The sequence below is a fragment of the Gossypium hirsutum genome, chromosome A09 (genome assembly GCF_007990345.1).
Source record: "Gossypium hirsutum isolate 1008001.06 chromosome A09, Gossypium_hirsutum_v2.1, whole genome shotgun sequence".
Classification (NCBI taxonomy): Eukaryota; Viridiplantae; Streptophyta; class Magnoliopsida; order Malvales; family Malvaceae; genus Gossypium; species Gossypium hirsutum.
In genome coordinates, this window is record NC_053432.1 from 63,960,689 (window position 1) to 64,029,960 (window position 69,272).

The 69,272-nt window shown below is 33.1% G+C and overlaps 3 protein-coding genes across 3 annotated transcripts; 1 reads left to right on the forward strand and 2 right to left on the reverse strand.

Moving 5' to 3' along the window:
- Positions 1-42,531: 42,531 nt before the first annotated feature.
- On the reverse strand, positions 42,532-45,948 carry LOC107889063 (zinc finger CCCH domain-containing protein 66). Its single transcript, XM_041076417.1, has one exon. The coding sequence runs from the start codon at positions 44,578-44,580 to the stop codon at positions 42,532-42,534; it is 2,049 nt and encodes a 682-aa protein (XP_040932351.1). The 5' UTR covers positions 44,581-45,948.
- A 91-nt stretch (positions 45,949-46,039) lies between these two features.
- On the reverse strand, positions 46,040-49,485 carry LOC107889062 (phosphoinositide phospholipase C 4). The gene is made up of 9 exons (XM_016813360.2): positions 48,872-49,485; positions 48,254-48,450; positions 47,981-48,116; positions 47,654-47,893; positions 47,311-47,546; positions 47,045-47,162; positions 46,752-46,904; positions 46,579-46,665; positions 46,040-46,474 (listed from the first exon to the last, which is right to left on the reverse strand). The coding sequence occupies exons 1-9, from the start codon at positions 49,184-49,186 to the stop codon at positions 46,181-46,183; spliced, it is 1,776 nt and encodes a 591-aa protein (XP_016668849.1). The 5' UTR covers positions 49,187-49,485; the 3' UTR covers positions 46,040-46,180.
- A 9,380-nt stretch (positions 49,486-58,865) lies between these two features.
- On the forward strand, positions 58,866-60,676 carry LOC107889060 (uncharacterized). Its single transcript, XM_016813359.2, has 3 exons — positions 58,866-60,071; positions 60,228-60,284; positions 60,375-60,676. The coding sequence occupies exons 1-3, from the start codon at positions 59,477-59,479 to the stop codon at positions 60,470-60,472; spliced, it is 750 nt and encodes a 249-aa protein (XP_016668848.2). The 5' UTR covers positions 58,866-59,476; the 3' UTR covers positions 60,473-60,676.
- The last annotated feature ends 8,596 nt before the right edge of the window (positions 60,677-69,272 follow it).

The window sequence follows — 69,272 nt, forward strand, 5'->3', positions numbered from 1 at the left end:
TTTATGTAGTTAAATAATATTGTACTTTGTTTACTAGTTAAATAATCGGTCCATGTAAACGCAATATTGAGTATAAATAATAGGATTCGTTAACTCGACTTGATTCGACTCGAAATTTTTTCACTCGATTCGACTCGATTTGAAAAAATTTCAAATTGAATTCGGTTGCAAAAATAGGATTCGTCAACTCGACTAACTCAAAATTTTTTGACTCGATTCGACTCGACTCGATCGAATACTCGCCCCTAATGCTGATATTACTGCATTGATTGATCCTGGTTCTACGCATTCATATATATGTGTTAAACTTGCAATTGTTAAAAATTTATCTGTTGAACCTACTGAATTTGTGGTTAAAGTCTCGAACCCCCTGGGTCAATCTATTTTGGTGGATAAAATTTGTAAAAATTGTCCACTGATGGTAAAAGGTTATTGTTTCCCGGCTGATTTGATGTTATTGCCATTTGATGAATTTGACGTGATATTGGGCATGGATTGGTTAACCCAGCATGATGTAGTAGTAAATTGTAGACAGAAATATATTGTGCTAAAATGTCAGAATGGTGAGTTGCTCCGGGTTAAATCTGATCAGACAGAGGGGTTATCTGATGTGATTTCAGTAATGGCAGCACAGAGGTATGTCAAAAAAAGGGTATGATACTTACTTAGCTTATGTACTCGACACCAAGTTATCTGAGTTAAGGATACAGGCAGTGCCAATAGTATGTGAATTTTTCGATGTATTTCCAGAGGAATTACCAGGGTTGCCACCAGAAAGAGAAGTGGAATTTTCTATAGATTTGATTCCGGGAACTACTCTGATCTTCATAGCTCTGTACCGGATGGCTCCTACAGAATTAAAGGAGTTAAAGACACAGTTGCAAGAGCTTGTTGACAGGGGTTTTATCCGACCGAGTCATTCACCTTGAGGTGCTCCGGTTCTGTTTGTGAAAAAGAAAGATGGGTCTTTGAGATTGCGTATCGACTACCGGCAACTTAACAAAGTAACCATAAAGAATAAGTACCCGTTACCTCGGATTGATGATTTATTTGATCAGCTGAAAGGTGCTACTGTGTTTTTAAAGATTGATCTTCGATCGGGTTATTATCAGCTACGAGTAAAGGAGTCAGATGTGCCAAAAATAGCCTTTAGAACCAGGTACGGGCATTATGAATTTCTAGTTATGCCGTTTGGGCTAACTAATGCATCTGCAGTACTTATGGATTTAATGAACTGGATATTCAGACCGTACTTAGACAGATTTGTGGTAGTATTCATTGATGATATTTTGGTTTATTATCGGGATGAAGAAGAACATGTAGAACATTTGAGAATTGTGTTGCAAATTCTGTGAGAGAAGCAGTTATATGCAAAAGTCAGTAAATGTGAATTTTGGCTTCGAGAAGTGGGTTTTCTAGGACATATTGTATCTGCCGAAGGCATCAGGGTAGATCTAAATAAAATCTCAGCTATTGTCAATTGGAATCCACCGAAGAATGTATCTGAAGTTAGAAGCTTCTTGGGTTTAGCTAGTTATTATCAGAGATTTGTGCATGGATTCTCTATGATAGCTTCTCCAATGACTCGATTATTACAGAAAGATGTAAAGTTTGAATGAACTGATGAATGTCAGTGGAGCTTCAACCGATTGAAAGATCTACTAACGAAAGCACCTGTATTAGTGCAGCCTGAACCGAGTAAGGAATTTGTTATTTACAGTGATGCCTCATTAAATGGTTTAGGTTGTGTCTTGATGCAAGAAGGTAATGTAATAGCCTATGCTTCAAGACAACTTAAACCACATGAAAGAAATTACCCAGTACATGATCTTGAATTAGCTGCTATTGTATTTGCACTGAAGATATGGCGGCATTACTTGTACGGTGAGAAATGTCATATTTATAATGATCATAAAAGCTTGAAAATATTTGATGACACAGAAAGATTTGAATTTGAGACAGCGCAGGTGGCTTGAACTGATAAAGGACTATGATTTGATTATTGATTACCATCCGGGTAAAGCTAATGTTGTAGCTGATGCTTTGAGCCAAAAATCTCTGTTTGTTTTACGAGCTATGAATACCGGTTGTCACTAACTGATGATGGTTCAATCATAGCTGAATTGAGAGCGAAACCGACATTTTTACAGCAAATATGTGAAGCTCAGAAGAATGATGAGAAGTTACAGGTTAAACGGGCACAGTGTGAGTCAGGTAATGATTCTGAATTTCAGATTGGTTCTGATGGTTGTTTATTATTCAGAGGTAAGGTATGTGTACCTCAGAATTCAGAGCTCGTACAGAAGATTCTACGCGAGGCTCACAGCAGTACTATGTTTGTACATCCGGGGAGTAATAAAATGTATAATGATCTGAAAAAGATATACTGGTGGTCGGGAATGAAACATGATACTCTGAGTTTGTATCAAGGTGTTTAATATGTCAGCAACTTAAGGCTGAACATCAGGTACCTTCGGGGTTACTTCAGCCAATTAATATACTGGAATGAAAATGGGAAAGAATCACTATGGATTTTGTATCGGGGTTATCTTTGTCTCCGAGGAAAAAAAGATGTTATTTGGGTGATTGTTGACCGATTGAAAAAGTCAGCGCTCTTTATTTCGGTACGTATGAATTATTCTTTAGATAAATTAGCTGAACTATACATATCTGATATTGTCAGGCTACGTGGAGTGCCTGTCTCCATTATATCACATAGAGATCCCCGATTTACGTCTCGTTTCTGGGACAAATTACAAGAAGCCTTGGGTACTCAGTTGTATTTCAGCACTGCATTTCATCTTCAGACAGATGGTCAATCTGAGCGTGTAATTCAAGTATTGGAAGATATGCTTCGATGTTTTATACTAGAGTTTGAAGGTAATTGGGAGAGGTATCTACCTTTGATTGAATTTGCTTACAGTAATAGTTATCAGTCCAGTATTAAAATGACTCCGTATGAAGCTTTGTATGGTAAAAAATGTAGAACACCATTATATTGGCCAGAACTTAGTGAAAGGAAGATACATTGGGTTGATTTGATCTGGGAAACAGAAGAAAAAGTAAAGGTTATTAGGGATAGTCTAACAGCAGCTTCCAATAGTCAAAAATCATATGACAACATTAAACGAAAAGAGATTGAATTTCAAGTCGGTGACAAGGTATTCCTAAAAGTGTCTCTTGGAAGAAAGTTCTTCGATTCTGTTGAAAGGGTAAACTGAGTCCAAGGTTTATCGGGCCATATGAAATCATAGAAAGAATTGGACCAGTCGCTTATCGATTGGCATTACCACCGGAACTTGAAAGAATCCATAACGTTTTTCATGTATCTATGTTACGACGATATCGATCAGATCCTTCACATGTTATTTCTCCAACAGAAGTGGAGATTCAACCGGATATGACTTACAGTGAAGAACTAGTCAAGATATTGGCACGGGAGACAAAAGAGCGTAGAAATAAAAAGATAAATTTGGTGAAAGTATTGTGGCAAAAGAACGGGATTGAGGAAGCGACATGGGAACTGGAGGAGGCAATGAGGAAACAATACCCAAACCTCTTTACTGATAAGATTTTCGAGGACGAAAATCCTAAAAGGGAGGAGAGTTGTAATGGCCTAAATTCAAGGTTATCGGAATAGTGGTTTCGTAACCACAAATCCGATTTAAAGAGAAATTTATTTCAATATTTTTGCATGAAAATTGATATGATAGGGAAATCGTATGAAAATATTGATAGAAAAATTTTGCCGATTTAGTGGTTAGTTAGAAAAAGAAATTATTGAAGAAATTGGGTAAAATAAGGTATCGGGACCTCTATCTCGTAAAACCGAGTCGAAAATAATTTTATAAATATTTATGAAATGTTAGTAATGTGGTATTAAAATTTCGTTAGGAAATTTTAATGTTTGGATAGTTAATTAAATGAAAAGGACTAAATTGTAAAAGGTGTAAAAGTGGATGAGATGATTAAATAGCTTAAGTGTCTAATGGGAGAGGATTTAAAAGGAAATTAGACCTAAAATTTATTTGGGCTGGACGGCAAGGGCATGAAATCAGTAGGAAAATTGATAAATTAAGGGCAAAATTGAAATATTGCAAAATTAACTAAATAAAGCTAGGACTAAATAGGAAATATCTAGATTTCTCTTCATTTCTCTTCAATTCCAGCAGCTAAAAACACCACAGTAGGGTTCTCTAAGCTGGTATTCCATAATTTTTGCACCAAGTGAGTTAATCCTTGCCTTTTTCTTGTAATTTTTGTGTTTCTAAGACTTTTACAACTAGGTCCTACTATTAAATTCATTAGTTTTTTATTTCATTGATGAAATTGAAAGTCACCATAGTTTGGTGTTATAAGTTTATGATGAAATAGAATGAAATTAAAGCTTTAATTTGTTTATGAGATGATTTTATTAGGTAATTTCAATAGAAATTGATTTTTAGGACCTAATTCTGAAAATGTTTGGAATTAAAGTCTATTGCTGAAATTTTGATTCCTAAAGGTTGTGAACGAGTTTAAGGTGATAGAATAAAGTGTTAATTGAGAAAAATCAGCTCAATTGAGAGGCTAATTGAGTAGGGATGAAATTGTTATTTATTAAAAGCTTAGGGGAAAAATGGTAATAAACAGCTTGCACTAAAAAATATTGGACAGCAGCAGTAGACTAACTTTGAAAAATCACCATAAATTGTAGGAATCGAATTAGAAGATGAACAAATATGAAATTAAATCCTATTGAGTCTAGTTTCTTATAGAAGAAACGATGTAAGCAATGGATCTATAAATCATGAGATATAATGAATTTTGTGGGACAAGGTCAGAATGAATTCGAATTCCCCTGTTCTGACTTTGAAAGATAATAAAAAATTGAATAAAAATAATTAGGGGATTAAATTTATATCTATAGAATTCTGAATGAGTCTATTTTCAAGAGAAACAAACAGGAACATCATCTGAATTATTTATGAAGAGATAATTAATTTTTAGTGAAGAAGGGTCAGAACTGTCAGACATCAGAATAGGGGCTAAACCAAAAATTCTAAAAATTTTATGGTAAGAATATATCTAAGTCTAGTTTCATAGAAAATTAACAGATCTTAATTTGGAGTTCTGTAGCTCGAGTTATAAATAATTTAGTGACTATGACTCAAATAGACAGCTTTGAATAAACTATAAATAATAATAATAAAATTATAGAAATTGTTGCATATGAACATGAACTGTATTAAATTGATAATTAGATTTATTTATTTAGATCCAGAAGATTCAAATACAAAGCTAGATCGAGGAAAGGAAAAAGTTCAGGATTAGTAGATTTTAGTACACGAACAAGTATCAAGGTAAGTTCATGTAACTTGAATTATATTATTAAATGCTTGAAATGTATGTTATTAATGTGAATATGATTTGAATGTTCATTGTATGAAAATTGATGAAACATTGATATATTTGATAAAAAGGGGAAGAAATCCCGGTTGAATAAAATGAAATTTCGATGGATCTCTGAAGAGGAATTGACGGTAAAAAGGATCTAGCCTGGATGGGTGATCCTATCATGATATAGCCCTCTCTAAGAATATGTGGAAAATGGATTTAGCTCGGACGAGTAATCCGAATTAGGGTCTGAATTTAGCCTGGACTGGTAATTCAAATCCAAACTCATTAGAGTAATTGTCGTTGCAGGGGATTTAGCCTGGACTGGTAATCCCACTGTAAGGTTGAGGTTCGTGGGAGTGTGCTTTCTGAAATGGAAATGTGCGCACATGAATATGAATTGACGGACCCAGAATTGTACACTAAAAGTGTACCTCTAAAAAATCCATCGAAATTCTGAGAAATTCAATCAGATAAATATAGAAAAATAACAAGGGAATGGAAATCATGGTATTAATGAGCTCATCAATCATGTTATATATTATTGGTTCATGGAAATTATTGTACTAACTTGAATGTTGAGTTTGTGCATGTTAGGGTAATAATGCATTGAATGGATTTATGAATGTTTATTGTATTGTATTGAAAATATTAGGTAAGTATAATTCTTGTTACAAGAGCTTACTAAGCACAAAGTGCTTACCTTGTTTCCTTTTCCCCTGTTTTGTAGTGTTAAGAGCTCGGAGGTCGGATTTGGTCGGAGACACATCACACTATCAACCTTAGGATTTCGGTATATAAAGAAACTTTTTTTGGAAATCAATGGCATGTATAAGCTAATAAAGTAAATGTTAACGTGAAATGATTGTAAAGTTAGCCATAAGTATGGTTAACAAACCTGGTTTTGGGTATGTGATGACGTTATCTTATAAATATGCATTAATTCATCTTGGAAATATGTTGAATTGGTTTGGTTGATGTGGATTGGTCTCGATTTAATATTGTAGGGAAGGTTAGATATTTATAAAGGGGCTATATTGAATAAAAAAAATCGTAAACTCCGGTAATACCTCGTACCCTATTCCTGCAATGAGTACGGGTAGGGGGTATTATACATTTGATGGAAATTGATGTTTTAAATGAAATGAATAAGTTTGTATGAAAACCAAGTAATTTGTTATTTTTGGTTGTATGGACTAATGCCCAAATAAACATGAAAATGTATTGAATTGAATGTACATTGCATGATCATCTATGCATATTGATATACTTGATGAAAAGAGAAAATCCCGGTTGAATGAAAATGGATATCTGATGGATAAATCATTGTTTACATAACATGAGATCTTGCATGTGTTGCAGAAAAGGATTTAGCCCAGACAGGTAATCCGTTGATCTCAATATAGAAAGGATCTACCCCGGACGGGTGTTCCTCAAGTGATCAAGCCTCCCGAAGAATATGGATGCATTAAGGATTTAGCTCGGGCGGGTAATCCGATTAAGGACTGAATTTAGCCTGGACTGGTAATTCAGATCCGAACTTATGAGGGTGTATGTCATTGTAAGGGATTTAACCTGGACTGGTAATCCCGACAAACTCTGTGAGGTATGATACGGGGGATTTAGCCTGGACTGGTAATCCTGCCGTAATGAGTGAAGTTCGTGGGAGTGCGTACATGAAATGTGACAGCCCTAATTTGACCTTAGTCGGAAAGTGGTTTCGGGACCACAAAACCGAGTTGTAAAAATAATTAACCATTAAATTTTGTGTTTATTGTATGTGAAAAGGCATGTGTGAAAGTTTCATACTTTAATTTTATCATTTGTATGCGAAATTATTAAATAGGACTTATGTGAGAAAATTTAGAAATGTGTTAGGCAAATGTTGAAGTGACTTATTAATGCATGTTATAAAAATGCTTGGACTTGCATGTCAAATATCCCCTTTTGCTAGTAGTGGCCTGCCATGATGATGAATTTATATTAAAATATGTATTAATTTTAGTTAAATGGTTTTATACTTTAAATAACAATAAAGAAATTTGGTGATGAAAACAAAGTTCTCTCTTTGTTCAACTTGGCCGAATAGAAGAAAGAAAGGAGGGGAAGAATTTCGGTCACTTGAATCCTTAGGGAGGTTAGTATATTGTGTTAATTTTGTGAAATGTTTACTTATTTTAAGTAAATTATCATGGTTCTTGCTTAGCCCATGCTAAAATTTTCAATAATGATGGGTGAATGGAGCATTCGGCTATGGTTATAAAGGAAGGAATTTTGATTGTTTTATTTGAATTTTGATGATGAATGTGTTGAGGAAAGAAATTGGTCTTTCTAAAAATATGAATGGTTAATGCTTATACTAGTAATAGCCGAAATAAAGATGCTTGATGTCATGAATAAATGTTGTTTATATGTTTGGAATTGAGTAAAATTTGATGTTTAATCACTTAAGGATTCGGCATTGTTTAAGATAGTTTATTTAAAATGTGATTTTGAATATTATGAGTATTGGGATGTAAGTATATGTGTGTGCTTGGTCATAGGAGTTTGCTATGAAATTTTGTTTGGTTGAGTGATGAATGGCCGAATGAACTATAGGCTAGGGTGGATAAATTTTTGTACATAAGTAGTGTGTGTGACTATTGGTTAATGACATTCGGCATTATATTTTTATATGTGTGCATTCGGTCTTTGGGGGGGGATAACAAGATGAAGTCAAAATGTTAAAGAAGGATCCTAATACTTGCTAAGTTGTTATGATCAGTGCCGAATGTATATTGGTCAAAGGGAAATTTTCAAATCATCTATGTATGAGTATGTGAACAAAATATTAAATGAATATTCGGTATAATGGGGTTTATGAGTAAATGGCATACTATATATATATATATGTGAATACGTGGTAGTGCATAAAACAAGTAATCGATTAAATTGTGATAGTCACACATAGGTATAGATATATGAACGCTTTATGTATGTACCTTAAGACATAGGGACATTTAGATATATATATAGTTAAATTCGTGTCTATGGAAGCATGGTAAGTTATGTGAATTTTTGCTTGTTCATGTGAAATAGATATCGGTATAATAAGCATAAAAATTTAGTCTTGACATATTATATAAAACATATTATACTTTGAAGTTATGTGACTGTCGAATGTGAATAATAAGTAAATAATATTAGTTAAGATATTAAACAAATTTCTTTACATTTATTAAGCTAAAGAGCAAGGAGGATCGAATTTGGATAGGGGAAAAGAGAAAGCAATAGAGTAATCAATCTACAACCGTTCGAATATACTGAGGTAAGTCTTTGAGTAACGGAACTTAGCTTATGATTTTATAGGTATCATATAAAAGCATAGTAGATAAATTGTGATCTTATGGTTCTATATAAATTACATAGTGAAACAAATGATTTTTATTTTATATGACTTGGAACCGAATGGTTAAAGAATTCACGTGGAATAGCGAAATGGAATCGTATTACGTGTATGTAGCTATTGAGCCGTAAGAGTAAGGGTTGATAAGCATGTTGAACTTGTTTGCTAGTAATGCTAATGGGTTATGATATATATATGTGCATAGCATTCGTGCGGGTTATTATAACCGGGTTAAGTCCCGAAGGAATTCGTGCGGGTTATTATAACCGGGTTAAGTCCTGAAGGCATTCGTGCTGGTTGTTATATCCGAGCCAAATTTCGAAAGTATTTATGTTTGGAAAGGTGCGATTCTGTCGTAATAATTCCGATTAATGTGCTCATAATCCCTAATATGACCAGGTATGGATCGTATATACATTGGAAAAATTTGGTACAGTATAAGTTGTGATTATGTAATCGAATAATGCTCTCCCGGCCATTCCTTAGGGTTATATGAAGTCTATAGCTCACTCGAGTTACATGAAATTGATTCAAATGAAATTTAGTTAAGTTTGACTTCGAATGTGTAAACATATTGATAGAAGTGTAAATTAAAATGAATATGTGATCTTGTGCATAGACATTTATTTATCCTTATGAATGCTATTTCTTTTGTGTTTTTGTTTCAAATGATTTCCTTACTTATAAGCTTATTAAGCATCGAAACGCTTACTCTGTTGCTTAAATTCTCTGTATTATAGATTTTGTTCGTCAGCTATCGGACTCGGAAGTGTCAAAGTCGAAGTCATCCACACTATTTAAGCCCCTTTTTGGTACTCTTTTAGTTGAACTTTGATAATGGCATGTATAGGACTGACCTTTGTTGTTAATTAAGTATCTTTTGGTAATGTATATATTCGTATAGCCATGCGAAAATGGCTTATATATTTTGAGTATAGCATTATAATCATTTTGTATATATGGTCTTATGATATGGTTATTGAGTGGTATCGAAATGCTTGGTAATGGTTAGCCATTGGAATGGCTAATCATGATCATATTTGGTGCTATGTATGTCAAATTGCTAGCTAATCCATGGAAACCATGAAATAGGTAAAATTTATCACAAAATAGATTCAGACAGCAGTAGTGACGTGAATTTGAAATTTCACTAAAAATAGTAGAAATGGAATTAAATAATGAATAAGTTATGGAATCGAAGCTTGATGAGTCTATTTTCATATGGAAGAAACAAAACAGGTATATGAGCTATATTTTATGAGATGTTTAAATTTTTGTGAAACAGGGCCAGAGCGATTTCTGGATCCCCTGTTATGACTTTGGAAATTCACCATAAATTTTACAAATATAATTAAAAGTCATGATTTATATGTACAGATTCATTATTGAGTCTAGTTTTATTAGAGACAAACGACATAGTCATTGAAGCTCTATATAGGGAGATATCTGATTCGTAATACACAGAGGTCAGAGTAGTCGAACCCTGAAATAGGGGAGACTTTAACTAATAAACTGTACTAATTGGCTAGACAAAAAATTCTAGAAAAAATTAGTAGATAGATGTATGAGTCTAGTTTTAGGAAAAATTTACGAAATTGGATTTCGAGTTTTGGAACTCGAGATATGATTTTTAAAGCGACTGTGATGTAGTTAGCCAGCTTGTCTGGAAAATTTTAAAATGAATTGTATGAGCTGTTTAAGTCCGTTAACACCTCGTGTTCGATTCCGGCAACGGTCTCGGGTACGGGGCGTTACATGAAATGATCGCTTGCATGACTTGAAGATAAATGTGATATTTATTGAGATTCCGAGGAATTCAATGGGAATTAATATGAGAAATGGAATGGAAATACTTGAAATGATAAACTCATCTATGCTTAGATGATACTAGCATGATGTATAAGATTTTCATGTTTGGATGAGTGGTTGTGCTAAGAGATAGCACAATTACGTACTCGAAACCCATGAGCATGTGTTTGCTATGTGAAATAAAATGGACTTGTGATAAGAGTGCAAATGTATGAGTGATATTTATGAGAATAACTTCTATGACAAATTTGTGATGGTTATTTTTATGTTGCACTAAGACAGATTAGTACAACAGCAGCAGTACGACTTAGAAAATCCACCAAAAATAGTGCAAATTGAGTTAGAGACTAAGTAAAATATGAAATTAAATCTTATCGAGTGTAGTTTTAGATAAAGAAAACGATGTAAGAAAAGGAATCTCATATGATGAGATATTCAAATTTTTGTGAAATAGGGTCAGGGTGAACTCGAACTCCCCTATCTTAACTTTTTAAAATCATTAAAAATTGTAAAAATAATATTATGGTATCTTCTTCCGGTGTCAGACATGGGTAGGGGATGTTACATTTAATGGTATCAGAGCCATGATTTAGTCGGTTCTCGGACTAACCTAGCACGAATGAAAGTCTAGCTATACATGCCATCGATCCGTGATAGTGTGATGTCTCCCGGCGCGAATGAGAACCATCTTGCTTAGACAGAGGTACTCTCCAACCGAGCTACACCGACCATGTTAAATGCGATGCTAAGGTATTTGGGTAAAGTATAGTCATGATAAGCATGGATTCAAAAAATTATGAATAAAAGTTCACGATATATGTGATAACATATGAGATGAAAGTTCATATTACGATGAGTACCTATGCTTGTTTGATGTTCATATGATATTGTGCACTTGACTTGTTTGATTAAGTGAATGTGATAAAAAGAAATTCATAAAGGTATGAATAAAGGCTTACAATATCATGTTAAGGATAAAAATGTCATTGTCCCTTTTGGACATTGAATGTTGATGGATTGCAATGATATCCATGAGTGAGATAAAGGGATATATTGTAATGAGTTTGTCTATGTTTGATTGATAGCCCTATGATGTATATAACTGATTTGCTCGAGTGAACGTATGTATTTGAGTAACTCACCAACCTTATTGATAGAATGAATGTTCGTGTATGCTTGTTTGAGTAAGTATGATTGGAAAACTTGCATAGCTTTAATAAATTTGCTAAATTGATTGAATCGAGTTATATGACTATAATGATGAAATAATGTCATATGTATATACGTATGAGAGACAAGTTAGGGATCTTACGACCTCACCCCCTTACCAGAGTGGTGTTTATAAAGGATTTTACCAGAGTGGTGAATGAATTGATAAGTAAAGATAGAACTAGAAAGATATCAGGTTGATTTAAAGATTATTCGGTTTACGAAATATCGTAACGAGAGGAGAAATTAACTTTGGTAAACTGACTGATTCAGACATGATGTTGAAAAATTGTGGTAACCAGAGTTATGGGAACACTCTTGATGGGATCTACCTATGTTAGTGGAAGTGTGGCCACTTTTAGGAGCTCAAGGGCTTCGCTCTGACAGCACTCATGAAAAGAGGACACAGACACATGGCCATAATAGTGTCCCTAGATGCTATGTATTGACCGACGTTAAAATTATTGTGTGAGATATGTTCGGTTAATCAAATGAAATAGTTGGTTTAAAGCTTAGTCTACCATGCAATTTCGATTAATTTTAACATGTTTTCACTAAGATAAGGTTCAATCGTAAGATACCTTCATTTATGCAAATTAATTTTCAAGAATATCAAAATCTAAAATATTTTGAATATGGGGGGAGATTGTTGGAACATTTTCAAATATTTATAGTGTTCCAATAACTATAAATGGATTGGTGTAATTAATTAAAAGATTATATTATTTGATTTTTTGAAAAAGAATTATAACTATTTGAATAATATTATTTGAATAGTTATAATTAAATGAATAATTATGTGTTTATTTTAAAGATATTATTATTCAGAAAGACATCTATTGATGAAAGATGTCTCTATGAAGAGGCATGAAAATTCCTATAAATAGGAATGAGATTTTATTTGGAAATCATACCAACAAATTCTAATACTCTTTCTTTCCTTCTTTCATTTTCTAATATTATTAGATTATTCTATACATTATTACTGTAGAAATCCTTTATAGAAATTAAGTTTTTTGTCATACATTGCTCAGTGTGTAGTGGGCTATTCTCGTCAGTGCAAAACGCAAATAGTCATTGACTTCATTGTATCATCGAGGTTAATTTGCTTGGAACTCGTTTGCACATTGAAGATAGGTGGGGCCAAATATAACCTTAAAGATAGTGGCTTGATACACGCTTTGGAGCCTTGTCCTATTTTTTCTTCTATTCGAGTTCCGTTCGTGTGTTTGAGATTTTCCTCAACGGAGATTTGTACTAACAAAAAAGGAACACAGTTCTTAACAAAATAAAGAGACTTCAATGGGAGACAGCTGAAAACACTATGCTATGCTAGTAAGAGAGTGAAGTAAATGTGATTAAACCCTTCATTTCTTCAGATCATTATTTTAGAATCCAAGCACTCTAGAGACAGACTACTGCAGTCGAACTACTGCTGAAAAACCCTTTTTCACTCGATCTGATCTCTGAGGAAAGAAGAGACTTCTTTAAACGAGTATAGATCCTCCATGAAACGAAGACCTTTAACAACAAGAAAATGAACAACACATGAAAGAATTTTCAAAAGAGAAAACCTATAGCCAACGTCATACCTTCATCACCGAACTGATAAGAGATTTGTCCACAACGTTTGTTGAGAGTTTCTTGATGATATATAAGTCATCACCTTCCACTAGTATATGCCTCAATACATGTCTTTAGTCAATCTGAGGGCATACAGACTAGTAAAGGCCTCCCTTGCAAATGAATACACCAACTTACTTGTTTTCATCATGCATGTTGCACTTATGTTGCGAGATGGCCAACCATGTAGTGGCGAGTACATATGGCGAATAGTCCAAACATAAGTCATTTGGCGGACAATCTGAAAGTGCAAGAATGTTGGCGGACTCTCTTTAATAGGCCTAATTTGCCCGGGCCCAAAACTAATGAAACCAGATAAAAATAAAATAATTAAACAGTCCAGACTAGTTACAAACCCAAATAAAATTACAAACCCAAAAAAATTTAAAGCCTAGTAGCCCACAACATTAAGTTTTTTTTCAGAAAAAACCTTAACCCTAGTACCCCATGTGCACAGCACCCATCTAAGGCCACCCACGTGCCTCCGTAGCGCGCCCACCGTCCGAGACCTAGCACCCCTGGCCTTCTTGCACCGAAATGGCAAAGTCCCACCTCCGTTGACCCTCCAGTACTTGTAAAAATGACGAAAAAGCACAGAGAAACAATGGCCAACAAACAGTAGAAATAATAAAAAAAAACAGTGTATAAATGGCTATAAAAAGCCAGATCCAAATTGTAATGTTTTTTCACAGACGAAAAAACAAAAAAAGGTATCAAATTTCAAAAGAAAAAAGAGGTAGCATTTATTTTTATTTTCGAACTAGAAATAAAAAAACAACTAAAAATTGAAACTTTACCCGTCGTTTTGGGTCTCTTGATTTCTTTTCTTCTCTCTTTTTCGAATTTTGGTGGGTTATTTGAGCATTTTACCCTCAGATCTAGGCTCGGGAAGGCGAAGGGCTTAAAAAAGAAATTTTTTTTTGGCCACCGGGGACGGTCCAACGGTCGAACCCATGGTCGTAGCCCTGAGGGCTGAGAGAGGGTGAGAGAGTTGAGAGAGTTTTTTTTTTTTGAAGAATAGGAGTGAAAATGAATTTTTTTTATTAAAAAATTGATTTATATAATATAAGTGAAACAACGTCGTTTCACTTAGGGCCCATTAGCGCCAAAACGACGCCTTTTTGACCTGATCCGTGTGCGACTGACTCGCCCCTGATGATCTGCTTGTTTTTAACTTTTAGGCTATTTGCGTAAATAGTCCTTCAGCTTTTGAGTCGCGCTTCAATTTAGTCTTTTTTTACTTTTTTAGTTTTATAGATTTGGCCATCGAATTTTTTCCGCGTTTCAATGTAGTCCCTGGATCGCTGATCTCCTAGAGAAGGGATGCGTGTCCAGAGGATTGGGTTATTTCCTCCTTTGGCCCTCGCTTGTTTTCGCGCATTATATTTTAGCCCTTTTGATATTTATTTAATTTGTCCCTTTAATTTCATTTAAGTTACAATTAAGCCTTTTTATTTTAATTCTTTTATGTATTCATTTATTTATTTACTTGTTTATTTATTCATTATTTCTTTTATTTTATTCATTTGTTTGTTCATTTACTTATCTATTTATACACTGCTCATTTATTTATTTATTTTTATTTTTTTAAAATCCTTGTATTCATTTATTTATTATTCATTTATTTTTCTTAACTTTTATTTTCTTTCATAGATTATTTATTTTATTTATGCCTTCATTATTATTACTATTTTATTATCTATTATTATTACTATTATTATTATTTATTCATCTATTTATTTATTTCCCATTCTTTTACATACTTTTAAAAAACAAATTATTTAGGTTTTTTTTACTTATATATTATTATTATTACTATTATTATTATTATTTTATCTATTATTATTTTATCTATTATTATTTTTATTATTTATTTATGTATTTTATTATAAATTGTACCCTTAATTTCATTTATATTTTAATTTGGTCCTTTATTCTCAATATTTTATAAACGATTTTCCTCAATATTAATTTATGTATTTATTTATTTATTTTCTTTATTATGTTTAAAGATTGGTATTATCATTTCATATGCATATTTTGTCATTATTATTATTATTATTTTATCATTATTATTATTCACTTCATTATTTATTTTATTTTTCTTTAATTGTTCATATTAGTGTTAAAATAGTATATATTATGTAATCATAGCCATTATGTGCATTATGAAATGTTCTATTAGTAATTTATTTTAGTGTCATTTATCAACGCGACATTTCATTCGTATATCATCGTCCCATTTTCAACATCGCCATTTCATCATTTCATTAAAAATCACATCAAAAATCGCGTTTAAACATATTTATCCATAATAGGCCGTTTTATATTATGCCCCTAATAAGAGAAATATACATCGTTTAAATATTACACTTGTTATTATTCAAAAAATTTCAAAATAAGGAAATGTTCCGTATTTGGGGATTTGAGAAGTTGTACCCTAACTTACAGGGTTTCGATTTTCTCGTTAAACCTAGATGATCAAATATCCTCTTAAAATTAAAATACATGAGATTTAAGTAAATAATAATAAAAGGCAAGCTTATTCTCAATGATTTGAGGTGTCGTGTCCTAACTTACGGGATATGACATTTTTGTTATTTCGGGATAAGAAGGCATTTTGTACACATTTTGATTTATTCGAGTAATTAAAAATATCGAAATATAATGAGGGATCGTATTTTAAATTCTTTTCGAGTTGTCAACTTTCAACATCATGACATTAGGTAATCAATTAGATACCAATTTTGGGCGTAACGAGGGTGCTAATCCTTCCTCGTGCATAATCGACTCCCAAACCCATTTTCTAAACTTTGTAGACCAAAAATCGTTGTTTTAATAAATCAAACATTTTATTAAAACAATCAAATTACGAGGTGATCCGATCACACCTCATAAAAAAGAATTGGTGGCGACTCCCATTTTCTTTTTTCAAAATAAAAAGTCGATTTCAAAAAATGGTTTCGATAGCTTGGCGACTCCGCTGGGGAGTCTATAAGAGAGTCAAGCCACTAGTTGATTATTTCTTTTCTTTTTTGTCGAAAGTTGATAATTTGATTTAAAATTATGATCCTTTTGTTGCATTTCATTTTTATAGTCTGCATCATTTTATTATATTTTTTTATTGGTCCGAGTCTTTGGATATGCTTTCGCATATTGCATTTCATAATCTGCCGATTTTACCTTTTTAAGTGGAAGTGAAAAACTATTCCTTCGTGAGGTCTTCACCTCTGTATAGGATAGCGGATCGCTTTTGGGATACATCCGTACATATGTCGTCGTGAGATTTTTATCTTCTTATAGCCATAGGGAAATGTATTCCCCTGAACTGAACTCAGTCCGTTTGAGCCTATAATGGGTGATGATCGGTGAATCTGTCGGCTCAGGTCCCCTTACTTTAGAACTGAACTGCATATAATGAGCCTTAAAAGCTTACCCTAGGTAGAACCACACCAAACCCGAGTGGTCACCCAAATAGGCGCCCTATCTATTTTTTTTGTTTGCTTTAAATTCTAGCTTGGTAAGCAATGTACTGACTTCTTTTATTTTGTTTTGACTGTGATTGCATGATATTTTATCATAAAAAAGGTGTTGATTCACGTTCAGTTACTAAATAAAGAGCCTGTCATAGAGAATGAGTTTCTTAATAAAGTGGAAAACAACACGGCTGCGCCAATATAGTCCGAGAAAAGGTGACAAGAGAAAGGTGATAGCCTGTGACAGGGGTAGGTCAGAGATATGAACCACGTTATGAGCGAAGCTTCAGTTTGAGTACGAGAAGTGGCTGACCACTTGCAGACCCCAGCCATTCAAAGCCTGAAATATGAATTGGAAACGGATCAGGGCTGAGAATTAGCTTTGTTTCTTGGGAAAGTTAAGGTTTTAAGTGTGAAGGCGAAGCCGTATATGTATCTGCTTTATATAAAGAAATTTGTTTTCTAGTAAAGTTGGTCTAATGGAATTTAACTAGAATCAACAACTTTTGCATGTATCTTTTCCATTCATTAACATTGCATTTCATTGCAGGCAATAAGTTTCATGCAATCCAAAAGTACGTCGATTTTAAAACTCTAGTACAGAGCTTGATGCATAACAAAGAGTTGAAAAGGGAACTAAAAAAAATTGTTCCTACATCCCCAGAAGTGTTCTGAACAACTGGAATATGAAAGAGATCCTTGTAGTCTTTAAGACCATTTCAGAGTAATATTCAGAACACAACTATTACTCTAAGCCTGGGAACAATATGAATCCTTTTATGAAAAAGACACATGTCCATTATTTTTATTTCAATAAAATACATCTTTGTGTCTTGTTTTGTCAAACATTCTTTTGTTCCTTCCATTTCATTCATACTTATACCATACAGGTAATCATTCTTAGATTGATTTGTTCTTTTGGTCTTTCTTAGATTCATTTGTTTTTTGGGTTTTCCTTCATTCCCATAATAGGTCTCCAGATATCAATTATATGAGCGGCGCTACTACTGACTCAGAATCCCTTTTTGAGCAAGATATGTATTTAGAAGAACCTCAGTGATCGAGATTGTAACCTATCTCCTGATTTGTTAAGGATGGTAGATTAAGAGGAGAAATAGATTCTACCTCACAAAGAGTTTGTGGGAGTTGTGAGCTTAAGAGATGACCAATAAAAGAAAGAGGTGTAGATCGGAGCTTGTATAACTATAGAGACAAAGCGAGACCTCATTGAGTTGCTCCAAGAATTCAATGATGTATTCGCATGGCCATATCAAGACATGCCCAGGTTATGTACTGATATCATGGTACACCGGTTGCCAATAAAAGAAGAATGTAAGCCAGTTCAATAGATGCTTCGAAAGATGAGGCCCGACATTTTACTGAAAATAAAAGAAGAGGTCAAGAAGTAATTCGATGTTGGTTTCTTACAAGTGATTAAATACTTAGAATGGGTAGCCAATATCGTCCCTATCCTTAAAAAAGATGGGAAAGTATGAATGTGCGTAGACTACAAGGACTTGAACAAAGCTAGCCCGAAAGACAATTTCCCATTGTCGCATATCAACACTTTAGTGGACAACATGGCAAGTTACTCATTATTTTTCTTTATGGATGGTTTCTTAGGATACAACCAGATAAAGATGCATTTTGAATACATAGAGAAGACCACATTCGTAACCATATGAGGAACATTTTGCTATAAAGTGATGCCATTTGGATTGAAAAATGCAGGAGCTACGTACCAAAGAGCCATGGTATGATCGCAAAGTCCCAAACAGAGAAAGAGCATGTACAAGTAATTCCAATTGAAGCTCAATCCAGCAAAATGTACTTTCGAGGCTAGGTCGAAAAAATTGTTAGGATTTGTAGTAAGTGAAAATGAGATTGAGATCGACCCAGATAAAGTTAAGGCCATATAGGAGTTGCCTTCACTATGCACTCAAAAAGAAGTTTGAGGTTTTCTAGGAAGACTAAATTACATCGCCCGTTTCATTTCACAACTAACTGAGAAATGCGACCTTATATTCTGTCTCCTTAAGAGATACAATCCAGGCGTTTGGGATGAGGAGTGCCAAAAGACTTTCAACAAAGTCAAACATTACTTGTTCAATGCCCTAGTACTGATGCCTCCCAGCTCAAATAAGCCGCTGATACTGTACTTGGTCAACATGATGAGTTAGGAAGAAAAAAAATAGCGATATTGTAACATCCTACTTTTCAGGTTTTTTGCGATTCTCAATATTTTAGTAAAGTTTTTAAAAATTTGGTATTTAGTTGTGGAATTCATAATTTGGGTAGGTAAATGGCCTTATGGAAGGCCCATGTGTTGGCCAAAACCCGGTAGAATTTTTGAATTTAGGACTTAAGAGTTAGGGGTACTGGCTAGATGACCTTATGTAAAGTTGTGGGTAAAATGTATCACAAAAAGAGCTTTGGTAAAGTGGCAAGGGTGACGCCACTAAACTCCTAAAAAGGTGGCGTGTGGAGCATAGAGGAAGACCTGGGTTCGATTTCCTGTATTGGCAAATAAGGTTATTTATTTTTATGTACAGGGAGGGTAGGCGTTGGAACCCAAGTGGATTCTGTTGGAGGAGTTTGAATTAATCAAGTGCATGGATTAAGGAGTGATAAGGGGAGAGATTTTAGGGATGATGGAGAGATAAGAGGGAGCGTATCTAGGAGAGATTTTAGGAGATTTAAAATGGGAGAAGTGGTGGCCGGTCAAGGGGAAGGTTTAGAGCAAATTCAGCTATTGGGGTTTTAGGGTGGCATTTTTCTTTTTTTTTTCTTTTTCTTTTCTTTCTTTTCACTTGTGCCGATTGTTCTTAAGCAAACCCCGCTCATCTCTCTTCCATTATTTCTTTCACAAACTCTTTTCCTCTCATTCTTCCTCTCTTTCATTCATAGTAAAAGCCGAACCTATCATTCTTTTCATTGCTAACCGAATAACAACAAGCCAAATCCCGAAGGAGTCAAGAGAAGTCGATTTATCTATAAAGGTATACACTTGCTCTTTTCTTTTTAGCCGATTCTTGTTATTTCAAAAGCCTTTCAACTCTTTTGTCAACACCCTTTTTTTGGTCCATAACCACTTTTTCTTCAGTGACCCAAAAGCCAAAAGCACAGCACCCTTGAGTGACTTGGTGGTCGATTCTTAGGATCTTTGTGGTGAGATTTCTGCTAGTGTTTTGGAGCTGGGACTACGTTGAATCAGAGTTAGCACGGGATTGGAATCGTTTGGGTAGGTGAACCTTGGTAAGTGCTCGTGGCCTTAATCAATTCGGTATTATGGAGATTAAGAAAAGCCGAAACCCCTATAGGTTAGGGACGTGGATGAATGTGGGTATAGGCCTTATTGGGTTCTTCTTTTAATCTTTTTATGGTTTGTATAGTGGAGGAGCTGCAAGGCGTAGTGTCGACTTGGATTAGCTGGGATCATCGGAGTGACTAGATCTAGTCATCAACTTCGGCAAAGGTATGGATTCTAAGGCCATTATAGAGGGTGGCCGAATGTGTAAGTATTGTTAATAGATGGTTCTCGATTTGGTTCTATTATTGTGATCTGATCTCGTCGAGGAATCGTGTAGGAGATCTCGTCGAGGAATATCGCAAAACAGGTGTGTAATGAACCCTTTTTCATAGCTTGAAACGATAAATGCCGAAAAGCCGAAATGCCGAAATTCTGGCATTTCGAGGACTTGTGAGCAAGCGGACGCTCATTGGTTAGTTAGATTCGCTAGGTTGATGATCAGGAACGTTGGAAAAGGTAAGGGCATGATTTTTGGCATTACGGTAAGTTGGGCCTCGAGGGGCTAAAGTTGGGCCCAATGGGCTTTCGGGCCCATTTGGGTAAAATTGGTAGAAAATGAAAACCTGTTAAATTGCACATTAAGACTGGTAACACCACTATGGAAAATAGGCTAAATGGGCCTAGATGACTAAATCGGCTATGTAGGGCCCATTAGGGGTTTTTGGCCCAATAACTCGGTATCGCAAAAAATGGGCCAGAATCACTGTTTAAAACATAAGAATGGTTAGTAACTAATAATGAACATGGAAAACCCTAATATTTGGTAAATTTATGGAATTACCTTTATAATATGAAAATGACTATTTTGCCCCTAGGTAAAAATGACCATTATACCCCTAGGGTTTAATTATAAATTTGATACATGGGATATGATATACATGAATGATATGATATGCACATGATATGTATGAAATGCACATGATGTAATCATAAATGCATTGGGTTGGGTTTTATATGGATGGAGGAAGTGCAAAAGGGCTTATGCCCCAGTTTACCGAAAAAGGGCTTATGCCCTAGTTTATTGAAAAGGGCTTATGCCCCAGTTTACCGAAAAGGGCTTTGCTCCAGTTATTAAAGAGGTTAGGCCTCCAGATATACGATAAAGCAGCCATGCTACCAGTGGTGTGTTGGTTGGGTGAGTTGAGTTATTCCCCACATGGTGTGTTGGTTGGTACGGGTGGAGAGTAGCGGATGGTAGGTTGAGCAGTCTCCCCAAATGGGCTTGCATACATTCACTGATATTACATGTGATATTGAAATGGGCCTATGGGCCATATCGTTTACAGTAAAGGCTTCGGCCCAGTAATATGAAATATGAAAAGGCTTCGGCCCAGTATACGCTAAGACTGAAGATGGGTTTAGGCCCAGCAGGCTGATATTGCTTTGGGCTTTGAAAGGGGCTTGTTATGCATTGAGTTTCCAAACTCACCCCCTTTCCTTAACCTTGCAGGTGAGCCTTGATTTGGGGACTTGGAGTCGGAGGGGATTCAGAGTGGCCACGGTGATCGCTTTTGGGCTTTTGAATAAGTGTTTGGTTTTCATTAAAGTTTGATTTATTTATTAATTATTTTTGGGTTGTAATAAGGCCATTTTAACTTTATTTTCTTTCTTTTCTGGGATTATTTTATTTTTAATAACTTTAAATTGGTTGATAATAAATGGGCGAGACTTAGGATACGTTTTCAAAACGACACTTGTTTTCCAAACAACACAACGTTACGATTATCCGATTTCTCAAAGATATCCACTTAAATAAATTTCAAATCGATATAACTAAGTGTGGCAATGGTTGTGGGCATGTCTAGGATTGGATCCATTCGAAGAGCTTGGTACTTAAACAGCCTTCATGGCTCACCTCCTCTGTTACGGATTCCTACCTGGTGCCCAGCTTCCATTCACTTTGTTAGCTTAAAAAAAGTCGGTTTTTAACGCACTAAAATGAAACATGGGTTTTAACTTCAATGTGGCACGTCAAATTCGGCCATAACGTTTGGGCCGGGTTTGGGGTGTTACAGATATACTATCTTAGTAAAAATTCACTGAATGTGAGACAAGATATTCACCAATCGAGAAGTTGTGTTACGTCTTAATGTGGACAACTCGAAGACTGAGACAGTACATATTGTACCACACAACTTGGCTCATCTCAAAACTGGATCCTCTAAAGTACATGATGGAATCACTTACTTTAAATGGAAGAATGGCCCGATGGCAAATTCTACTTTTCAAATTTGATATAGTCTACATGAATCAGAAGGATATAAAAGGGAGCGCAATAGTAGACTTTCAGGCCAGTAGTGCTCTAGAAGATTACGAGCCTTTGAACTTTGATTCCCGAATAAAGATCTAATGTACGTTGCAACCACTAGAGAAGACTCTCAAGAAAGTCATCATTGGAAGCTAAACTTCAACGGAGCCTCAAACGCTGTAAGTAACGGAACTGGGGTAGTCCTGGTATCACCAAACGGAAATTATTATCCATTCACTAGTAAGTTGGATTTTGACTGCACGAATAATATGGCAGAATATGAAGCATGCACCATGGGCATCCGTACAGCCATAGAATGTAAGATCAAAGTGCTAGAGATATATGGAGACTCTGCACTAGTGATCTATTAACTCAAAAGTGAATGGGAGATGAGAGACCCCAAGTTTCAATTATCGAAGGTTGATTCTAGAGCTAATTAAAGAGTTTGATAACATCACCTTCTGCCATCTTCCACGAGATGAAAATCAAATGGTTGACATTTTGTCTACCTTGGCTTCGATGGTCAAAGTGAACGAACAAGAGGATGTAAAACCTATCCAAATAAGTATTTATAAGGTTCCGGCTTATTGTTACAACATCGAAAAAGAAGAAGAAAATGATACTCTAACCAAGCAACTGAGTATGACTAAAGGACACTAAGAAGACTGGCTAGCGACTATGTCTTAGATAGGGAGATCCTATATAAAATGAGAAAAGATCAGGTGCTACTAAGATGTGTAGACATTGTCGAGGCCAAGAAAATCTTGAAAGAAGTCCACGAGGGTGTCTGCGGAACACATGCCAATAGTTTTACAATTGTCAGACAAATCATGAGATTTGGGTATTATTAATCCACCATGGAAGGAGATTGCATCAGTTATGCCAAGAAGTACAATAAGTATCAAATTTATAGAGATAAATTCATATACCTCCCTCACCTCTTCATGTTATGACTTCTCTGTAGCTTTTCTTTATGTGGGGTATGGATGTCATTGGGCCAATCTCACCTAAAGAATCTAACAGGCATCAATTCATTTTCGTGGTCATTGATTACTTTACAAAGTAGGTAGAAGCCACTTCATATGCCAATGTCACGAAGTCAGCAGGCAACAAGTTCTTAAATAAGGAGATCATATGTCGATATGGAATACCAGATAGGATCATATCTGATAATGCACTAAATTTGAACAACACCATGATAGCAGAAGTCTGCAGTCAGTTCAAAATCAAACACCACAGCTCATCACCATATCGCCCAAATATGAATGATGTAGTAGAGGCAGCCAATAAGAACATTAAGAAGATCATAGGGAAAATGATTGAGACTTATAAAGATTGGTATGAGAAGTTACCATTTACCCTCTATGCTTATCGAACATCTGTCAGGACCTCAACCGAGGCAATGTCTTTCTCTCTAGTTTATGGAATGGAGGCGATTTTACCCATTGAAGTCGAGATTCCTTCTCTCTGAGTCTTGGTAGAATTGAAATTAGATAAAGTAGAATGGATCCAATCCCGATATGATCAGCTAAACTTGATCGAAGAGAAAATGTTGAAAGCCATCTGTCATGGTCAGATATACCAAAAGCAAATGATGGAAGCTTACAATAAAAAGGTTCGTCCCAGAGAATTCCATGAGAGGGACCTAATATTGAAAAATATCATACCCATACTAAAGGATTTCAGAGGGAAATGGATGCCAAATTGGGAAGGACTTTATGTGGTAAAGAAGGTCTTTTTTGGAAGAGCGTTGATTTTGACTAAGATGGATAGAAAAAGCTTGGCCAATCCTATGAATTCAGATTCAGTCAAGAAGTACTTCACCTAAAAAAAAAGGAGAGGCCAAGGTGAAAACCCACAAAGGGCGCCTTGAGACCAAAGGGGTTTTGAGTTGAAAACCCGAAAAAAGGGTAGCTCAAATTTTGATTAAAGATTGAACATATTATGGTTGAGTCGTCTCAGAGGGAAGAGCGTTACATTTTGGGGCATCAACAAAGTATTTTGGATCTCCGAAACACATATCAAGTTCAAAAAAGTCCTCGAGAAGATAGTACGAAGAAGCTTATACTATGATATCTGGGGCACCTATTTTCATCTTATTTACTTTGTATTTTAGTAATGTTTGTTATCTTTGATCAATTTATCCATTTCAAGCTTTGTTCTCAATAAAATTCATTTTGTCCATTATGATAATATTTTTCAAGCATTTTTCATTGAAATAACGATTAATGAACTAATAATATTCAAAGAAAACGGAGTTCTGCATATTACTCTGAAAGGTTTTTTAAATAGTACGAGAATCTAGAAACAGAACCACTGGTCAAACTAACCAAACTTAAGGGTTGGAAACATTTGAGAAAGAATGGTCTTAGGACTATTTCTTTGGATTTTCTATCAAAGATACCAGCTGATCAAGGAGGCATGGTAACACATCAGTGATAGAACTTCGATGAGCAACGAGCGATGAGAACCTAAGTATTAAAAAGGGGATTATTCTCGAAAAATAAACATTCTGCATTCATGAAAATACCATTCATACACATCTAGTTAGGAGAATGGATTCATTCTGGTCATGATATCCTAATCATTTGGCATAAATAGGCCCATGAAAAGGATTCAGCAGGTCATGTTCCCCAGAAAATGGTGTAACAGATCAGACAAATTACAAATCCTATACCCTTGAAGTTGGAATGGGATGGATTAAAATCATTATGGCAAACCTTATCTCCCTGAAGTTGCAGTGGAGTAGATCGAAGTTACAAATCCCATACCCCTAAAGTTGTAGTAGGACAGATCAAAGCTATTATGAAAAATCTTACCTCTCTGGAGTTACAGTGGAGTGGATTGAAGCCACTAGCATTATCTCCCTGAAGTTGCATTAGAACAGATTGAAGATAGTGAATCTTATTTCCCTGAAGTTGTAGTGGAATAGATTAAAGCTACAAGTCACAAATCCTGTACTTCTGAAGTTGTAGTAGGTCGGATCAAATCTACCATGACAAATTTTATCTCATTGAAATTGTAGTGAAGCAGATTGAAGCCACTAATCTTATCTCTCTGAAGTTACAGTGGAGCAGATATTGAAGTTATTATGGCGAATCTTATCTCCCTGAAGTTGCAGTGGAACATATTGAAGCCACTAACCTTATCTCCCTGAAGTTGCAGTAGAGCAGATTAAAAATAGCGAATCTTATTTCCCTGAAGTTATAGTGGAATAGATTAAAGCTACAAGTCACAAATCACATACTTCTGAAGTTATAGTAGGTTAGATCAAATCTACCACGATGAATCTTTTCTCCCTAAAATTGCAGTGGAGCAGATTGAAGCCATGAATCTTATTTCCCCGAAGTTGCAATGGAATAGATTAAAGCTACAAGTCACAAATCCTATACCTCTGAAGTTGCAGTAGGTTGGATCAAGGTCATCGTGGTGAATCTTATCTCCCTAAAGTTGCAGTGGAGCAGATTAAAGCCACAAGTCTTATCTCCTTGAAGTTACAGTGGAGCAGACTGAAGATAACAGATTAAAGTTACAAATTATGACGAATATTATTTTTCTGAAGTTGCAGTGGAGCAAATTGAAGCCACTAACCTTATCTCTCTGAAGTTGCAGTGGAGCAGGTTGAAGTTACAAGTTTTATCTCCCTGAAGTTGCAGTAGAGCAGATTGAAGGTAGTGAATTTTATCTCCCCGAAGTTATAGTGGAGCAGATTGAAGCTACAAATTTTATCTTCCTGAGGTTGCAGTGGAGTGGATTGAAGCAACAAATTCTATACCTTTGAAGTTGCAATGGGTTAGAAAGAGGCTACTGAAAGAAGGTGAGCACCAAGAGGTCAAAATTTGGCGAGGCCAAGCAAAATTGGTCCTTTTAAAGTCTTTGCTCCATTCTCGCTACACGACAACGAGTAAAGAGGGGCAACTGTAATAGGCCCAATTTGCTCGAGCCTAAAACCAATGAAACTAGATAAAAATAAAATAATTAAACAGTCCAGTCCAATTACAAACTGTAACAAAATTACAAACCCCAAAAAATTACATCCTAGTAGCCCACAACATTAAGTTTTTTTAGAAAAAAACCCTAACCCTAATACCCCATGTAAGCCGTACCCATCTGTTGCCACCCACGTGCCTCCACAGCGTGCCCACTGCTTGAGACCTGGCACCCTTGGTCATCTTGCACTGAAATGGCAAAATCCCACCTTTGTTGACCTTCCATGCACCTGCAAAAATGACGAAAAAGCACAGAGAAATGATGGCCAACAAATAGTAGAAATAATAAAAGAAACAGTGTATAAACGGCTATAAAAAGCCAAATCTGAATTGTAATGTTTTCTTACAGACAAAAATACAAAAAAAGCATCAAATTTCAAAAGAAAAAAGAGGTAGCATTTATTTTTATTTTCAAACTAGAAATAAAAAAAACAACTAAAAAATAAAACTTTACCCATTGTTTTAGGTCTTTTGATTTCTTTTCTTCCCTCTTTTTCGAATTTTGGTGGGTTATTTGAGCATTTTACCTTCAGATGTAGACTCGGGAAGGTGAAGGTCTTAAAAAAGGAAAATTTTTATTTTTCGGCCACCGTGGACGACGGCCCTGTTGCTGGTGGCTGATGGTCCAACAGCCAGACCCATGGTCTGATCTCTGAGGGATGAGAGAGGATGAGAGAGTTGAGAGAATTTTTATTTGTTTTTGTTTTTGTTTTGTTTTGTTTTGTTTCACTTAGGTCCCTTTAGCGCCAAAATGGCACCATTTTGAGCCTGACCCGCACGCGACCCGACCCGCTCCTGAGGATCCACGTCTTTTTAACTTTTGGGCTATTTACGCAAATAGTCCTTCAGCTTTTGAGTCGCGCTTCAATTTAGTCCTTTTTTACTTTTTTATTTTTATAGATTTAGCCATCGAATTTTTTGCGCGTTTCAATTTAGTCCCTAGCTCGCTGATATCCTAGAGAAGGGACGTGTGTCCAGAGGATTGAGTTATTTCCTCCTTCGACCCTCGCTTGTTTTCGCGCGTTATATTTTAGCCCCTTTGATATTTATTCAATTCCCTTTAATTTCGTTTAAGTTACAATTAAGCCTTTTTTATTTTAATTCTTTTATGTATTCATTTATTTATTTACTTGTTTATTTATTCATTATTTCTTTTATTTTATTCATTTGTTTGTTCATTTACTTATCTATTGATATATTGCTCATTTATTTATTTATTTATTTATTTATATTTTTTAAAAATTCTTGTATTCATTTATTTATTATTCATTTATTTTTCTTAACTTTTATTTTCTTTCATCGATTATTTATTTTATTTATACCTTCACTATTATTACTATTATTATTACTATTATTATTATTATCTATTATTATTATTATTATTTATCTATTTATTTATTACCCATTCTTTTACATACTTTTATTATCATATTAGTGCTAAAATAGTATATATTATGTGATCATCGCCATTATGTACATTATGAAATGTTCTATTAGTAATTTATATTAGTGTCATTTATCGACGCGATATTTCATTCGTATATCATCATCCCATTTTCAACATTGCCATTTCATCATTTCATTAAAAATCACGTCAAAAATCCGTTTAAACATATTTATCCATAATAGGCCATTTTATATTATGCCCCTAATAAGAGAAATATACATCGTTTAATTATTACACTTGTTATTATTCAAAAATTTTCAAAATAAGACAATGTTCCGTATTTGGGGATATGAGAAATTGTACCGTAACTTACGGGGTTTTGATTTTCTCGTTAAACCTAGATGATCGAATATCCTCTTAAAATTAAAGTACATGAGATTTAAGTAAAAAATAATAAAAGGCAAGCTTATTCTCAAGGATTCGAGGTGTTGTGTCCTAACTTATGAGATGTGACATTTTTGTTATTTCGGGATAAAAAGACATTTAATACACATTTTGATTTGTTCGAGTAATTTAAAATAAAGTAATATAAGGAGGGATCGTATTTTAAATTCTTTTCGAGTTGTCAACTTTCAACACCAAGACATTAGGTACTCAATTAGGTACCAATTTTAGGCCTAACGAGGGTGCTAACCCTTCCTCGTGCATAACCAACTCCCGAACCCATTTTCTAAACTTTGTAGACCAAAAATCGTTGTTTTAATAAGTCAAACATTTTATTAAAATGATCAAATTAAAAGGTGATCCGATAACACCTCATAAAAAAGATTGGTGGCGACTCTCATTTTTTTTTCAAAATAAAAGGTCGATTTCAAAAAATGGTTTCGATACTCTCCATATGCGACAAGTAAGAACAAGCTCGTTGATGCTCAAACTGTGCACTGTACGACAAACTATGAAACTGTTGACTATTTGGCAGATTGAAGAAATGCAGATTGTATCCCCCAATTGCATGGTAATATTCTGGTGTATGTTGCACAAGTTATGTTACACGTGTTTGATAAAATCAATCTTAGTTGGTAGGATTTTTTGATGTGCTTAGGTGCTAATTGACACAAATCAGCTTGTGTACAAGTTTTTTCAATTTTCAAGATTGTATTAATGGGATTAGTTGAGTTTTAACATGAATCAACTAATATATATTGTATAATTTGCATTTGAAAATGATGATGAAATGTATCAAGTCAAATTGGATTGCTAATTTTCTCTGTTTTGCTTTCTTTATTTGTTCATAAAACCAACAATTGGTATCGAGAGCCATTGATCTTTAAGGGCCTTTTTTGTGTATTTGCAAAAATGTCTTTAGCAAGTTATTCACCTCTTCTATCGCTTGAGTTCAATGGTGAAAACTACCATATTTGGGTAGTAAAGATGAAGACCTACCTTCAGGCTTTTGACTTGTAAGAGGTAGTGAATGCCGATGTTGAGTTACCATCGTTAAGGGCTAATTTTACCATAGCACAAATCAAGCATCATAGTAATAATTGTGCTATGTTGTGCATTAAGGTACAAAACTTGTTTCAGATGTTCTTGTGAAAATTCATTTTACTCTAGGATCAAAGTTGGAAATGGTTAGTACATTAAGGTAAAAGGAAAATGATATGTTTTAATCAACACTCCATCAGGTACAAAACTTGTTTCAGATGTTCTTTTTGTACCTGATGGAGTGTTGATTAAAACATCTCATTTTCCTTCTACCTTAATGTACTAACCATTTCCAACTTTGATCTTAGAGTAAAATGTCTTTTCACAAAAATGTATTAGTGGGATTAGTTGAGTTCTGACATGAATCAACTAATATATATTGTATAATTTGCATTTGAAAATGATGATGAAATATAACAAGTCAAATTGGATTGCTAATTTTCTCTGTTTTGCTTTCTTCCTTTGTTCATAACACCAACAACTTACTTATTGATCTGAGTTTCTGACAACTATCCCTACACAGTCCCGAAAAACTTGCTTCTAAGTTCACTTTGTAGAAAGTATTAGGTGGCAACTGCCATCAATGAACGAAGCTTCAGAGGACCTTTGTTGGATTGAATGAACTCTCCCAGGTGAGTTAGCACTAGATAAAATAAGTGATTAATTGTGAGGTTGGCATTGTCGTACACCACCTTGTTTCTAGATAATCGATAATGTAACACACAACAACCTTAATCTATTTTTGATCGAGTGGAAAACTAGAAGGATAAAAAAGTGTAAGAAAAGAAAATAGGAGAGATTATTTTTCATACTAATGTATAAAAACAAAAAAAAATAAATTGAAAGTATAATATAAAAGAAAATGAGATAGGAGTATATGTTAGTACTAATGTATAAAAATAAAAAAGTATCTAAATTGAAATTATAAGAGAAAAGAAAATGAGATAGGAGTATATGTTAGTTCAAAATTATATATTTTTAAAAGTTTTGGTTTCTTTCCTTTCATTTTTAACTCATTTTCTTTTGCTGGTCGAAACCAAGATGTCCACTGGCGGTAGCAGTGATTAATCTCCTCGCCACACGTGCTTTCCAAAGAAGTAAACGGCTGAACATGAAATATGATTTATTCTCATGGGCGAGGACAAACCTCCAACCTCATGGTTAAAGGATAATGTGAGCAACTATCACACTATACCTCATGGTTTTCTTTTAAAATTTTCATCTTTCCTACGAAACACATTTATGGAAAGGAAAATTATAATTTTTTTCTTTCTACTTTTATATTATTTCAGTTTCTCATTTTTTTTTAACTTTCTTTCTACTCTACCAAGCAAAGTAAATGTTTTTAAATCTACTGAGTTTCCAATAGATCTTAATGCATCTACAAAATTATTCTGTGAGGTATTTTCTATCCAAGAAATTTCTAGATTGTGCCAAATCTAAGAGATGGAGTCATGATCTACAAAAGTATGCATTGAATCCTCCATAGCATAATTAGTACATCTAGGGTAGTATGAAACTTGAGTTAACATGGATGGAATATAATTGTTATGAATTTTACGAGATTCGAGCTTTAATCATGTTGAAATTATATTGAATTCGATTTTAAAGCTTAATTTTAATTATATATGACCTTAATATTGTATACATTAGGTTTTATATCTTATTTATTTATTTATTTCAAAATTTAGAATATTTTAAGTAATTTAAATTGTTTAAGAGTTTTATGTTTCTTAGTTAATAAGAATGTTTAGTTCCACAAGAACTACTTATTATTAAATTAATTAGAGCTTCATTATATTTAAAAGTATTATTTTAAGTTCCACAATAACTTTTTGGGTTATTTCATTCTGTGAGATTTCTCTTTTATTTATTTTAGGAATAGATTTTTTTCTTAGTTTTCTCCACCCTCTAATTTACTAAAGTTCAGCCTTTGAGGGTTGGTTAAAGCCATTGGTTGAGCTTGTTGAGAAATCTTAATTGAATGATTCAATTAAACATTTATCATTCTATCCATATCCATCAGTTTATTCGATTCATCTTTCACCTTTTAAGTTTTGTTTTAGTTATTTATTATCTTGGGTCTTTCTTTTTTTACTCTAAAATTTTTTGTTTTAGTTGTTTTATTTCTGCCGACTTCATCTAAATCTTCTTGGCTTCCTTGTTGTGTTTCAGCTTGCTAATTCTCCAAGTAGGGATTTCCCTCTTCATTTCGACTTTTTTCTTGTTCAATCAACTTGAATTCGATCTCGGTCTACTGTCCTCCTATCAGTTCTTATAGAATATAATCTTTTTATCTGAGTGGTATACAAGGATTGAACTCTATTATTTATTTCTTATTAATTTAATTAGTTAAAGACAACATAATCATGTGATATTATCACTTATTAATTTTAATTTTAATTAGTGATAACGTAAATTGTTATCACTTATCTATTAATTAATTTAAATCAATAAAAAAAATTAATTATGACACAATATATAATGTCATAATTTTCACCAATGATAATTTCAACTTTAACCATAATATTTGAACTTGATCTATAACGCTTTGTAATTGATTTTAAAAAATTATTCACCTACAGAGTGTTCCACATACATTAGTAAAATAGATTATCAACGTGATGTAATTTATTACTTAACGTTGAATTTAAAAATTCGTTGGAAGGAAAATACTTGGCTTTGATAACTTTGAATAACAAATATGTAGGCTCCACAATAGTACACCACCCTTGCTTAACTAATAATGAAATATTGAACTTAGATAAGTCACGGAAGCTGAGACCCTCACTTAAGTTAGGCACATACATCGTACTCTATTGACACCAATAAATATTTTGTTGGAAAATTTTAGTTTAGAAAATAGTTCTCAATTATAGTGGAAGTTTAAAATTTTTGAGAACCAAGTAAGTTTATGATATTTATAACAGTAAATTTTTTCCCCAAAAGTATATGTGTTTTGTGATAGACGAATTTAAATCGTTCTTGACTTTTAATCGAATAACATTTTTTGCTATTCTCGTATCCCAAATTATGTCAAAAGTAGGCTCGAGCAACACAAATCAAATACAAAATAAGAAACAATTTAATTACTTTTAGTAGGAAAGTAATTCTCTCAAATAAAAACTAGTAGAAATTGCAATTATCAGAAAATAGAATTTTTCTTAAAAAATAAGTTCCCACTATTTTTGGAAAAATAAAGATATATAAAACTTATGTGTAAAACTTATGTTAATAACTCTACTGGTGTCATCTATTTTTAGGAAAAGATAGAATAATCTTTGTCGAATAAGAATGATACAAATAATATTTATTTAATAAAAAACACTCCCCAAATCTGACTAGGAGAGTGATGGGCAACATACTCTAGTAAATATTACTAGTAAAATAATTGGTCTTTGTGAATTTTTTGAATATGAAAATTAATGTAATGCCCCAAAATTGTTGTTTTGAATTGTGAAAATTACATCGAGTTAATTTCGTTTAGTGGTTAAATGTTAATTATTTGTGTCTGAGGTCCCGTATTCAAATCCCTTCCCTTGAACTTTTATTATTTTTGCTCCAATCCCTGACTTTAAATATTAAGCTTATCTATTATTTTTCTCAATTGTTGACAAGAATGAGCCTGTTGTTTTATTAACAAGGCATTAGCTTAGCTAGAGGTGTTGTGTTTGAATCTTGTGCATGCAAAGTGAAAATATTTTTGCTATTCTCTATCTGTGCCACCCATATGGTCAGAATTTGAGTTAAATTCAAATTTTGGAGAATTCGATAGATGGTTAGTTACTAGGATTTTAATTTTTTTTTAATATTTTTTGAAAATTTTGCCCAAAATGCCCCAAAATTTGCCACCCCACTCTTCCACTCACTCACTCACTCACTCCCTCTCTCTCATCCTTGCCAGCCATTTGTTCCTTTTCTTCCCATTTTCTTTGTTTTTCGATTTCCCCCATATTTCCATTGCAACCAAAATACTTTTCTCAACCATTTTTTTTCGTGTGATTTCAACCTTTTATTCCTTCCTTTTTGTCGTTTTTACGTCTACTTCATTGTTGTTCTATCTTTTGTCGTCCTTATTCTCTGATTTTGTTGATTGGTGTGTGCAATTTGGAGTTTCTGAGTTGTGGTAAGTGTTGCGTAGGAATAGTGTACATTTTTTTATAATAATTAATAAGAATGATGTTTTGGGGTAATTTTATTTGAGAAATTTTTGTTGGTGTTGATTGTGTTTTGATGCTCTCTTTTGTGGGAATCTGTTAGGGGAAGATCGCGAGGCACCTAACTATTTTCCAGTGAGCAGAGTGCCTTAGAAATCAGTTTCTCTTTAGGTAAGGGTCGAATGCTTTAGCAATTGTCGCTGAATTGTTGATTTGGGTTTGTTGCTTTGTTGTTAATCAGTGTGATTTTGTGTCGTTATAGGATTAGGAAGTGTTAGGTAAGGTCGACATCTTGAAAAACAACCAGGTGTGTGACTCGAACTCATAAAAATAGTAAACTATACAAAGCCAAAAACCATACTGTCAACACCACATGGACTGGGCCAGGTAGGCCTTGTGGGCTACATGATAGTGTGGGTCCATTTTCAGTAAAATTTAGCTAGGATCGTGTTTGATGTACATTTCGAGGTTAGCCACTTCGTAGGGTCTATTATGTGATTGGATGACTTCTATATATGAATATGTGATATTGATATTATATGTGTAATGTTTGAATCATGTCAATAATGTAAATTCTGCATCTGATCTGTAAATCTGAGAAATTCGTTAAAGCATGATTCATTTGCGAGCATCTGTATATGTATTATGTTTCAGCATGTGCATTAGGGGTGGGATATTTATGTGAAGAAGGAAGTGTTGAAAATTTAATGATCTCCCCTATCTGGTGGTTTAACCACATATCTGTTTTGGTGGCTTGACCATACTTATCTGATTCTGGCAGATTACAACATTATTTTTGGCCACCTTGTCTATATATTCTGTATAGTGACATATGATCACTTATTTAGTGTGTGGGGATGACAGAGATGATGTGTAGCGGATGGAGGTAAGATCTATCTGTATCAATAACTTATCTGATATGTGAAATATGTTGCATCGCATGATATGTCATGCCATCTGTATCTGACCTGTCTACAATTTACATCGCGGGATTTGCCATGTTTGTATATATTCGATTCATGATTTCTATATGTATCAGTTGAGTTGCACACAGAGCTTTGTAAGCACACCCAATTATTTTTCTTCTCAGGTAATCAGCAAACTTAGGATTGGACGACGTGCGAGAGCTCAGATTGGATTCTTAGTAATAAATCGATTTTTAAGAGACTTATTGTTTAATGACTTTTTGGACTGTTGGTACTTTTGGAATTATTTTTCAGTTTTTGGTTTATTTTGTTAGAATTTTTTTATATAATTAGCTTCATTAAACTGTAAAATTGTGTGATTTCACAAACTAGAACCACAACTTTCAAAATTAGCAACTTAGGAATTTCTATTGCAAAATAAAGTAACCACTTAAATGATCTTTGTAAAATAAATAACTTCAAGGAGAGTTTTTTTTAACTAATAAGGGTTTTGCCAAATTAATATTGTCGCAGCTCACTTTTTTTTAGTTTAAAGTTCTGGAGTTTTTAAAACGAGACTTTGTAATACCTCAAGATTTGGCCATAATGTCTAGGTCAGGTGTGGGGTGTTACAATTAAATATATTTTCTCATATATTCTTTTATTGTAAAGTTGTCATGACTTTAACAGAATTAAAATTGAGTTGAGAAAATTATTTAATTGAAAAATTAATTAATTAAAATTAATTTAATGAATAATATTTGTTTTGAGAAATCAAAAAACATGTTTTGGGTTTGATTAAATTATAAAGTCCTTAGAACTAAGGGACTAGTTTTTTTTTTATCAAATAAGTATTATTTATGCTCTACTAATTCAACCGGGATTCTTCTATTTCTCCTAATAACTAGGTGATACTGGTTGGGCTAAAAACACAAGTTATCCACAACTTTGAGATATTCTGCCCGAAAATAGTGAGAATTTATTTTTAAGTATAAATTTTATTTTTTGGGAATAACAATTCTACCTGTTTCTATTTAGAGAGATTTATTTTTCTATTGAAAGTAAGAAAATTGTTTTTCAGTTCTATATTTCATTTGTGATTGTTCAAACCCACACTTGAAGCGATTCGTGGTACGAGAATAGCGTAGAAGACTGTTCAGTTGAAAGCCCATAATATCTAGGATTTGTCTCGCACAAGGCACCTGTACTTTTTGAGAAAATTTTATTGCTATAAATATTATAAATTGACTTGATTTTCAAAATTTTAATTTTTCACTATAACAGAAAATTGTTTTCAAACAAGATTTTTTCAAATAGAAATCAACATAGAGTACAACTTAATTATACAAAAAAAATCAAATTAAGTTTTAATTAGGATTGATTATTATTATGCCCATCTAAGTAGTTACTTATTATAAAATATTAGTTTATTATAAAAAAATTTCGATTATCAAAGAGAAATGTTTCTATGATATTTTGTAACAAATATAATTTATGATATGTTTGTTTCTGTTGGAACATTTTCAAATATTTAGAGTGTTCCAATAACTATAAATACATGGGTGTAATTAATCAAAAAGTTATATTATTTGATTTTTTTAAAAATAATTATAATTATTTAAATAATATTATTTGAATAGTTATAATTGAATGAATAATTATGTGTTTATTTTAAAGACATTATTATTCAGAGAGACACTTATTGATGAAAGATGTCTCTATGAAAATTCCTATAAATAGGAATGAGATTTCTTTTGGAAATATACCAAAAAATTCTAATGTTCGTTCTTTCCTTCCTTCATTTTCTAATATTATTAGATTATTTTATAAAGTATTACTGCAGAAATCCTTTATAGAAATTGAGTTTCTTGTCATACTTTGCTCAGTGTGTAGTGGGCTATTCTCGTCAGTGCAAAACGCAAATAGTCATTAGTTTCATTGTATCCTCAAGGTTAATTTGCTTGAAATGTGTTTGCACACCGAAGATAGGTGGGGGCGAATATAACCTTAAAGATAGTGGTTTGATACACGCCTTGGAGCCTTGGAGCCTTGTCCTATTTATTCTTCTGTTCGAGTTCCGTTCGTGTGTTCGAGATTTTCCTTATTGGACATTTGTTCTAACAATTTTAAGGTTATAATTCATGATGACTACCACAACTCATGAAAGTGGAACACTAAGAGAGTTGGCTTCCAATTTTGTCAAACTTGATCTGTTTGATGGAGGCAATTTTTGACGGTTGCAATCAACTTTGAAGATTGCTTCTGTTTTGGATGCTCCAAGACCTGACGAGACTGAAAACGAATCTGTTGCTGTAACCCGAGAAAGACAAAAATGGGACAATGCTAATTACATGTGCATGGGCCACATATTGAATGGTTTATCTGATGGTCTATTCGACACCTACCAAAACGAGGTTATTGCTAAAGAATTATGGACAAACTGGAGACAAGATACATGACTGAAGATGTTACAAGTAAGAAATTTCTTGTCAGTCGTTTCAATAATTATCAAATGGTTTATGGTCGTTCTGTTATGGAATAATTCCGTGATATTGAAAAAATGCTGAATCAATTCAAGCAATATGATATGAAAATGGATGAAATGATTGTTGTATCATCCATAATAGACAAAGTTCCTCCATCTTGGAAAGACTTTAAAAGAAGTCTAAAACATAAGAAAGAGGAAATATCTCTTGAGGCTTTGGCAAACCATCTTCGTATTGAAGAAGAATATCGAAAGTAAGATCAGAATCTAAATTCTGAAAATGCCAAACTGCATGTTACGGAGGAAGTACAGACTACTAAACCATTCAAGAGAAAGTTCAAACAGATTGATAGAGCACTTAAGTTCAAAAAGAAATAAAAGAGCTCATGCTATCATTGTGTTAAGCCAGGACATTTCAAGAATGGATGTCGATTTTTAAAGAAGAAATCATCTTCTAAGGCTGATAATAACGAAAAATTCATTGCAATGATATCTGAAATTAATATGGCATAAGATGATAATACATTATGGATTGATACTGGAGCAACCAAACATGTGTGCAAAGACAAAAGCATGTTCACAAAGTTCACACAATGTGAAAATGACAATGTATTGTACATGGGAAATTCTTCCACTGCAGCAATCAAAGGCAAAGGTTCTGTTGAACTACAATTCACTTTTGGAAAGGTTTTAACCTTAAATGATGTATATTATGTACCAGAAGTTAGAAAAAATTTAGTGTCTAGAAGTCTGTTAAATAAGTTTGGTTTCAAACTTGTTTTTGAGGCAGATAAGTTTATTTTGTCTAAGGGAGGAATTTTTGTAAGGAAAGGTTATATGTATGAGAGTAAGTTAGATTTAATTCTTGTTTTTAATAATAATATTAAAAAATGCAATACATGTATGTTGATTAAAATTACAAGAAACCCTTTCCCTAAGGTTAAAAGAAAAACAAAATTGCTTGATTTGATACATAATGATTTATGTGACATGCATAATACTCCTACATTAGGTGGAAAGAAATATTTTGTTACTTTTATTGATGATTGTTCTAGATATTGTTATGTATATTTATTGCATTAAAAAAACGAAGCACTTGATAAATTTAAAGTTTATAAATCTGAAGTTGAACTTCAGTGTGAATCATTTATCAAGTGCTTAAGATCTGATAGAGGTGGAGAATAATATAATCCAAGTTATTTTGAATCCACTGGGGTTGTCCATCAAGTTTCAGCCCCTTACACACCATAACAAAATGGTGTAGCTGAAAGAAAAAATAGAGTCTTGACTGAAACGGTAAATTCAATGTTATCATATTCAAGTCTTGTACAAGGTTTTTGGGGAGAAGTTGTTTCCTAATAATGAAACTAAAATAACCCCTTATGAACAATGGAAGAAAAAAAAACTAAACCTTAATTATTTGAAGGTTTGGGGTTATAGAGCTATTGTCAAAGTTCCAACACCTAAACGTAAAAAGTTAGGTGAAAGAGGAATTGAATGCATGTTTATAGGATATGCACATAATACCAAGGCATATAGGTTCATGGTAATTGAACCAAATGATTCAATTTCAATTAATACTGTTATTGAATCAAGAGATGCTATTTTTGATGAAAATAGATTTAATTCTATATCAAGACAATTATAGTCACAACAATTGATTCATTCTTCAAATAAGAATGAGATTCCATTGGAACAAATTGAGAATAATAATGAATCTTGTCAAGAATTAAGAAGAAGTAAGAGGATTAAAAAAGTCAAAGATTTTGAACCAGATTTCATTATGTTTCTTGTAGAAGGAAAATGTGAAAGTATATGCAATAAGATACCTTATTGTTATAATATAGAATCTGATCCTATTACATTTAAAGAGGTAATGAAATCTCAAGACTCAGCTTTTTGGAAAGAAGCAATAAATGATGAGATGGATTCAATAATGGGAAATCAAACTTGGATCTTAGTTGATCTTCCACTGGGTTCTAAACCAATAGGTTGTAAATGGATCTTCAAAAAGAAAATAAAGGTCGATGGAACCATTGATAAGTTTAAAGCAAGGTTGGTAGCCAAAGATTTTACACAAAAACAATGTATTGATTACTTTGATACCTATGCTCCAGTAGCAAGAATTGCTACAATTAGACTTTTAATATCACTTACCTCTATATATAATTTAGTTTTTCACCAAATGGATGTTAAAACTGCATTTTTAAATGGTGAATTGGAAGAGGAAGTGTACATGGAACAACAAGAAGGATTTGTTGTTCCAGAACAAGAGCATAAGGATGTAAGCTTGTTAATCTTTATATGGACTTAAACAAGCACCAAAACAATGGCACCAAAAGTTTGACAATGTTGTTTTAGCTAATGGCTATAAAGTAAATGAATCCGATAAGTGCATATATAGCAAATTTAAAAATGGAAAATGTGTCATAATTTGCTTATATGTAGATGAAATGCTCATTTTTGGCACGGATTTGGAACAAATAGAAATCACAAAGAAGTTCCTGTCAAACAACTTTGCTATGAAGGATATGGGTGTAGCAGATGTTATTCTTGGGATTAAAATAACCCGAGATGAAAGCACTACAGCTTTATCACAATCACATTACATTGAAATTGTGCTTAAAAAGTTTGATCTTTTCAATTGTATATCATCATCTACACCCATAGATCCTCAAATAAAATTAGTATCTAATGCTGGTAGAAAAATTGATCAATTGAAATATGCAAGTCTAATTGGTTGTCTTATGTACATAATAACTTGTACAATACTAGATATTGCATATGCTGTTGGGAAATTGAATAGGTACACAAGTAATCTAAGTAGTTGCATTGACAAGCTTTGAATAGAGAACTTAGGTACTTAAAGAAAACTATTAACTATGGATTGTGTTATAATGGATATCCTCCAGTTTTAGAAGGGCATTCGGATGCTAGTTGGATTACAAGTTTGGAAGATCATGCATCTACTAATGGATGGATTTTTATTCTTGGTGGAGGAGCCATTTCTTGGGGTTCTAAGAAACAAACATGTATTCATGATTCCACCATGGCAGCAGAATTTATTGCATTAGTTGCTACATCTAAAAAAGCAGAATGGTTAAGAAATTTGCTTTATGATGTACCTTTATGGCCTAAGCCAATTTCACCTATTTCTATCCGTTGTGATAGTGAGGCTACTCTAGTAAAGGCATATAGCCAAGTATATAATGGAAAGTCTAGACACATTGGATTAAGACATAGATATGTCTGACAATTAATCTGTGATGGAGTGATCACTATTAATTATGTGAGGTCAAGTGAAAATTTGGCGAATCCTTTGATAAAAAGTCTTGCTAGAGATGCAATAAAAAGGACCTCAAAAGGGATGGGACTCAAGCCCATTAACTAAAGTCATCCATGATGGAAACTCGACTCAACGCTTGGTATAGCATCAAGTCTTGAGTTCAATGAGACAAAGTACATCATTAGTATGTGACTGTTAGCACTATAAATAAATCCATCCTAAGATTAAAGTGCTAGGTACCCGTAATGATAAGGGAAGGATGAGTAATGTACTCTTAATGGACCCATTACATAAATATGTTAGAGTGTTATAATTACAGGAACACTCTTGATGGGATCTACCTATGTGAGCGGAAGTGTGGCCGCTTTAGGAGCTCAAGAGCTTGGATCTGACAGGACCCATGAAAAGAGGACACAGACACATGGCCATAATAGTGTCCCTAGATACTATGTATTGATCGATGTTGAAATCATTGTGTGAGATATGTTCAGTTAATCAAATGAAATAGTTGGTTCAAAGGTTAGTCTACCATACAATTTCGATTAATTTTAACATGTTTTCACTAAGTGAATGTTCAATCGTAAGATACCTTCATTTATGCAAATTGATTTCCAAGAATGTCAAAATCTAAAATATTTTGAAAATGGGGAGAGATTGTTGGAACATTTTCAAATATTTATAATGTTCCAATAACTATAAATGAATGGATGTAATTAATCAAAAAGTTATATTATTTAATTTTTTGAAAAAGAATTATAATTATTTAAATAATATTATTTAAATAATTATAATTAAATGAATAATTATGTGTTTATTTTAAAGACATTATTATTCAGAAAGACGCCTATTGATGAAAAATGTCTCTATGAAGAGACGTGAAAATTCCTATAAATAGGAATGAGATTTCATTTGGAAATATACCAAAAAATTCTCATATTTTTTCTTTCCTTCCTTCATTTTCTAATATTGTTAGATTATTCTATAAAGTATTACTGTAGAAATCCTTTATAAAAATTGAGTTGCTTGTCATACATTGCTCAATGTGTAGTGGGTTATTCTTGTCAGTGCAAAATGCAAATAGTCATTAGCTTCATTGTATCCTCGAGGTTAATTTGCTTGGAACTCGTTTGCACACCGAAGATAGATGGGGGTGAATATAACCTTAAAGATAGTGGTTTGATACACGCCTTGGAGCCTTGTCCTATTTATTCTTCTGTTCAAGTTCCGTTCGTGTGTTCGAGATTTTCCTTATCAGAGATTTCTACTAACAATTTCATTGAAAATAAATTTTAAAAAATAATTTTGAAAAATATTTTACATAAAATCAACCAAACATCATAAAATATAAGCTTTTTCAAAAAAAAATCTATTTTCTAAAAATTGTTTTTCAAAAATTGTTTTCAGTACAACAAACATAGCTTAAATTTCTTAAGAATTTTAAATTCACTACTAAAGAGAGATTCAACAAATCCATTAATTTGATAAACATATGTTTCATATGTAACGATCTATCTTTTAGTTGATTTCACCTTATTTGGGCATTTCCTAATTATACGAGGATTTAGCAAAAATGATGGAGAGTTTATCTTTGTTTGTTACATTGTTTTGTGAGTGCTGCTATTTTCTAGGAGTTCCTAATGGGTTGCCATTACCACACACAATTTATTGTTGGATATTTCTTGAAGTTCACTAAAAAGTGCAATAATTTGTGGGTTTCAATTTATTTTTTGACCTCAAGCATTTTCTTTGCATACTTTCTTAATGAAATGTTTATTGGAATGAATGGTTTGCATGATGCAACAAAGGAAGCAAAGCACATGGAATAATTTAGTTTGCAAGAAACTCTTTTGTAGTTGGAGCATTTGTTCTGAATCAAACTAGCTAATTGAAAGTGAAGATTATGTTACAGTAATAAAATGGAGATCAGGTACCCAAAATCTCAACTAGCCTTAACAGATATCTTCATATGAATTGCAGAAGTCCTACGGAGCTGAACTTCTCCCTCTTAAGATCGAATCTCAAGCTTCAATTCAGAGGCTAGCAAACATGTCATATTCATGGACCTTAACTCAATCTAAAGCCAAGTCAGGTACTCACATTTCAAATGTAAATTCATCTCAAACAGTTATCCATCGGTCTTCTTTTTCTTTGTTTTCTTCATTATTCCATCAACTGCCACTCTTATAATGCTAACCTGCAATCAAAATTTTAAACAAATCAGAACTTTATTTGAATTGAACAAGTTCGAGATCGTGTCCATGTTTTAATTTGAATACATGCTCATACAAATGATTGTTAATTTGGTTAGTGAAGCAAAATCATCTTACCCTGGTTTGGAAATCAGGTGGAGAATTCAAGTTAAAGTATGTTTGTTTAACATCCAGTGGGGATAGCTTAGCTTCTAGGTGACCATTTTCTCATGCTCCAGACATAATTTCTCCACCCTAGCAGGGAACAATGCTGAACCCCCGATGTTAAGATGACGTTGTTCTTGTTGCTGCTCGTCCTCAAAACTTATTTGCTTGGAAGGGGTGTCCTTTACTAGAGACTGTATCCAAGACACATCTGGCTCATCAGAAGTTGGTGACATTGACTCTACTGGATTTCCAAAATTGCTACCATTGTTTCGGAACACCAAAGAAGATTTCCTTTGTTTATTATCTCCCTGTATACCCCAGTCTAATTTTCCATCAGGTGAACCCCAATCTGAGAAGTTACAAGGCATTGCACTTGCTGAAGAAGTCGATGAAGAAAACCCTGAATGATGATTTATCGAAGTATCCTTGATAAAGCTTTGGCTTCGATTTGCAAAGGCAGCTGGTCTTGAACTTAAAACTGCAGTTGTAGTCGGTCTAGATGGGTCACTCCCAAAGGATTGAGATGCCCTCACGGGAGGGGATGGTAGGTTGGTCGGGTAGTTAGCATGGAGCTGCTCATTGTTATTCTGACGCATACGAACTCCAGTGGGAGACTGTAGTTGATGAGTTGGAGCATCGAGTGAGGTTCCTTGTAATTGTGGCAAAATATTAGGATTAAGAGATCCAAAGATATCTTCAAGGTTAGTGGGCTTTATCGCTCCAAACCTATTTAATTCGCCAGTTCGGTTTGCAAAAGCAGAAAACACTGAAGTAGTGGATAAGGGATTGTTCCATCTGGTTGGGGAGGAAAGACCAGGTATCTCATCAATTAGTTGTTGCTTCTGGCGGCGACAATTACTTTCCAGCCCAAGTTGTTCCACGTCTAAATCCAAATTTTGAGCACATCGTGCAGTTTTCAACCTACTACGATTAAGCTGCAAGGTCGGTACGATGTTAGACTGGTTTGGCCACATCACCCCTGCCATAGGAGAAGACGTACTGGTAGGTGTCAACGGCGGTGTTGATGTTGGAGGCATCAAATTAGATGGAGAACCAAGAGCATGTGGGCTCATTGAACCCATGTCTAAAGCGGGACCAGTAGCTGAATAAGATCTTGGGGAAGGCACTGCTGAACCTGTTGAAGCATACACGGGACGAAGCTCTTCAGGCTTGTGAGCAAAGAAACAAACCTTCCTGTTGCAATTACTCTCATCCTTGCATAAACGAGTTCGATACTGGGCAGGATGAAGCCAGGACTCGAAAATACCATGTGCATACTCACAATTATCACCTTGCTTACAGGATCCCTTACGAAATTCAGGGCAAGGAACACAGCTGTACTGATGTTTTCTAGGATCACGTCTCCTCGCGTTTTCCCCAGGATGAACAAAGGGGCACTCAGTCCAGTCATGAGAGTAAGCCCTGGAGCAAGGTGTTACCTTGAAATTATACATCCTAAACTCATCTGTTCCGTACATCTCATTCTTAATGTCTGGAAGAGTAACATCAATGGGATACTCTTTCTTCTCAGTTTCATCTTTCAAAACCCAGGGCATTGAATCACAAGCTTCTAAATGAACAGGCAAACGTTCTATTTCATCATCACTGCCACTACCTTTCAACAAAGACTCCAATATCTTCTTCCTCGAGTTGAAAGCTGAATTGCAAGCCATAGCAATCAAATCACGAGGTCGGTTTCCATTAGCATCGAGAGCATTAATATTAGCAGACGCATCAAGCAAGGTTTTTATAACCTCGGACGAATTTAAGGATCCACCAGCAACAACACAGTGGAGAGCAGTGGCACCATCGGAACCACAAGCCCTGTTCACATCGACACGACCACTTTTGAGAATATACTTCACCACATATTTGCTCCCAAACAAGGAAGCAATCAAAAGAGGTGTTCTTTGTTCAATCCCCATCTTTCTTGAACCCATTCTCCTTCCATACCACAAGCTTCGCTCATCGATATCACGACCTTCTCTCTCGATAGCATTTCGGAAGCCAATCAGATCATTCGAAGCCGACAACTCCAATAAAAAAGAGAACTTGAGGGGAACCTTATCTACTTTAAGAGACACACCCTTCATCTTCAAACAAGTTTGGTTCCCTCTTTGAGCTACTGCAAAAGGAAAATTCGCTTATTTCTAAAAGAAATAAAATTAAAAACACAAGACAAAGAAACATTCAGCAACTTGCTAAAGAAATTCAGATACTGAAATTGATATAAAAAGGGTCAAATAGAGAGAAACTACTTTAAACCCCTTCCCCCACAATTCATGAAACTAACAGAATAACACATCATAAATAATTTGTAAAGCATTCAATTTGACAGATAAAATACCAATCATTTAACTATATATGAAATAGATAAAATATATTAAACTTCTCTAGAAATTAAAAACAAGACAAAACGTCTAACTATATATGAAACAGAAAATCAGTTGAAAGTCGAAAAAGTAAACCCTCAACAGAAATTAACTACCAGGACAGAGCATTAGCCAAATTTCTAAACATAGTATTAACATAGAAAAGCTAACCACCCTCAAGGCCCCCAACAACAAAAATGCTTTAGAGTTTCATTTTTTTCACACATTTTCCTACCAACCAAACAGAAAACAACAAAGAACCAACATTATGAAAAAAAAAAAAAAAAAACCCTCTCCAATCCCTCTTAATTTTGAAATTGAGCAAATTAGCCCCTCTCAAAAAATAGTGGGAATAATTTAATCCTATCAATTTCGACAGTGAGCAAACTAATGACAATTAATCATGGTGTTAATATACTTCATCAATTGTACATAATTTTGATTGATATAATAAGAAATTTAGCTTTCGATATTTACCTATTTGTCATTTCGGCCTTAATTATAAAATATTCAACAAATTCAACCTAAAAAATTACACATCTACACATACGTTGGGGATAAATTTGATAAGTTAGGACCAAATTAACAGAATGTGTAAACCTTAAGGACTAAATTTATTATTATACTAATCAAAATCATGTACAATTGATGGAGAACATTAATGACATGATTAATTGTCCTTAAATGCGAACTTTCAAATTTGACAGGGATTAAATTGCTCTAATTTTTTTAGAGGGACCAATTGCTAAATTTTAAAATTAAGAGGACTGAAAATCCTTTTTACCAAAAAGAAATACCTTTGAAAAAAAAATTATGATAACAAAGCAGAAATCAGAATGTCTTTTAGCTTATCATGATATTTTTTTTATTAGTTTTAGCTTAAACTAGTTCCTTGTACAACCTATAAAAGGCTATGCATCTTTGCTTTCAAATAATATAAGAAATGTTAATTTTTCTTCTTTCCTAATCCTTTTTTGTCTTTTTTTTTTCTTTTGCCAACATATTTAGGGACTGATTAAAAAATCAGTAATATTTAGTGTGTCTAAGTTAGTTCCAATATCTTTTACTGGTGGTTAGTGATCAATAAAGTATTTGTCACTATGCAATTGCTCTACAAACTTTCATGATGAAATTTTTATTGGAATGAAGATGGTTAGCATGGTGCAGGAAAGGAAGCATATGGAATAACATGGCCTGCTAGTAACTATTTTATAGCTGGAGCATTGTTCTAAATCAAACTAGCTAACTGAAAGTAAAGAGATTTATGTTACAGTAACCAGAATCTCAACCAAGCTAAAGGCGTATCTTCATACTCATAGTCTCAAATGAACTCGAATCGCATAAGAAGTCTAACAGAGTTGAACTTTTCTCCCTTTCGATTGAAGAGGGGAACTGCCCGAATCCCAGGCTTCAGTTCGGAGACTGGCAAACATGTTTGACCTGCAAAGTCATCTTTCTCAGACCTGTCATATTCATGGACCTCAACTCGGAGTAAAGCCAATTCAGGAACTCTCAATGGAAATGCAAATTCTTCGTCCCAAACAGGTGTCCAGTCATCTTCTTTTTTCTTTGTTTTCTTCATTATTTCATCAGCTGGCACTCCTGCAATGCCAACCTGCAATCAAAATCGAAACACTCAAATCCCCAACTTTATTTGAAGTAAACAAGTTGGTTCGAATACGTGCTCATTCAAATTATTACTGGTCCCAATCAACTTACCCTGGTGTAGAAATCAGGTGGAGAATACAAGTCAAAATGTGTTTGTTTAAAATCTAAATGCCACCCATCTCCCATATAGACTTTCACCTGTTACTTGACATTTCACAACATAAGGTTTAGTTAAAAAGGGTCTTTAGGAGGATGAGAATATATTAATAATGCAAAATGCATACCTTCAGAGTTTTCTTGACAGGCAAGTCTGCTTTTGGATTAAACACCGAACCATCTGGATTCACGTTCATCAGAAAATCAGGTTTTTTCACATAACCACACCCTCCATTAGATCTAAACATCCCATGCATCAGCCAAAGATACCTACCGTATCCCTGCAATCCGACCAAATCCTTGTTGGTACGATGTATAAAGTGCACTATTGAACCATGTTAAACGAATTAGGGTCATGACAACAAATATTTGCATTCTAACTAAGAAGCATATATCACATTTGAAGAAAAAGATACAAAACCTGCATGTTAAAGGCAACCATTTGAGCTCCATGCATCCATCCAATCAGTGGCTTGTAGTTTGAGGAGTTGAATCGAGTACCCTTGGGGTATATTCTCAGTATATTTTTCTGGGTAAATCTAAATATAAAGATATCAGGATTAGAAACTTGGGAACAGTAAAGAAGGTTAACAGTAAAGAAGAGAAATCAATTGGATTTTACATTACATATTCAGCACATTATACCAGGAATGTTTGTTTAGAAATTAATACAAGCAATTATTATACCTCACAACATCCGTTCCATGAGACATTGTAGCCTTTTCAAGTGCTTGTTCACTCAAACTAAGGCGTCTAACTTTATCAGGTTCAACTTTTAGTGCCTCTTTCAACCCACCCTTGGGTTTTCCAGCATGAAGGGCAATAAGATGCTTGTATGCCGGTGCTCGTGAAAGACGTACTTCGGGTTCACTGGCATCAGTTTCTTCATTGTCCTGATTGTTCTCGCTTGCATCGCTATCAGTCTGCAAAACATAGATGGGAACTTCACTGTGAGTGCTGAAAAAGCTACATAACTCATGGAAGATGGTGCAAATCATAGATGGCAACTCTATTCGGTTTCCAAGCGCACCTTGTCATCTTCTTGATCAACTGTAAGCTCAGCTGGTTCTTTACCCCAAACATCATCATCAGACTCCTTCACATTATGTGAATTATTCATTTTCCGCTTGTTACCTTCAGCTTCAAGGTACTCTTTGGGAGGTTTGGTCGAAATAATGATCCGATACTTCAGCTTCTCCGGTGTAGGAAGTTCTTTGAAGCATTCAGAATCAGGGCAAAACAACATTTTCCCAAACGTTTGAGTAACCATCTACCATGAAATCACTTTCATGTCAGTCAAAGGTGATTCCAAGCACAAGAGCCAATTCGAAAGACTATGAATTGTTGAATAAAGAACCTGAGCAACTTTGGCCTGAAGGTCTGGAGTCAAGTGATCTTCAAGTGTAATCACAACAGGATATGGGGATGCACTAAAAGCATGTTCTTTAATAGATTTTAAACATTTAATGAGTTCCACAGGAGTTGTCAAAGTCCTAGATTCATAAACAGACAAGACAATTCCATCATAAGTCAATGGTTTCAAACAAAACAAAAATAGTTCTATCAAGATCATTCCCATTTCCCACATTGAGAATTCAAATAATAAAGGAAATTAGAATTAAATTTCAACCTTCCATGTAGAACATGCACATCATCTTTTGTGGAATTTGGCCATATATCAAGCTCCACAACTCTTACACCTCTCTGCAGTGCCTTTATGATTGGGACATCACTGCAGTCACTGCTTAGCTGATTCCCAGTCAAGTATGAATTATGGCCGGTGTATATGAAATAATCGGACAAGGGAGCTGTCATATCATGGTGGACCTGAATATAAAGACCCCGATAATGTGAAACAAATGGCCCCATAATTTTTTTTTTTACAAAAAAGTTGCAAGCAAATTTAAAATTATATGAGTGGAGTACTGTTGTAATAATCAAATAGGAAGAAAAAGAAAAAGAACAGTACTCAATTTTCTATGCAAATTTCCTCAGCGTTTTGCTTAAGGACAACAACTTGTTCTAAAAAGAAACATCGAAGACTGATTTTGATATAGTTTTTATGAATATTCCCTTTACTGGTAAGGTAGATTAAAAGCATCAAAATCATACTCCACCAGCTCAAAAAATCCATTCTTTAAAATACCAAAACAGGGTATGATTTAGAAACAGTAGAAGAAATGCCAAAATAGAAAGAAAAAAGAGAGAAAATGAAAAAAAAAAAAAGACAAAACAAAACCTAGAGCACCTGATCGCCAATGGGCGGGTTTAGATCTGCAGAAAACAAGTAATGATGGAAATCATCAAGAGTTAAAGCGTGTCTCCTGAATTTAGCCATATGATGTCGTTTATGCAGCAGCTGCTGCACAATCCCCTCTGCATCACCCTTCGTTGCAAGGCCTTGCCCCTGCACGTCCACCAAGAACCTATGCAGCTGCTCCGCCGTCATATGGGGGCCGCCTTCAGCGTACCTGTTAAATGCATCTTTAATGTCCGGTGGTGGTGCTGCCTCGGTGACTTTGAACTTCCTAGTAAAGCACACACACATCCTATAACTCCCCATCAATCAACTCTGTTTTTTTTTCTTTCCTTTTTCCAGAAATGTTGACTGAAAAAGTTCAAAGAATCTGGGAATTGGGGAGGAATATTTATATGGATTAAGATTTTACATGAAAACTGAAGTGGGTTTAGTTTAGTTTTCTTTGTTTGTTTCTGTAATTTTAATTTATGGAAGCTTCTAATGATAATGGAGCAAAGCTTTCACTCTGTTTCTTTTGAGTCTCAGCTTTTCCTCGACTTTTTATTTTTATTTATTCACGCTACAGCTTACCCACCTACTTCTCGGCATTATGGGTTAGGATTGAGCTGTAAAAATGCTTTCTAAGCTAAATCACTCTCTTAATTAGTTAATAAATTATTTTTTTAATATTTTTATTTTTATTTTTAATATCTGAAATACATATTTCTATTTTAATAGATTTTTTTTCCAAAAACGCTTGGAATATTACTTTATATATTTAAATATATAAAATTTTTAATTGGAATATACATTATATAATTATTTTCCTTTTCAATTTTATTTTAAGCATATAACTTGATATATTTAAATTTTTAATTGTTATGTTTTTAAATATTGTTTATAAAATTAAGTTTAATTTGGACACTTGAAATTTAAAATACTATATTTTTTTTTATTTTTTAATTAAATTAATATTTGATTAATTTGTAACACTAATTTAATAAGATGTTTTAAGTATAATTAGATTATATTATATTTATAATGTGGTTATTTTCTTTTTTACCAAATATTTATAAAAATTAAATGGGGATTTGCTTAAAATAGTAAAACTAAAATTTGTAAGTATTTGGTTCCTAGAGTTAAAAGCCTACCATATGTATTTATTTTTTTAGATTTTTTGAGAGAAGATAAAATATATCCTCATAATTATATTTATTAATTTGTAAAAAGAATGAATCATATAATCAATTTTTAATTTAGTGTTTAATTAACTTATTTAATTTAATAAAAAATTTAACATTAATCAATTTTTAATTATACCATATTTAGAATTATTCATAGTTTCTCTTCAATCTTTAAATAATAGAATAATACATTTTAAGATACTTAAACTTATGTCATTAAACACCGAAAATAATATTGATATCAATCAATTTAAATTTAATTAATAATTTAATAAAAATTTAAATATAGTATAAATATAGATAAAAAAAATTGGAAATTAAAGTGGCGTGATTTAAATTTTAAACAGGAGGAATTTATTTGAACGAATTTTCATTTTTTTACATAAACATGAGGATCAAAAGATGCAGTAATCATAAAAATAAAAGAAAAAGGTAATCGAAGACATAAGACAGCTGTAATAGAAAATAAATGCAGCACATGGGTTACTTATTTTATCACGTGGAGGGTAGTTAGAAACTGGGATATATTCGTATCTGTACACATTTAAATTGCACGTTTTGTTAGGAGTAATATATTTTTTAGCCATTGAATTAGGTTTATTTTTTTAATATGAATTTGGATTTAGTTAAATTTTATTAATGTGATTACTGTTCATGGAGTAAGACTGAATTGGTTGGCCAGATAGATTAGACTGAGAATCTATTAGTATATTGATTTGAAAAAAGTGGTTGAATCGATTTAATAGGAAACTTATCGGAATTAGTAAAATCGAAAATTAGGATCAAAATTAGTAGCTAAATTGATTTAATAAAATTTTATTTTTTTAATTATTTATTTAATTATTGTTTATCTAGTAGTTGGATCGATCAAATCGGTTAAATCGAAAACTAGTGGTCTAGATGGTGTAACCTTGGTCTAGTTATTAGAACATTGTATGTGGCTCTCTAAGGTTGCACCATGTCATCACCCAAAAATTTATATAAATTTTTTAATTTTCAAGTGATGATGTGGCATAATCTCAGAGTGTCATGTTATCAAACTTTTATATATTTTAAGTTAAGAGACCAAAATTAATCTAGTGCCAAGTTCAAGTATTAAAGTGAATAAAAAAGTATAGGCACCAAAATGGACCTAATTGCAAAGTTTAGGAGTCAAAAATTTATTTTCTTTCCTTTTTTTTTTCAACTCTACCAAGTAATGGATAGAAAGAAATTTACTTTTTCTTTTCATTTTTCCGTCTTTCCTAGTAAGTACACTAATGGGAATAAAATTATATGTTCTATCTCTATCCCTTCAATTTTTCATCTTTCCAATTTTCTTTCCACTCTACCAAGTAAAGTTTTAAGGTGTGCTTAGTTGGATGGAAAAGTGAAGGGATGGAAGAAGAGAATGAAAAAGTGAAAAGAAAATAAATTTTGTATGTATTTCGTAGGAAAAAAAAGTGAGAGAAAATAAAATATGATAAAATTAGCAGGAGAAAAGTCTTGAGATTTTTATTTATTAGCAATCCCTCGTATACAAAGTCTAACAACTAGCAAAACTAATTTTTAGGATACAATATCAATCACAAATATATGTTATCTAAATTACTATAATATTTATCATATTTATGATATTTCAATACTTCTCCTCAAGTTGGAGCATATAGATTACAAACGTCAACTTGCGAAGTAGGTAAACAAATTGTAGATATCCCAAAGCTTTGGTGAATACATCAGTAAATTGAAACTTAATACTCACGTAAGATATAACAATGTGGAATTGTTCATCATGTGCTGTGTCCGCATACCTCGGAACAGAATGGTCTAGATGAACATCGTCATCGACAGATTGTTGAAACAGGACTAGTGTTGTTAGCTCAAGCTTTCTTGCCCATTTCTTATTGGGTTAATGCATTTGCTACTGTTTGAATGTTCTTCCAACAAAGGTATTAAATGGTGAATCTCAACGCGAGTAACTCTTTGGTCACAAATCTAATTATCGTCAGCTTCGTGTTTTTTTTTTGTCTTTGCTATCCACTTCTCCAACCATATAATCGACACAAGCTCCAATATGGTGTACATTTCTTGGTTATGCTTCCAATCACAAGGGATATAAATGTGTTGATCGGTCTGGACGTGTTTACATTTCTCAACATGTTCATTTTGATGAAAATGTCTTTCCATTTGCTCAAATGTCTACTTCTATAGTATCTGTCACTGACAACAAGTCTAGTCGGTACACGAGAGCTATTACTACTTTGACAATGTTCAAGGTTCCTACCGCTGAGATTTCAGCACATTCTAGAGCCGATTCTAGTCCAGCTAGTGATACTAGTGCCTTGGGTTCTTCTTCGGATTGTGTTCTCAGTTCCACTTCAATAAGTACTTTAGCGCCAATTGTTGAGCAGCAGAGGCCTACTTCAGTGAATTGTCACCTCATGATAACTAGGAGTAAAATGGGGATTTACAAACGAAATGCATATATAGTAATGATTAGTGATGTGGAGCCCTCAACTATTCATGACGCAATGGCGATTCCTTCTTGGAAGCAAGCTATTAATGATAAGCTTCAAACCTTAATTCAGAATCATACGTAGGATTTAGTTCTAGCACCAGTAAATCAGTCTTTAGTCAGATGCAAATGGTTGCTCAAGGATTCTCTCAAGCAGCTAGACTAGATTATCATGAAACTTTCAATCCAGTTGTCAAAGTCAATATTGTGTGCCTGATTGTTGCTTTAGCTGTGTCACGAAAGTGAAAGCTTCAACAAGTTGACGTGAACAACAGTTTTTAAATGGAGACCTAATTGAGGATATTTACATGAAGCAACCTCCTAGGTTTGAAGTGGTTGATGACCATGGGCAGCCCTTGGCATATAGGTTGAATAAGGCCATATATGGTCTTAAACAAGCCCCAAGGGCTTGGTTTGAAAAGTTGAAGAATTTTCTAGTAAAACAACTGAATTTTAAGCCTTCAAGAGCTGATTCTTCATTGCTTTACAAGCATACGAATGCTGGAAGTGTTTATTTCCTTGTTTATGTTGATGATATTATTGTTACGGGCGGTGATTGTGTTGAATTAGATGTTGTTATTTCTTGTCTTGATCGTCAGTTTTCTCTTAAAGATTTAGGGGAGCTGAGTTTCTTTCCTGGGCTTGAGGTATTGAGACATCAGGATCGGATGCATGTGTCTCAACAAAAGTACACTTGTGAGTTGCTAAAACGTGCTAACATGTTGAATGCCAAGCCAGTGAACACTCCTATGGTAAGTTCACTGACTCTTACATCCTTGGTTGGGTCACATTTGTCAGATGGTACTCTTTATCGACAAGTTCTAGGCAGTCTTCAGTATTTGTATTTAACTCATCCTGATTTGTCATTTGCTGTCAATAAAGTGAGTTAATATATGCATAAATCTAGAGCTGATCATGGGCTGGGCGGCCCGGCCCGGCCCGAAGGCCCGCCCGAAAAATGGGATGGTTTGGGTAAAAATATAGGCCCCAAAAATGGGCTTGGGCAAAAAAAGGAGGCCCGTTTAGAAAACAGGCCGGGCCTCGGGTAAGAGTTTTTTGGCCCGAGCCCAACCCGAATTATATATTAATATATTTTTATTTTATTTTTAATCATTTTAAATTTTTAATATAACCATTTTTTTATTATATTGTTAATTTGTGTATTGTTTTAAGAATTGTTTTAGTATCATTTTTATTTGTTTTAATATTTGTTTTTATGTTTTTAAATATATTTGATTTATTATATTTTTAAAATTTTTTATTTAATGAAATAAGCAAAAAAAAATTAATATGGGTCGGGCCGGGCCGGGCTCGGGCTTAACAATTTTATTTCGGGCCGGGCTTGGATAAATTTTTAAGCCTATGTTTCGGGCCGGGTCGGGCCCAGGCCTAGTAGACGGGCCAAAATTTTATCTGGGCCCGACCCGGCCCATGATCACCTCTACATAAACCTCATGATGTGCATTGGACAACTATGAAACGTATCTTGCGGTATGTTAAGGGTACAATTGATTATGGGTTGTTGTTTCAAGCATCAAGTATAAGTTCAACTGGTTTTACTAATGCTGATTGGGCAAGTTCGATTGAAGATCGTAAGTCTACTTTCGGGTTTTGTATATATCTTGGTGCTTGTGGGTTGGATGTCCAAGAAACAGAGTGTTGTATCCCGGTCTACTACAGAAGCTGAATATTAAAGTTTAGCTAATGCGACATCCGAATTGACGTGGTTTCATTCTCTATTAACTGAGATAAGTTTAAAGCTTAGTTGTACACCAGTTATTTGGTGTGATAATTCTAGTGCAGTCTCCATAGCTGCTAATCATGTCCTGCATGCTAGAGTGAAACATGTGGAGTTGGACATTCATTTTGTTCGTGAAAAGGTTTTAAGTGATCAGCTTTGCATGAATTTTATTCTTGGATGTCATCAGGTGGCTGATGTGTTGAAGAAACCATTGACTTTTGGAGCTTTTTCTCGATGTCGGGATCGAATGAATGTTGTTGCTGCCAGCAATATGTGTCCAGATATTAAAGGGGGAATGTTAGATTAACTGTGTTATTTAGGGTTTGTTAGAGTATTGTTGTAAATCAGTTGAGAGTTCTGCTGTTATATAATGTATGACTGTTATTGTGTATAGTTAACTTTGATGAATAGAGTCATTCTTTCATGACAATGAAGCACAGATAAAACATCTTGTAATATAAGGCATGGAGCCAATCTAGCTTTTCCAGATTTGATTGCTAACATTTGTGTTCCATCAAGACCCACCGTTATTTAGAAATCAATGATCCACTCGATTGAAATATGTTTTACTAGATAATTTATCGTTATCGAAAGGAGAAGTTTCAAACAATGATAGTAATCATTGGACTTATCAGTGGTAAGTTGTGCAAAGTTGCCATTACCAAAATCAAGGGAACCATCTGATATACTAATTGCTAATGCCATGTTGTTGGAATGTTGCATGCCTTGCTTCTGTTGAGAAGATGAGTGTTCAGTATGCCCTACTGGACTATTACCACCACCTTTGTTGCGTCTATGAACTCTACCTGAATTGAACCATCCTACTCATTGATAACTGGTCATTGGATCCCATAGTTTAGGCAGGTTGTGAACTTGTTGATCATCTATTTGGATTTGCTGCCTGAATTGCAATGCTTACTATTTCTCTTTCCTCACGACCCCGTACAATATTTTTACGCATTTCTTCTTAGCTAACCAACAAATAGGCTTTGTTAAGAGTAACAAGAGGATCCATACTCAATATTTGGAAACGCAAAATACCGAAAATAGAGTCATCTAGACCCATTAAATATTGATGAGTCATTTCAGTTTTAGCATGTTGATTAAGCTTAGGAGCAATTGCACAATTCGAGCCACATGTGATATCTTCATAACTATTGAATTCATCCCACAAAGACTCCAACTTGATTTAGTAAGACTTTACAATTGTTCCTCCTTATTTAAGGGAAGCAAGTTTGAACTTTAATTGATTAATTCGAGATTCATTTATAACAAAATATATATCATTCTCTAAAATTATTCTACATTTAACAAACATATTTATAATCTGCAACACTCGATTTAATAATGCTATCAAACGAATTAAACATTCAAGAACATATAGTCCATGCTTGAAACTCATGTGTAGTTTCATCTTTCGGTTTGGAAAAAGTCCCATAAACCATTAAAAATCGTCTTTACCCAAATTTTCTATTCAACTTTTGTGGTAAGTGACATACCTAGGCTATCTGTCCAAACTCAGATAATAGATCGAGTGATATTGAAGTAAGGGTGTTGGTAAGTGTAATAATATGGAAAAAAAAAACTTAGTACATTAGCATTAAAATAGCTATAATAATATCAATATTAAAATAATTTATGGTCTGATAAATAAAGATATTGAAAAACTAGATTACTACTTTATAAAAGGTCACTTTCACCCATAGTTATAAGAAAAAACTTAATAAAATATTTTAGGATAAATTACTATGTTGGTCACTCAAGTTTGATGGTTCTTTTATTTTGTTTACCCAAAAAGAAATTATTAATTTTGTCACTATTATTAGAAAATTTGTAAATTTTAGCAGCTTCACGGTTAAATCTTTAATGAGATGCTAATGTAACCTTCTTTTGATTAGTATAATCTTCAATATTCATATATTTTGATATTTTAGTCTTAATTCTAAAAAATTTAATAAATCTAATATTTAAAAATTTACACATTTTATCATTTTGATTTTAATTCTAAAAAATCTAAATATATATGTAATTAAGAAAAATAAAAAAATAAAATGGTTTAAAATTCAAAAATCAAAATTATTATAAAACTAAAGAAATACATAAAGTTATAAAACTATACATATATAATTACATAAAACTCATTATTATTATTTTTGGTTGATGGGAAGAAAATTTGAACAAACAAATTAACCATGATAGACTCGAGGTCGAGTAGAGCCGTGACGATAATCAGTGAGGGTGCTCTGACTTCCCAATTTAGCCAAGTAGTCCACAACTAGATTGGCTTCCCTGTACATGTGTCGAAATTCAATTCTCCAATCCTTGTTGCTCAGTTATTTAATGTGTTGAATCATAGCCAAAATACTCTTTCGAAGCATTATGGCTCAAGCCAGTAAATGTCCATCAAGAATGGCCTATGTTTTCTGCCTACAAAGCTGACCTGACTCCAGCAAACCTGTAAAAACCCAACATCTGGTGACCATTTTTGTCTTTAAGTGTACCTCCATCGACTGTGATGAGAACCTTGTTTGAGCATGCTCCATCAGCATTTAGTTTCAGCCATCCTGGAGGAGTTTGTCGCCATCTAATTCTCCGAACTCAAATTAAAGTTGAATTGTTAAAAAGAGAAAATTGTTATTATATCAATTTTAAAATTTATCATTGTTAATCAATTGATAATTAGAAAAGACAATAATAGTGAAGTATTTATTTTATAACTTTTAATAGATAGATAATAAAAAATTTATTAATAATTAAATGACTACTAATATAATTTACTTTAATTTTTTATCAATTCACCACAAATAATTAATAAATATTATTTTAAATGAGGCTTGTAGCCAACGTTGCCCTATGAATAAATGAAAATGGCCCCACAGTGTTGCCTAATGATTATTGCGTCATTTTTTATGAGACTATTTTTTCCTCTCTTTTTTTTTGGCTCTCAAATGTTTTTAATATTGGAAAAAAAATTTAAATATCTAATAATCACGAATTAAAATGTGATTTTATAAAATAAGAACCATTCTTTTGTATTGATATGTTTCAAAGACTTTGATGACAGCTCTAATTCTCAAAATACAACAATAATTCGTAACAACTGTAATGTAATAATTCATATATTTATACTAATTGGATATACTGGTAAGAATTTTTTTATATTTTTCATTTAAAAAATAAAAAATAAAAAATATATTTTAAATTAAGAATTTTTAATAAATAGAGTTTATAGGAGTAAAAATTATATGAAACAGAGATATTATCCATTTTCAATACTTTAATGCCCACATCACCGACAAAATTTTCATTTAGATTTGATTTTTTTCAGGATAAAAATATTAATGTGACATTAAACTATTAAAAAATAATACAAATAATATAACATTTATATTTCATATAATCTTTTTCAAATTTATAATATGAAATATTGTATGGATTAAACTGATTCCTTTTATATACACAAGCAAAAAACCAAACTTTTATTTTTCTAAAATGGTTAGTGGTACACCACTTCAAAGGTATGCCAGATATTTAAGATGAGTTGATAAAAATATTATGTTGAAAAAGTAAGCTGATGGATTCAAATATTTAAGATGTGAGTTTAGTGCAATTTATTTTTTTAATTTTATAAATATTAATTTTTTCTGTTTAAATATTATGTAATTATTGTATATGACATTAAGTACATAATATTAAAATATAAAAATTAAAAGTATTTAAATTGTTTATGTCTAAAATTTTAATAAAAAGAAAAAAATTGAAAAGCAAAGAGTATATAAATTTAATATATATTTTAAGAATTGTTTATGTAATTTTTTTTAAAATATATACAAATAAAATTAGTAAATATTAAATAAAATAGCATATTTTTATTAATAAATTAATAAATATAGATTAACTTAAAGATATAATTTAGAGTTAAATATTTAAAGTTAAACAATTAAAGATATTGATGTTATTATATCTATTCTTGTCAAAACACATGGTAAATCAAAATGGCATTCAAACAGTAAGCTTGTCACTAGCAAATTCGAAGGTCATCTACAAATTCTCCCCTCCGGGACAATCATCCTGATAAGTACAGGCCATTTGTTGCCCCGGTCTTAAAGTCTTTATCAGGAACATGAAGTTGTTGGTTGCCAAATATCACATGAGCTCAACTAGACATTCATCCCACACATTCCATAATGATGACTTAATAGTAAGTCCAACATGTTTACATGACTTTACACGGAACCCTCGAACTCCAAAAACGAGGAAGAATGAATCTACTCTCCAAAATACCAAGCCTACACTATGCTAATTCACCTTCAACCTTCAGCTTCCATACTCTCCTCATCTTTACTCTAGCTAACTTTCGGCTCTCCACCTCAACCGAGTGAATTAACCTCAACAGCAATCACCACATTCTCCTATGTATTTTTTTTTTTTGGTTATATCATTGTATCTAGCAGAGGTGATAGTGAATGGAATTTGTGAGGAAGCCTTAAAGCCTGTAGGACACATAGCATGTTCATCTCTTTGATTCGGCCACCTAAGTTGACTTTCCATATCAAATTCCACACCCTCCTATTCCTATATGGCCCGGCGTTCAACTTGGCTTGGACCACGTATCCATTTGCCTTTTTTTGTAGTATTGGCCATCATTAGCAAGTGCCAAACCAATCAATTGAGGTAAGTTGAGAAACCAGAGAAAGGATAGATGAGCTCAGACTCCAGGTAAGCCCGCCGGATTTGACTCCTGTTTTACATTCTTTGATTCGTTAATTGCACATTAGATAAGGCCATACATACATACATACATACATACATACATACATACCTTTTTTTTTCTCTGATTCGAGTTAAGTCAATTGGATTTCTGAATTTGGATAGTAATTCAAGATTTTAAATATGTGTAACATCTAGTTTCTGTTTCTAACTCTGACCGACGACATTGACCGGTCCTCCTTCCGTAGAAAATTTCAAGGTATTATGACGCGCCTTGTTGAAAATTCAGTCAATTTTAATAATATTATATATAGATATATAGATAGATGCAACCATCGACTCTGCAGATTACCCAAAAATCAAATCAACCAGCAGAAGAGTTTAAGTTAAGATAATATGAGAAACTCAGCCCCAATTGCTTTACTCATCATTCTATTATTCATTCCAATCCAAGCAAGAAACCATCCTCTACCTTGTTCTACTTCATGCGGAGATATCCACAACATCGGATACCCGTTTCGCCTCAAAGGAGACCCACCCCACTGCGGCGACCCGGACTCCACAATCGAACCATCCTCAACTTCCACGCCGGACTCTACTACGTCAACAACATTTCCTATGACCAGCACCTTATCCGCCTCGTCGACATCAACTTAGCCGCCGGAAACTGCGGTTTGCCTTACAGATCTCTAGGATTAGAGGAAGTGGTGGGCGATGGTCGGTATTATAGACAGTATTTTAGCCCGCATGCCACTTTCGTGAGATGCTCAAAGGAAATTAATAGTATGGGTAGCAGCATGGTTCCCTGTTTGAGTGGGAATACGTCTCGAGTTTACCTTAATTACACTAACTACATGTTGTATGATTCTGATATTACGAGTGATTGCGACATCATTGCCATGGTCCTCTCCGATCATAAGGTTGATCAGTTGCCATCCAGTTATGAAGAAATCCAGCGGACACTGCAGTTAGGGTTTGATCTGAGATGGGCAGTTGAGTGTATGGATTGCAGGGCAGATGGTGGTTATTGCCAGTTTCCAACTCAAGAATCCAGCCGCTTTCACTGTAGCAAGGAAGATGGTAAGATCTCTTTACTCTTCTCCCTGTTTATCCGCCTTTACACAAGCTTTTCATACCCATATTTATGGTAAAGCTTGAAGATAGCATGATGTAAATATACTTATATACACTAAACGTTAATTTGTACTGATTATGAATTAATATTTGCATATGCAGATTACGCTACCCAACTTTGGAACGCCATCTTGTTCCTTGCTTACGTCTTTGTAATCGGTAAGGTTCCCAGATTTGGTGAAATCAAAGTAGTTGAAATTAACTCCTATTTATTTCCATGAACTTAAATATTGTTTTATTGTTCTGTAGGTCTCATACTGTTTTGCAGATACATCCTAGCTCCCCTTGTTATTTTTGCTTTTCTTCTCCATAAATGCTTCTCAAGCCGAAACAGGATCCCTCGATAAACTCAACCAAATTTACTCTCCAAGAAAACAAAAAAAATTCAAATTCGTTCCGGTAGATATACACTTTCTTTCCGGTAATTTTGTAACTATGTAATCTATATCTATATTATATATAAAAAGTTGGGATATTGTAACATTTCCTACTTTGTAATTTTATAGAATGTTTATTGTGCTTTAAAAATATCCAATACAGTACTTGAAGTATCTATATATGTTGCATTATCGCACATTTTCATAAAATTTTTAATGTGATTCCTAAACTATCAATACATGCACATGATGAGAATTATAAGTTTTGAACTCAAGATATCATGATCTTCACTATTTCAACTTTATCATTTTAACCAAAGTCACATTTAATTTTTGAATTAATTTTTTTTAATTGTTACATAAAAATTTTTCGTTCACAAAGTAAGTGTATCATAATTTAGTTATATTTATTACAATATTAGTGTATAATTAACTTCCTATCCTATGCAATGCACAAATTTAGTTATATGTATCAATTAAAATATATTATATTTATTTCTTAAAAATTTATTACAAAATTTATAACATTTCAGAAATAATATGATTAAGAAAGTAAAAAAATAAAATAATATAAATGTTTAATTTTTAAAATCTATATAGTTTGTACAGTTTGTATTCTGATAAATATAAGTTAAGAATAAAAAAATTTAATATTTAAAATAAACTTAAATCAATTACTGTGATAATATATTTAAAGTTAAATAATTATAATATATTATTTAAAATTTTAAAAATAAAACAAAAGTTCATTATGTAAAAGTATAATATTAATATAACCTTAATAAACTAATCTGATAGTAGATTTTTTAATACTAATATTTTTTTCATTTATGAATTATAAAATGTTTATAATACTACTTAATTTAGTTTTGTGTGATTATAAATGTATAATTTTGAATAATGTTATGGAAATATTAAATTTTGACAGAACAATGTTAAAATAATATTAACACTTACTATTTATTCTAATTAGATTTATTGAACATTATGTATTGGAAATTTACTTTATTTATTTATTTAAAATCACTTAATATAGTTTTTAATATTTATTAGTTAATCATTTAAATATAATAATAAAAGTTATCAATTAATTGAAATTATATGTTAAGTATTAAAACCATAGAAATTAATATGCTTTTCTTAATTTAATAAAAGTAATGTTTTATAAATAAAAAAAAGGAAAAAAAACATACAATTTTTTTCATAAGTAATTAAATTATATAGTTTGGAAATATTTTAACTAAGAAAATATTACTTTTATACATATATATGGCTTTGTTATACCCTTTAGTAGAGCGAGACACTTGACAAGCTGTATGACGGCCCACAGCTCACTCCTTGCTATGCACCCTTTGCTAGGCCCACCAAGGCATAATCGTAACGTATAACCTCTAGGACATTGATGTTAGAGCAAGACAATCTACGACACTAGTTGGACCACGAGTATGCATCATAGTCATATCTAGCTTGTAACGACACTAACACCTAGCCAGCCCATGTAGGACATCGTACGATTTGCCACACAATACTACAAGACAAGGGATGACCCACTATATAAGCCTAGGTGCATGAGGGTCCAAGGATCTTTTTCCTCTTATCCTATCATCTTCGTCATCACCTATTGCCCTTTTTCTCCTCCTTGCTCTTCTTCAAGAGCTCCTCCTCTCTCCTCCTCCACTCCACCAACTCTCCACTTAACCTAGGTGACCCAACACTTCCCTCCACCACTACTTCCTCATTGTTGGTGACTAATATCAACAATCGGTGCAGTGAGTGTGGATCAAACTGCCAGGGCTCACTCTTCTACTATCATTTCTAAAAATACATAAAACTGAAACCAAAACCTTCAACAAACCTAAACACAACCCTAGAAACCTCATCTGCCTGCTCAGCCACCCACAAACCGAAAGCAACAACAACACAACCAACAACATTATTCACTTCCATCGGGGACATCCTCGTTTATTCCATGCAACGCCATGCCTAGCCCCCATACTATTAGTACATGTAACACCTCTAACCCGTATCAATTGCCGGAATAAGGTTACGAGGCATAACCGATCAACCATAACATAAATCATACATTTGTGCAATCATAATTAAAATCCATTCATCTCAATCACTTTGTCCCTTATAAGGTCTTACGAGACCTTAAAACATGCTTAGAAGTGGTTCGGGACTAAACCGATAACATTTACAAACTTTGAGAAACTTATAAAATTTTCAAACTTTTAAAGGTCACATGCCTGTGTAAATAGCCGTGTTCCTCACACAGTTACTAGACACGCCCATGTTACAGGTCGTGTGAAAACAGCGCATACATACTGACTTGTACCACAAGACCGAAGACACGCCCGTATGCCATAGCCGTGGGAAAACTGGGGAGGTTATTGACCTGGGTCACACGGCTGACCACATGCCTATGTGCCAGCCCATGTGCCACACATTGCCAATAGACACGTCCGTGTGTCTAGGCCGTGCTAAACCTGTAGGGTATACTAACTTTAATTCGAAGGGAACCTTAAAGGACACACGGCCGTGTAACATGACCGTGTGTCACACATGGCTGAGACACACGCCCGTGTGGACAAAAATAGGCCATTTGAAAAACCAATTTGCCACCCTACTCATATGTACACAAAGCAACCTATATGATACCATTTCAATACATATTTTAGCAACCAAAACATGCTATTCCATTCACACATCACGCCATCTATCCATAACCATTTCAAATACTCAAATCCATATTAAAAAACATACCAATTTAATATGCCAAAATCATCAAGACCTACTTAACTCCTAAATAAATTTTCTAACCTTTTTATCAACTAAATCATGTTTCTTAAACATATCAAAGTATACCAACTTCCAAGCAACAATATCATAACATATAACTATCCAAAAAAGCATCTATACCACCATTCCAAGCAAGCCAACACTTAGGACATTATATACATCACATGTATCATTTATCAAACATATAATTCAAGCCAACTTAAATGGTCATAATCCAACATTTACAAGCCAAATCTCATGGCTATAATCACAACTCAAAACATACCAAGATAACAATAGCCTATACATGCCATATACCAAATATACAAAGCTTCAAAAGTACCAACGAGATGATCGATAATGTGATGATGTTTCACGATGATTCCCGAGTCCAACCTAGTTTCGATAATCTATAAAACATGGAAACAACACACAAAGTAAGCTTTAAAATCTTAGTAAGCCACATAAAAATAAAATCATCATATGAACATTTGCATATTAATTCAAATATGCTAAACATAACTAATCATATGCAAGTTCATAAACCTTTATCATTGAACACATATTCAACATATTAATCAAATTCATCATTTACTTCACCTTTCAGTACTCATATGAATCTCGTACGTACCTGAGTCACTTAGCTCATTCACATATTCTTTCGCAACTTGACTTTGCCAGTTGAACCATTCAGAATCGTTAAGGATACTCGAAAATCACATAACCTCGAACAATGCCATATCTCATATATGGTCTTACATGTTATCACATATCGATGCCACTGTCCCAAACAGGGTCTTACACTAAATCGATTAACGATGCCAATGTCCCCGACATGGTCTTACACGTGATCTCAATACAATGCCAATGTCCCAGACATGGTCTTACATGTAATCACATCTCGGTAACCTAATGTCATGACATCTGTATCCTATACTGTTCTTAAGGTTCGTACAACTTTCGGATATCGTAACTCTGTCGATTCTTGCTCATAATTGCTCGTTCAACATTCATTGCAATTCAATCATAGTAAAAAATATATAATTTAATGTAAAGACGTTTATTTGAATATGAACTTACCTCGTGTCAGAATAGAGGAGCCAAATCGACTAGTCAATAACTTTCGACTTCTCCCGATCTAAATCTGATTTCTTTCATTCTTAATCTATATAAATTCAAAATTAACTCTTTTATTCATCAATTCATTAAATTTCATCCAAAACACACAATTTAGGGCATTTTATACATTAACCCCTATAATTTCACATTTTGTCAATTTAGTCCTTATTTCATAAAAACATAATTTACAACAATTTCAACTAAACCCAAGTTATCTGAATATCTATAGGCTCCATAACAGCCCATATTTATCAATATTTCACACATTTAACCACAAATTTTACACTTTTCACAAATTAGTCCCTTTTATGTAATTTTACTAAAAATCACTTTACAAAACATGATAATCTATCTACAGATACTTATTTTCCATCATCAAACATTCAAGAACACACGAATTCATCAATGGAAACTTTCAAAATCATCAACACTTTCAAAAATTGAGGCATGGGCTAGCTAGTACTCAAAGCAACGATCACAAAAACGTAAAAATCATCAAAAACAGATCAAAAATCATACCTTAATCAAGGATTAAAGGTGCCGAAAGTTCAAGCCCTAAATGTTGTTCTTCTTCTTTGATATTTCGGTTGATGAATGCATGAAATGATGAACATTTTATTTTATTTTAATTAAAACATATATTAATTACTAATTTATAGATTTGACCTTGATTTAAAACATTAATAAACATCAAATTTATATCCATTTATGTCCATTCCCACTATTAATGGTCTATTTACAACATAAGGATCTCACATTTAATAATCCATAGCAAATAAACACCTTTATCATTCACGAAATTTTCATACATATATATTCACATGCTATAAACACCAAAAATAATATTAAAATAATTTTACAACCTCGAATTTATGGTTCCGAAACCATTGTTTCAATTTAGCTAAAATCGGGTTGTTATAATACATACCCACCACTATAGTACTATGCCTACCCCCACCAAGCCAATGACAGTGCCCAGTTCGTTGACCAAACCTCTCAAAACCCACAATTGGGTCCCCAACATTTCATTGAAATGCAAGAAACAATGAAAATATTGGAGGCCTAACTCTCCGAGGAACAAAGGCTATATCAAGAACAGCAAGAGCACCAACACTTGTTGAATCAAAAGAATGAAAACAAAATGATAGGATCATTGAAGAGCTTAAAGCAGTAGGGATCCTTTGAGATTGGACCGCCAAGTCTAGGAGGAAGAGACAACCCAATCCTTCCTTAACAGACAACACAACCGCCAACAAACACATAGAAGAGGGATTCATTTAGACTATATTACACTTCCACATAACATGAAATGTATATCTAGCTTATACACAAATCATGCTAGTATTAGAAGGATTAAATAATTACATATGCAACAATTCTAACTAACAAGACCAATATTCCAAATCATCATATGTGACATATATATTGAACAATCCAAAATATTTGAAGAATAAAAACATCTTATAAAGAATAAAAATAAATTACATCTTATAAACTTGAAGAATCAAAACATCAAAATTTCTTTAACTACAATGAAGAGTTTAACAACACATGTTAAGAGAAAAACAAGAAATAAAGCAAAAATAAATCAGAGTTAATCAAAGTTTGTCCCATCCTTATGATCCTAAAAACGTGTATTTTTAGGCTAAAATTAGAAAAGACAAAAACGCCAAGTCAAATTTTAGCTTCAACCTAACAGACTTGCAAGCCATTTTTGCAATTCTTTAAGTGTCCATAAGTCTTTTGCTTTGCTGCTTCATAAAGTTGGTAACATTATTTCCTTTGATTTGGATTTTATTATCTTTGACATCATAGTTACACATTCAAAACCTACTTTAGTGGTGCTTTACCTTTTCACTCTTTTACTTTTGAAATACTAATAAAGAAAAAGGGTGTCAAAAAGTAATATCTATTCCTCTTGTGATTAAAATTTCAATTAAGCTTAAGTATGGGAAGCATAGAGAAGACATTTGTTGAGGTAGGGGGCGAAACTACTTAAAAGAGATGAACTTGTCAATGTGGAACTTATTGCTGTTGGGAATCGACCCAATTAAGCAACGAATAAGTAAAAATAATAGAAGAAATTGAAAAATTGAACACACAAATATAACGTGGAAAAACCTCTCCAAAGAAGATAAAAAACCACGGACAAAGATAATTTTACTATAATGGCAAATGAACGAAGAGTACAAAAGATGGAGATAAAAACTAAACTTCGAAAACCTAAAAACAAAGAACCCTCAAAACGTAAACACAAACTTCTCTTAAAAGTGTTATGAGTTCTAATATCTAATGTGTGTGTTTTCTAAGGTTGTAAAAGAGCCTATAATCAAAGTTTGATTGAAACAAATAACCAGAGTTCAATTAAAAAATTATTTCTCAAATTTGACTGAAACATGAGTCATACTTAACAGTTGCAAATCTTGATCAACGATTGCACAATAGAACTTGGTAGTTACTTAGAAGGCAAAGATGATTTCCTATCTAAGGGATCAGCTCAAGATGTTCAATGCAAATATCAAGAAGCTGGTGGAACTAAAGAAGAAAGTGATTAGTTCTCTAAAGATTTGGAAGGAGCAAACTAGTAAAGGGAAACCTTTGAGTCCCTTTTAACAATAAGAGCGACTGAGATATACATCAAATCCCAGCATTTATCTAAAGAATTTGGTTAAGATATTGCAGTTGGTTAAGATATCCCAGCATTTATCTTAAGAATTTGTTCTAGTGCATTTTATTGTTTTACATTTCCATCATTTGTTAACCAAACTGTATGGACAATATCGTGCCTCTTGTGTTGAACTTGTTTACTAGTTTTAACTATTACTCTATTGTCATACTATAATGTGGCAATACCAATAGATCACTAAAAGCATTCCATAAACAAGCCAAATTCGGTTGTTAATTTAGTGCTCTATATTACAGTGTGATGTGTTATTATACTTGAATATTTGGTTATGTTTCCCAAAAAGGGAAACTATACGAAGCTTATTTATAGGTTTTTTTTCGGGTTTTTTACCCAATTAGGTTTAAAAAAATTTTAAAATACCAAAATAGGGTGTCAGATACATTATTTACGGAAATGGGTTGTTTTTTTGGGTCGAGCCTACCTGACAGGCGCGACCCATTTTTTTAATAATATAGTTTTATTTTTTTAAAAATATTATTATTTTATTATATTTTAATAATTTTTAAAATTTTAAAATTCAGTCGGGTCAAAACCGGGTCGAGCCAAACCCGGAGGCACGACCATTCGCTCCTGCTGCAGAGGCGCGACTTCCCTGCAGCTCGCCACGTGTCCCTGCCCCCACCCCCCCCCCATCCCACCTGTAGAGACAGAGAGAAAAAAATTAAATTTTGTAATGGGGGACCATATAAGCACCGGTCCCCCAATTTTGTGAATGCAGCAGCAAAGAGAGAAAAGAAGAAGAAGAAGAAGAGGAAGGAGAATGAGGAGAAAGAATAAAAAAAATGTTAGTAATTTTTTTATAATTATTTTAAGATTAAAATGTTAGTAGTTTAGTGTTATGTGATAATTTTTAGTGTTTGTAATTATTTTAAAATTAAAAAAAGTACATTTTTAAAAAAAGTAAAATATTAGTAATTTAAGAGTGTTATGTAATTATTGTGCTTGAATATAGTTTATTAGTTGCTAATTTTTGTTTTTGTTTTTAATACTACTTGTCAAGTCTTGCTTTATTTGTTTTTTAATTTAAACTTTTTTTGTTGAATTTTCAAGTCCATGATTTTTGTTTTACTTTTATCTAACATCCTATTTTGGTGTTTTAAATTTTTTTAACCTAGTTGGGTAAAAAACCCCATTATTTTGCCATTGATGCTCGATTTTGATAGCTTGATGGCAGCCTCCCTTTTAAATAAATATATAAAAAAATCAATATTTTGCCAGTTATTGTCCATTTCCGGATTTACTTGGAATCAATATTTTTTGTATTTTATTTTAAAAAAAACTTTACTAGCATTCACTTCATTGTTAACAAAAAGTGAGAAATGTAATGACTAATACATTCTAAAAAATAAAATAAAAATTTATACCTATGTAAAATGTATAAACTTGAGAGTTAATCTTTTCAAATATTCTTAAATTATAATTTAATTTAATTTCAAACTTTTAAAATTAATTAAATTTACCTATGTAAAGTTTTAAAAAAATAATTCTTTTAAATTTTATAAAAATTTAATCAAAACTTAAGGAAAAAATAAAATATTTTTAAGAGTAAAATAGACTATTAATAAATTATGCTTATATTTTAACTTGTATAAAACACATAACAAGAGAAATAATATATATTAAAGAATTAAACACATTAATATAAATGATATGTTAAAATGCATTTGGCTTTATGGTTGGAAGTAATGTAGTACTTTGCGGTTGAATAGATGCATAATTGAATAGTTGAAAGTGAGTATATGAGAAATAAGTTACTTTGAATATGGAAAGATGTTGAATAAACGATCTAAAGAGAGTAAGAAATAAAATTAAATAATTCTGAAGAGAGTAAGAAATTTTAATGTAATTTTAATGTAATTTTGATATAATGTAAATTTATAATTTTTATTTATTTGATAATTTTAATTGCAGATTTGCAGCAAATGGGTTCGTTTATTGATAATGAAAATAAAGGTCACATATCGAGTAACATTAATGAAATGGTAATGAAAATTTTATTTGATAGTCACATTATTTGTTGAATGAAATTATATTGTATTAACCATTTCGTAAATATAATAATGTCAGGTCGAGTACCGCGTATTGAGGGGTCTTGTTTATAATGTAGGGTTTCAGCCGGATGAACGCTTAATACCGTTCTTAGAGTTAGCAGGGTTCGGATCAGCAGCATTGATCCGGACTTTTGAT

Coding starts and splice junctions, on each gene's coding strand:
- LOC107889060 (XM_016813359.2), top strand. CDS start 59,477: ATGCGGAGATATCCACAACATCGGATACCCGTTTCGCCTCAAAGGAGA. Junction 60,072..60,227: donor TCACTGTAGCAAGGAAGATG/GTAAGATCTCTT, acceptor TTGCATATGCAG/ATTACGCTACCCAACTTTGG. Junction 60,285..60,374: donor TGCTTACGTCTTTGTAATCG/GTAAGGTTCCCA, acceptor ATTGTTCTGTAG/GTCTCATACTGTTTTGCAGA.
- LOC107889062 (XM_016813360.2), bottom strand. CDS start 49,186: ATGGGGAGTTATAGGATGTGTGTGTGCTTTACTAGGAAGTTCAAAGTC. Junction 48,451..48,871: donor ACCCGCCCATTGGCGATCAG/GTGCTCTAGGTT, acceptor CTTTATATTCAG/GTCCACCATGATATGACAGC. Junction 47,547..47,653: donor TTGATCAAGAAGATGACAAG/GTGCGCTTGGAA, acceptor TATGTTTTGCAG/ACTGATAGCGATGCAAGCGA.
- LOC107889063 (XM_041076417.1), bottom strand. CDS start 44,580: ATGAAGGGTGTGTCTCTTAAAGTAGATAAGGTTCCCCTCAAGTTCTCT.